Below are 60,948 nucleotides of genomic sequence, written 5' to 3'. Positions count from 1 at the left end.
TGAATTGATGAAAATGCCCTTAAAAGCAAGAACGTTGACTTTTATTGTCCATCATTTCGTGATGCATTTGAATTATTATTTTACCGTATTCTCAAAGTACTCGACTGTATGAACGCGTAGGCGCAAGCGGAATCGAATTAGGAGTTACGACGAAGATTTTACGGATTTACGAATCCGAAAGATTATTTTTTTTAAGAAATTACTATTTTAATTATTTTATATTATTTATATATTATTATATTATTATATAATTTTTTCTAAATTATTTTATATTATTTATATTGTTTTAATATTTTTTGAGTGAATATTTAATATTTTAATAACTTATTTTGGCGTAGGGCCCACTTAGCACAAACCCTCCACTTTCTTCTTGCCACATGGCAATTCCTCCTCCATAATCTTGGACTTTCTCTCTCTCATTCTCCAAGCTCTCATTTCTCTCGCTCTCTCATCTGTCCTCCCTCTGCAATACCGAGACCACCATCACCACCTTCACCGGAATGACGAGTTCTACCACCACAACCTCACAATCTCCATGAATTTTACGAAACGAGAAAAGCCCCAGACTCCCTCACGTCTCTTTTCTCTCTCTGCAAACACACCGTAACTACCAACCTCCTCTCTGGCAAGTTCTACTTTGAAATCAACGAAATCAAGGTAAACTCCAATTGAATTGGATTTATTCCAGTCTCTTGTTACTTTTCCTAACTATTTGGGTTGTTTTCGAACTAAAAATCGACGAATTTAACCTTGCCCTTCAATTCTCAGATTTTTCGGCTGACCTGAAGCCTTTACAGGCTTTTCCCGATCAACTCCAACCACAGCTCAACCCCACTTAGGAAGATTCTTGTTCCTTATGCTCTAAGCTTCATTTTTCCTTTTGAATCATAGAGAATGGTTGAGTTTTGAACTTGTGGTTGGTGTTTGAAGTTTTCTGGCCTCCCTCCACAAAATTTGGTCTTCTTCTTCGTTGGGTCCAGCGACCCGCGAGCCCAAAAAAAAAAAAGAAAAAAAAAGGGTCTAAGCCCAAATTCGGCCCAAAAACCTGATCCATGGGCCTTCCCAAGGCTTTGGTCTATTAATCTGATCCAGCCCATTCCAAAATGGATCCTTAAATATTCCTGGAATATTTCCTAGAATATTCCTTGTGTTGGCTTTTTCTAAAATTTTATCGAAAACCCTCCTAGGCTAATTTCGACGTCTTGAGTCCATTTTTGGCATCCATTCAGTGAAATTCCAAAGTTTTAACATAGTTGACCACCAGGGCGTCTTGGTTGACTTTTTAGAGTTGATTGTTGACTTTTCGTTGACTTTTTACAAAAATTGCCCATGACCATTCTTAGCATATTTCGACGCGCTGATTTCGAATCCACCATTCATTTCTCCAAATTCAAACATTTTAATTGAGTTTTATTAATGGGTCTCTATTATGCTTAAGTACAATTAACATCAGTGATTCGTATTTACTCGTTCGAATGGCTGCGACCCCGTAAGTATGTGTGAGTGGGTCTTTTCTTTTATATAGTGTGTGTGTGTGTGTGTGTATATATATATATATTTGATAGTTTCCGCATTTATATTTATTAATGAATTTTCTACGTGATTGCCATAATTAAATTAACGATTATAAGGAAATGTCGTATTGTTGGAGAATTATGAATAATCTTATGGGATGCACATGTATGCATATTATTACGGGATGCCTTAATTATATTTATGGCCGTGAATAGTATTATGTCGACGTGAATTATTGATTAGGACTCGTATGTGATGCGCTCATCACTAGTCTTCACTTGATTGTACTACTAGATTACACATAGTCCTGTTCATGCTAGAATATCTCTGCATGAACTCGTGTGTCAGCATATGTCAATGAGCACCCGATATGATATATCGTTTGTGCGAGATGTGATGATTATCAGATGTTATGTGCTTACTTAAGAGATATTGTGAAATATTGCATGTTCGAGATATTACGATTTACAATAAGTATTTCCATACTATATGTAGTATGTATATTTTGGAAACTATACTTATTTTACGGTGAGGTGTTATTATGTTTTCGAAAAGGTTTTTACAAAACTATTTTTTTAGGCCAACTCACCTTTGTTTTTCACCCTTCCAGGTTTTAGTAGCTGAGCTTTCGTATTGACGAGGATTCTTGGCAATCTTGGTATTGGAGATTACCTTCGATGATATAATTCTCATCCTACCTCTACTGTACTTCACTTATGCTCAGGCATCACGTGTGGAATGGGTTCATTCCTACTCACTAGTGCACTCTTACATTTAGGCACTTTTAGGTTTAAATTTATTCACACTTTCCACATCGTTGCACTTTATGGCTTCGTCACCTTGCTGATGTTGGCCAACACAGCTCAATTCGGAGCCCAGTTGGACATTCTAGATCGGGGTGTGTCAGTTTGTCTTGCACACTCTTTGTAATTCTAGATGTGGCCTTCAGATGCCTACAGGGGCTAGGACGCGTTGCCACGAGCTGGTATCAATGATGGTTGCTAACGGTGGAATATTTCGTCGTCGTTGAAGGATACAGTTGAATATTATGTCGCCGTTGAAATATAGAATTGAAATATTCTATTGACATTGGAATATTTCATTGGCATCTAATGAGAATTTGAAAGGAATATACTTTTGAAATATTTGAGGTTCAACTGCTTGAACTGGGCTTGGACTGGGTTTGAATTGGTCTACCACTATAACTTGACAGAATATGGGGAATTGGTTGGAAAACGTCAAGTCTTCGCCGTGCTACCATCGTTGCTTCAATGTCTGATCCAAGGTTTGGGTTTTGCTCCACTTCAACGAACACATTAGTACAAGTCTAGATGATCGATTCCTTGCTGTTTAGCCGGAATCCCCTCCGTCTTCTCACATATTCTAGGTTTTCTCGCTGGAGAACCTAGAGACTTTTCCTCTTCGAATCTGCGCCATTTCTCAACCATTTCACACATGCAATATATGAAAATTGATAAATTCAACGCATATCTAACAGTAGTGACATCGGGGCTTACTTTCACTAGAATGGCAGAAAAATTATGGGGAAAGTTCCTCAATGTTGGAGTTCTTTAAATTGGTATATTGGGTTTGAATTTCAAGGAACAACAACCAGGGTATGGTTCGTGGCGAAAAGTGGTCAGGATGGTGATGGTTGGGTGGCTCGGTTCGTCGGAGAACTATGGCTTCGCTACCGATGTTTTTGAGGTTGTCGGGGAAGGATGAGATAGATGAGGAAAAAGAGAGAAATGAGGGAAATGAGAGAATCAGAGTGAGAGAAAGCATGTGGGAAGAAAAGAAAAAGGGAGTGAACCCCTCTGGACCCGAATGCAAACATAAATAAAATAAGCTAAAGGAAAATATCCAGAATATAATAATATTATTAAAACGCCTTTGAACTATAAGAATCTTCGTTTTAACTCTAAATTTCATTTTGCTTGCGCTCACGCATTTGTATCATCGAGACTACAATAATATACTAAGGTGATAGCTTAAACGTGTCACAAGATCAAAGGTCAACAGAAGTCAACACTTACCCATCTTGGGGCATTTTGGTCATCTTCGACCTTCAAGAATTAAAATACTGGAAAATCATAGACATGTCATAATAGTTTCTCTTTAGATTCGCTGATAGATTGTGTGAGAGAGTTGATTATTAAGTTTCAGCTTTGAGTGATATGACATAGCTATCATTGCGTCAATTATCACTTCTTAGTCAATCCATTTTTTTCCTTCCTTTTAGGCTCTGCCCCCTTCTCGCTCCAAGTTAGTACTGCTAAATAGCCGTTTCAGTAGCCTTCACAAAAAAAACTCCCGCCATTTTGACAGTGCCTATCGCCCGTATCCATCAGATAACTATCTTGTTTCTATTTTGCTCTTTAAAATGACAAAAAATCAAATCCCACAAAATTCAAAACTCCCAAATTGAACCGAAAAATCAATTCCGTCTCCAAGAAAACCCTAAATTACAATAAATAAATATGAGAATTGTCATTGGCACTCTAAAAATCTAATTATTAACTCCCAACATTTTACATTTAGAAAGAAAAATACACTTGTGTAGAATTAGGTTTGTGTACTATCAATAATAAGTCGTATAAATTATACTAGCGTAAGCCGAAACAATTTTTTTTTTTTTTTTGAAAAATATATGGGAGAGAGAAAATTGGAGAGAAATGTGAAAGAGAGAGGCACCAGGGAGAGATTTATGTTTTTATATATATATTTTTTAAATTAGAGATATGTTATGACGATGTGGATAAGGGTGGGTTCAAAAAATTGAAAAGTGAAACAAAAGGGGATTGAACACCGAAAATTTGAAAAAAATTGAACCAAAAAGGAAAAAACCGAACCGAACCGAACCGAAACTTATTTGGTTTCAATTTTGGAGGTTTGGAAATGAACTGAACCGAATCCCTTTACACTTTATGAATTTATGCCCATGATGTTTCTTTGTGAAACTTTGTTGCCAAGTTTAAAACTAAGCATATAGTTTTTTCAAGAAGCATACTTGGTTCAATTAGGGAGAATATTTCATTGGTTCTAGAGGAAAGTTTTGGAAGGCTTTGGAACTTGGAAGAGTTTTTCTATTTGTTTGCTTTTTGAATGGATACGGTGATCATTTTTCTTTGCAAATGAGGTTGTTGATAGAATAGATTGGTTTATATGATCTTGTATATGTATAACTACTTTTCCACTTTCGCACTGTCCCTATTTTTTTATTATTAGTTTACCAATACAAACCTCTTTTCTAAATTTCATATTAAAAAAGGATCAAGTTTTATAAAATAAAAATCCAAACTGTGCCGAAACCAAAGCGAACATTACCAAACCGAAAAAAATCGAAAGAAAATTAAACCGAACTGAATCAAAGTTTGGTTTCAATTTTGGTAAAAAACCGAACCCACATTTAGATATGAACTAGCAATGGTGCCTGCGCGATGCTGCGGGTTTTAAAACCATATTAAACATGCAGAGAGTTCTAAATACCTATGATATACAACACTATTTGCATTCATGTGGAAATCTATTTACAACGATATGTTCAACAACTAACATATATGTGCCTATATCGTAGTCATTGGTTTCTGGTGCGAAGTTCACGGATTTGCAGAACCAGAAGGAAAGAATTGCTGTACAAAGTTAAATCAATGGTATATACTACTACAACTATTAAAATTAAAACAAAATTCAAGTTTTTGTACTGAAATTTAATTGGGTTTATGCGATAATCGCTCAAACAAATAAAATTGATAAAATGAATTGATGATGTTACCTCAAATTGTCCAGAATTGCTAACGGAGGGGATGAGCTTTGCAATGTGAAGGGATACATCATTGTCATTGTTAATTAAGTATTTAGTAACTTCTGTAGAAACTTCAATTACATCTTGTTCGACGTTGAAGGACTCCTTTTTGTGTTTAATCAGAAGCATACAAACACATTGTTCTGAAATTACAAAACAGCAATAAAATGAAGATGTAATTGAAAGGGGTTAATTTGCAATACTAATTTTGATCAACGAAAAAAAAAAAAAATCTATCAAGAGATAGTAAAATAGTAAAACAACTTAATTTCTTTAAAAAAAATTGTGAAAAAATTTCATGAAATTTTGGTAAAGATGGAAAAGAAAGGGGTTAAGACAATCAAGACTAATGAAAATTATGATATTGTTTTAACATTAACTCAGGTTGATCTTGATCACCAACATTAATAAAACGAATGACTTCAACTTGCGCAAGCAAATGATTAAATTAGACGTAAGCCAAGTAACCATATCAAAAAAGCAATGATAATCAAACTAACCTCTTCTTTTCATATGAAGTAGAATCTGTTCTTTATTTTGCCTTTGTGAAGAATGCAACTTTCACCCTCTACACACAAAATGCATGCATTGAAAATGGTCAGCAACAATATCAAAACTATACATATACGGTATTGTATATGTATCCTGGAATATATTGTATATGTATCATATACTATATTGTATATGAATTTGGACATAAGGTATAAAGATTTACTAACATAATTAAGCTTAAATTTATCAAAAGAAGTAATTACAAATTGAAATCAAACGATATTATAGTTGTTAAAAAAATCTGGCTAAATTTTACAAATAGCATTATAAATTGCTAATAAAAAATAACACTACTGAAAATACTCACTACTCAAATCTACAATCCTATTAAAAACACATCACTAAAAATTAACTCCAAGGAAAGGGGGATTAGCAAATTATACCTTTTAAAGACTTGAAATTGTTTTATCTATATCTTGAGCTGGCCCCACTAGATTTGAATCCTCAGTTGACTTAGAGGGAGGACAGACATGAAAATAAGTCATCTTGCAAGCAGAGACTAAATGCTTTTTTATCCTTTTGATCACCCAGGTTGTTATTTGACTCAAGAAATCCTGAAAGCAACCACGCAATTAAATTAAGACCACAATGCACTAAAAATATCCCAAACGATCCCAAATTTTGGAACTGCTTTAAACCAACCTACCTTGAAATTATAGCTGCTTGAGAAATCTTCTTCAACCTGAGAGAAGCAGAAGAAGAGTGCCACCCGTCCCTTTCCTTTCTACGACGGCGGACACTCGTACAGAAGGGGTAAATCCGTGATTTTACTATACAATACATAAAAAAAAGTTGAGAATTGTTAGCAAATGAAAGGTAATTACGTCAATCAACTAACACTCTTGAGTCTAAATAAAATGGCAGCATGAGATCACAAAAGGTTTTGAAGCAAGGCACCATTTATTAAACTTCGAATCATATAAAAGAGAAACTTAACTCTCCTGAAAGATGAAACTATAGTATTGTCATCATTGACTTAATTAACTAAATAATCAGAAATGCTAAGTAGCGTGTCAAAGAACCATTTGAACGTTGAGCACACTTATTAGTAGCCTAGAGATGGTAAAGCAGGTTTCCATATGAAGCAAAAGAGAAGTTCAAAACTACTTAACCCGTCGTGAATAAAAGCCTACACACACTGAGGGAATAGCCAAAACTCTCAATACCATCTGCATCCATTTATCAAAACGTTTTTTGTTTGTCCTAATAAGCAAGCCTCAAAGGAAAAAACTAAAATTATTTACCTTGAGCACAAAGGGCTTCGAAAGCTGCACACAAAAGCCCGAAGAAATGTAGAGCAACATCTCCTGAAACAAAAAACAGAAGCAAATCATACACTCAGGCGACGAATCTAACGATATAAACAGAACACCCAAAATTAGATAAACAAAATTCATACGCAAATTCCATCTGAATATCGAAAGTTGTCAGTGAGATTCTATCACCTATGCAAATATCTCCATCGTCATCACATTCAAATCAACTTTAGTTAATTGAATTAACTTTAATAATTGTAATAGGAAGTAATGATTATGTCCAACCTTCGGGACAACATTTGTAGGCTATATCTGCAAAAAAGTACTAAAAAAGTAGAAAAACTCACCAACGAACGCCAGACGTTAAAAAAATGGACCCTGATAAAATCGAAAAACCAACAAAATTCGTATCAACAGAAGATAAGATAAGGTATAATAATGAGGCTACGTACCTTATTATATACCTTGAGCACAAAGTGGTTCCAACGTTGCATACGAAAGCCCCAAAATTCCAACATGACCATCTTCTGAAACTGAAAATCAAATCAGATCAGATACCACACTCAGCATCCATGCGCATACACAAAACCCCCAAAAGTATAAACGCAAAATTTAAACACAAAACCCCCAAAATTATAAAATCAAAATATAATGTACTACCCCTTCTCTCCCGTTTTTCTCTCACCCTCTGCAAATCACCTACCTTCGTCTCTCCCTATACACTCCCTACCTCCCTCATTAAATCAAAACTCTCAAACCCAATTCAATGCCTCATTAGAACCCATACAGAATCTAATTAATTTTTTACCCAAACAAAGAATTCAATTTTTAATGTTTTAAAATTGAAGAAAACAAAACCCACAGCTTTGGGGAAAAAAAAAAAAAAACTCCCAGATGCAGGATTCAAAGAACTTACCAGAAAACATTAGCCTTTTTGGCTAAAAATCATCTTCAATCCAAATCAAAAGGCTGAAGAAGCTTAAACTGCTTCCGGTTTTTTTCAGCGAGCCAAGATTTTTCAGGGACAGAAAAACCTAAAAATATCCCAAACGATCCCAAATTTAGGAACTGCTTTAAACCAACCTACCGTGAAATTATAGCCGCTTGAGAAATCTTCTTCAAATCAGAACAGAAGAAGCAGAACAGACTGCCTTTCTTGAAAATCCAAAATTTGAGTGTAATGAGAGAGTAAGTGAGGCGTGGGAGAGACTGAGAGAGCAATTAGTGGGGTGTAATGATGAGTCTGATGGATTGGTTGGGTGACGGAAACCAAAGGAGAATTCTAGAGATCCACCCGAGAGAAGCAGAAAGAGTGCCGCATGTCCCCTTTCTTTCCACGATGGCGGACACGCGTAGATAAGGGTTTAAAAAATTAAGAAAAGATCAAAAGAAAGACTCCAGAGGAACGGGTGAATAGAAAGGGCAATTTCGGAATTTAACTATACAAAAAAGACAAAAAGTAGTGGCTAAAGACTAACTTGAGGGGCGTTTTGGTCCGCACACTGCCCTAGAACAGTAACAAGATGTTTGGGTTTTAGTATATATAAATGTGAGTATAAAAAAATATTTTATTTAATTTATGCGAATTACATTACTGTCCCTACTTTTATGCAGTCACATAAGACCAAATTGTCTTTTCATTACCGTACCGTAGTGTTCCGAAAGCAGTTTGCGATTCCGGTTGGGATTTCGATGAAGGTTCTGGAACCTAGGGTTTCAATCCGTCCGTACAAGGAACCCTACGCGAGTAGAGTAGTAGTTACAGTCGTCGTCTTCTTCCTCTGGGTTTCGTTGCAATGAGCGCCATTAACATCACGAACGTGACGGTGCTTGACAATCCGGCTCTGTTTCTCGCACCCTTCCAGTTTGAAATTTCTTACGAGTGCAACACTCCTCTCAAAGACGGTACCGTTTCCCCTCTCTCTCTCTTGCTTTTTTGTTTTTAATTGTGTGATTGAGTTTCAATTAGGGTTTTTTCGTGTTTGATTGAGAAATTGGTAGTACAATTGAAAATGGAAGTGTTAGATGTAATGTTGAATGGGTAGAGGATATCTTCCGAAAATCGGGTTTCCTTGGCTTGCAAGGAAATGGGTGTTCAGGAGCTCATATACTATAGCTTGGATAATTATGTTTTATTGATATGATACACTGGCGGCATACGCCCAATTGATTGAGTTTATTGCTAGGGTTTTTGAGCCGGAAGTGAAACCCATGGACGATTTCTTGGTTGTTGAGTGTTTCTTCTTCTTTTCGTTTTTCAAAATGAACATTGTAGTATGCTAGAAGATTTCTGTAGCACTGCGAGAAGTAGAAAATAAGAAAATGTTGTCGCAGTGGATGCGGTGTGATGCTCAAAGAAGTCAACTGTGTTTTGTATGCATTCACGATTACCAGCTTCGCAAATATGTCGTGTATCTGCATTTCAAGAGAGCATATGTTCTAAATACACCGTTTTGTGTTTCCTTTATGAATTTAAAAGAAAAAAGATTGGTGGTATATTTTCTATCCATGACCATGTTGGATTTATCAGCTTAGCTAATAACAAGTGGGTGCATTATATATATCTGTATAGCTACTGTGGTCATTTGAGTTTCAATGTTTTGTTGTGCCCTTACCCCTGACCCCTCTCGAAACCTTTTCCCATCCCTCGTGTTCTTTGTGTCGTATGTGCAACTGGATCTATTTAGACTGTTAGCAATTTAATACAGCTAAAGGAGTTGAATGAATTTTGGAATAGAAATAAAATTTAGCAAACAATAGATGCATTGTTGAGGTGCTTCAGGTATGGAATATTGTTTAACGTTTCAGTCACATGACTGTAATTATAGTACTTGCCTGAGGTGCTACAACTGGTGATTGGTCATTGCATAGGTACTGCACAGGTCTATATAGATAGGTATCTCTGAAAGAGTGAAAAGGTAGCAGTATGTAAATTAGGAAAATTTGTAGAGCTGTAACTCTAAAAAATTTCTAATTTTGTAGTTTTGATTGACAGGAAATTATTTAACCACCGAGTTGCACCGGGTAGGCATATGGACTCATTGAGGACAACAGACTAGTAAATAGTTATGTATAGATTCTTGTTAAAATGTTTAATCTTCTAGTTCCATACCCTATCTCATTAAATAACTTTAAGAGTGTAAATAAGAGGACTTTTAGGGTCATCTGGTTTCCAGTTTCATGAGTCATCCCTGCTAACGGTGATGATTGTTTGCATGAAAATTGAATAGAATGGGGAGCTGAATTTCTGAGGTTTGCACAAGTAGCACCAAGTTGCACATGCTTTTCTAGTTCTGGGTGAACTCTAAAAGTGATGCCTTCTGAGGTTTGCACATGCTTTTCTAGTTTTGGGTGAACTCTAAAAGTGATGCCTTGTTTAATTGTTGAGTAATTTTCATGGCAACGCAGATTTGGAATGGAAGCTCATCTACGTGGGATCTGCTGAGGATGAGACTTATGACCAACTCCTGGAGAGTGTACTTGTTGGGCCTGTCAATGTCGGAAACTATCGTTTTGTACTACAGGTTAGCTTCCACTAGATCCTTCTACCGTATCCTTTTCACATCTGATCCACAAGGTGCATTTGAATTTGAATCACCTTCATTAATTTTGTTGATCATTTTGCAGGCAGATCCTCCTGACCCATCCAAGATTCGTGATGAAGACATCATTGGTGTGACAGTGCTTCTGTTGACCTGCTCTTATATTGGTCAGGAATTTATCCGAGTGGGCTACTACGTTAACAATGATTATGATGATGAGCAGCTGCGAGAAGAACCTCCTCCAAAGGTCTTGATTGATAGGGTTCAAAGAAACATTTTGTCTGACAAACCTAGGGTCACAAAGTTCCCCATCAATTTCCAGCCAGAGAATACTGAGAGTGGAGAACAACCCCCTCCACTTGATCAGCCCAATGAAGCGGATGGAAGCACAGAACAGCTTGTTTTGCCTGTAAATCCTTCAGAGGAGCAGAAACCTTAGGTATTGAATCACAGGCTTCCAGTTCCTTTTTGACTTTCGTTATCCTCTTTCTGGGAAAACTTTATGCATATTGTTTCACTGGTCGATTGCCAAAATTTTCGAAGGATACCAAATGCTTTGGCCCTACCTGGGAAGGGGTTTTGAAGTTTATAACTTCTACCCTGTAAATACAGTAACATTGGTTCATGAAGCTGTGCTGACTTGTGGTTGTTGGAAGTCTGTTTCATTCAGGTCATATTTTGTGCTGACTAGGATTATCAAATTTGTAGTAATAGGAGACAGATGTTCACTATTAGCCTGAAATCTCATTGAACCTTGTGTATGATCTTAACTTTTTGTACTAATCTCACTTGTGGAGTTTTTTCGTTGTTTTAAGTTTGCTTAATCAAGGATCGTCGTAAATGGAAAATGCAATGGTTTGGTCTTTCACTTGTGTTATTGGCCCCGGTAGCCTGTATCAAGAATTTTAGGGTACCATGCTTGAGTTATTGCGGGTTATTGCATCGGTACCCTAACTGATTTAAGTCACTGAAGAGCCATGCTTACATTTTGTCTTGTGGATGGGCTACCATTCAACTAGATGTTTTTTAAACAGTTGTGTATGATTTTTGTTGTGGCTTTTATTACACTTCTTCTATCTCTTCCGAGTCTCAGGGTTTTAAGGGGCAATTTTCAACCCTTAAAGTTGAATGCGAGTCTCTGTGAAATGGTCAGAAAGCATGCACGACTGTTCCTAGCATAACTCGTATAATTTGTCGAAAATTATTGGATTTGCATCAGTCGGTATGTATATGCAATACATTATGCTTGTAGAGTAAATCTTACGAATGCAAGACCTGATCATTCTCATTCATCTGATAACAAGCTTAGAAGTAGCTGAAACTAAATAACAGAGCAAAGTATCATCAAGCAGTCAGTTTGGCCGCATCACTCGAAAGCGACGAAAATCTTAAGATAGCTTCCTTAATTCGGTACAAAATGGCAAAATCCCAACCAAAAACAACATTCGTAGCACTTTATCCACGCCTTCTCTTGGACGGGTTCCCTTTGGATTGCTTCCCACCGTATCTCGTCCTCTGCATATTAAACCATCCGTTATAAGAGACGTCACACTTTAAAGCTTAAATATATCCTAACATTGTGGTGATGTTTTTTTCACCTTCTTTTTCGACCCATTCTTGTCTTGTCTTTTACTTTTCTTTCTCGGCATACCCTGGAATAATTTAGCGGAGAAGGTTAGCTTCCTGCACGCCCACTCGACATATTTTCTGGTTTATTTTAGCAATGAGAGACGTACCTGTGAATTAGCTAGAATTTTAGCGTATAAAGCAGGGGTCTCTTCTTCATCAATTTTCCCATCAGCGTTCAGTATGGTCTTCAGCCTACCTTCGTCCAATAGTTTCTCAGACCGAGCATGCCTCTGCAATAATAACAACAATATAATTAGTCACTAGTAATTGTCTTGATAAGACCACATAAAACTGCTGGCGCTTCTTCAATTAAATGCGGGCTAGCAAACACAACAAAGCTGTATCAAGCAGTCTGGCGCTTCTTCATTTTGCATTACCAGTTTTGCATATCGGAAGTGATCTCATATCCGAGACAGTCAAAAGGAAGAAAGCGGATAGCATCATATTTTCTTAACCACAAAATGAAACAGATAACCAATGCAATCCAATCGAGGTAAGAAATGGTAGCAAGTCGTATACAATGACAAACAATGGAGGTAGCAAATACCAACTGATGATTTAACTCTATAGAAAGATACGTAAGCCACACATCTTACCTTGGACTTCAGATGAGCCCTTAAACTCTTCTCATTCAAACAGACAATTCTAGGGCATAACCTGCATTTAAAAGCTGATTTGCATTTCACGATACAGTCTGGTAAATCTACTGGTATTGACTCCTCGTCTGGCATGATTTTAGATTCTTCCTCTGGTAATTTTGAACCACTTTTACCAAGCAACTGATCGACCATAAGAGCCGGTCTTTCATGTCCAGTTGAAGCATCATCATCTTCAGTTATTGGTAGACCTGACATGAAAAATGATGTCATGTATCTTGTCAAAACATAAGCGTAATCCTTCTGGTCAAACATTAAGATATAGAATGCACTCAAGCAAGCAAATCAATCAAGTTGTGAAAGTTATGATACAAATTTCCCTTTGTTTAACTGTCTAGGATAACAGTATCTTGCACGGTTCCATAATTCCACAAATGATAAGAGGTTGCAGTAGCAATTTCTCAAAACATCTCCACTTTCAATCCTCCAAAGACCATATACCATTGTGTCATCAAACCATTCTTCCGTTTCTAATGCTTCTTTGGACACTTGGTTGTAATTAGAATTACAATCTTGTATTTCATCCTAAAATCATTCAGAAATAGAAAGGTGTAACCTTTTATAGATAGCTTCCTGAAGGAAATATTCGTGTGAGTTAAGAAGTTCACCCGAACACTGTCCTGAAGTTCTACTTATGTGCAACATTATATGACCATACGATGCAAAAACCTTTTGTGAAAAGTTTTATAGCACCTGAGTGAAGGCAACAGTTGTGAGTGAAGAATTTCAACCCGTAGCTATCCTTAAGTTTTAGTTACCTGCACTATTCTACGAAATTCAAACTTTGATGATCTATACTTAAGTCCACGTAAGCATCTATCTTGCAACCGAAAATGTCCCTTAACACGGTTCTGTTCTTTGCAAGGGGAGGATGTAGTAACATCTATTTTTTATGCAAAATGGCGTAACAAGATGCTGCGTGCTTTGTGATTGGAAGTTGAATTCTAATTTTCATATCAACTTTACGGCACTCCTAAGGATGAGAGTTACAACTTTTATGCACAATAATACATCAAGTAAAACTGATAAGCCCGTATTTTCTCCTCATTTTCTGACTATTTCTTTCTCTTTCATTCAATTTTTCGGGAGGGAGTAGTGCTATGGAAGGAGGAAGACAAAAACTAACATGGGTGGGAAAGTTATGATAGACTCTACAATCCGAACTGTAGCGAAAACTTGTTGTTTCAATAGACAATGTATCTCGATAGAACAATCCATAACATCAATGCCAAAAAGAAAATTGAAAACTCAACATCCATGGAACAACTAAAACTTCACTGACAATAAAAAAACGCTTATATTCTTCCAAACAAACCTTACCTGAGGAGTCAACAGGAACTTCAGTCGCTGAGCTATCCTCACTTTGATATCCTGGAAACCAAAAAACCAGAAGAAAAATTGAATTTCAGCCAATATTAATCAATACCCACCTTTTCTTTTAATCAATTCAGAAAATAATTTAACAAAAAATCATATAAATTTTAAAAAATTATATAATTAAAGGGCAGGGAAGGAAGAGAAAACCAGAGGAGGTAGAGCAGGACTGAGCATCGTCCTTGAGTTCTTGGACTGCATCATATTCTTCTTCTTCTTCTTCTTCATCCGAGTCGTCTGTGGCCTGTGGCTCCATTTCAGAATCCGATGAGGATGAAGATGAATTGGAGGGGCCATCTCTGTCGCCATGTTCTAGCTTGTAGAATCGCCGCTTTATCATTTTACTAACTCAGAGAGAGAGAAAGAGAGGAAAGAGAGAGTGAGAGAATGACTGAATGAGTGAGGGCGGCGGCTGAGTTGGGAGAAAGGGGAGGGAGGGATGGCTTAGCGGTATGAGAAAAAGGAGCTGCTTTGGTTAGGAAAGGGATCCTCTCCGAAACGCTTCTGCCAAACCCACCAAGTCAAGGAATCTCGGCCTTTAAACTTTGATCCAATAGTTAAAGACAGGTTCTCTTAAAAAATTAGGATAAATCTCAGTTTTTTACCCTCAAGTTTCGTGGTTTTTAACATTTGATAGCTTTTTCGTCCTAGAGTCATACTTAAAGTGTTAATTTTGGGACAGTCTCATACATCTGTTAGTCTGGCTATTAAGTCTCCCGTTAACTGATGATGTGGCGCATATGTGGACAATGACTGGGTGCCACGTGTTATTAAGGGGTCCACGTGGAAAATAAAAATTAAAAAAAAATTATTTAAAGAAAAAAAAATAAAAAATAAAAAATCAAATCCCCTTCGTCTTCCCCAGAATCCCCATCCGTGCCCACCCAACCCTTCCCCCATCCCCCATCACCGGCAAACACTTCCCTCCCCATTGTGCCTCCCACCCAAGCCCACGCCCTCCTCCCATCCCCCATCACCCCTCTCAAAAATCCCATTGTCGCCACCCGAGCCCACTCCCTTCTCCCATCCCAAAAATCCCGTTGTCGCATTCCTCTTCCCACTCCACCACCCCTGTGGTCCCATCCTATCCAGATCCCCTCTTAGCTCCTCCATCGCTGCCTTCGACCTCCTAAACTCCCACATTAGAACCCTTGACCTCTTCTTGATCTGCCTGATCTCCATCGCAACCCTGTGCTGCAGCTTCGCCATCGATACCATGAATGACTCATCCTCCGACCAGCAGAACACCAGCCCGTACAGTAGGATCATTAGCAGTAACGAACTCACGTTCCTCATTGCGTACAGGACTCCCCTGAACCCATTAAACACATTGAGCTTCGATTCGATGGGGACCCTTTCGTCAAATTTAAGTGACAGCAGTTGGATTCTCGTCTCCATCAGCCCCCTGTTTTGTTAAGTGGGAAGGGAAGTGGTTGCGGGTGATAGGGGATGGGGATATCCTCTTCACTTGTAAGTGAGAGATCTTAGATTTGATTATCGTCAAAGGCAAATTTGATCCACATTATTACTAATAAGATGCTTAACCTACTCCCTCACTTCCTTAACGTGAATAATATCGTTTGTTCAAAATCACCTATTACAGAAACCGCAAAACCCAACTCTCCTTTTAGCCACCAACCTTTCTTCTTGCATGGGGTCAGTGGCAACCCATCTCCTTCTTTACTAATTCCTTTCTCCTTCTTCCCTAAACCCCATCTTCTTCCTTTTCTTTTCATTTGGCCCTTGATTTCTAGTAATTTTGCTATGAGCTTGTCTCGTTTCCTTGAGATTTGTCTCAATTTCTTTAAGCTTTATCTCAATTGTTGGCAATTCTTATCGCATATTTGACTTTCATGTCTTTTTTCAAACTGCCATAAGCTACTGCCCATCGAGTCCGGCTTTGGCTCCTCGAGTTCTTCCTCCATGGACTTCAATTGGAGGAGTGCTTCGAGTTTTGGTGGTTGCTAAAGTGTAATTCGCACTACTTGGCATGATTATAGGAGCGCTTTTAGCAAGGGTTGCTCGCCCACCTCCATTTTTTTTTTTTTTTTGGGTTCGTTGGTTCTTCCTCTTGGTGACGACTGCTTGACAATGATAGTGCATCTATTTTGCCGGAGTAGGCTGGTTCTCATTTCCATTTCTAGAGTTTTCGGCTTAGGCATTGTTATGGGATCACTTTTGAGATTTGTTTATTTGTTTTACTTTTTGTAATGATTGCACTTTTATCAAAATTGTATTCTAGAGGTCATAACTAAAAATGAGCAAAAATATTACTAGTAAATAAGCTATTTAATAAATTGTTTATCTTATGCCACTTAGTACTACGGTCTAGCGGTACAAGGTTTTAGATTCGATTTTCGTCAAAGGTGAATTTGAACCATTTTATTACTAGCATACTATGAGGTCAAGTTCACATCATTTTCTTTTAACGTAGATAATATCAGTTGTTAAAAAAAAAATATTGTCTAGCCTTCCACTAAGGCATCGACACACCCGCCCACCAAACCAGAAAAGCAACGGCGGCTGACTGTACTCATCATCCCTTATCAAATTTGATTTCTCCATCTACCCATCTCCTTATTCTCCACTACCTCCCCCATATAACACATTTCCCAACAATCTCTCAGGGCATAATCGTCCTCCAACTTCTGTGCCTATATATGTACCCACTCCACACACTCATTTCCCACCAAACCAGAAGAAGCACAGCAATCAGCTCCAATGGGTGAATCAACCACAACCGCACTCGATGGCAACCAGCTGATCGCCAAGGCCCTTGCCCGGTTCGGCGTCGACCGCATGTTCGGCGTCGTGGGAATTCCTGTTACCTCGCTCGCGAACCGTGCGGTCTCGCTCGGAGTCCGGTTCATTGCCTTCCACAACGAGCAGTCCGCGGGTTACGCCGCCTCCGCCTACGGGTATCTAACTGGTCGACCCGGGGTCCTTCTCACGGTCTCGGGTCCCGGATGCGTCCACGGGCTCGCCGGTCTTTCCAACGCCATGGCCAATGCTTGGCCCATGGTGATGATCTCTGGTTCGTGCGACCAGAAAGATTTCGGCCGCGGCGATTTCCAGGAGCTCGATCAGATCGCCGCCGTCGAACCCTTTTCCAAATTCTCCGCCAAAGCTAAATCAATTAAAGAAATCCCGGATTGCGTGTTTCAGGCTCTCGCTGAAGCTGGTTCGGGTCGACCTGGAGGGTGCTATTTGGATTTTCCGTCGGATGTTCTGCACCAGACAATTTCTGAGGCGGAGGCTGAGAGCTTATTGGCCACCGCTGCCGAGAAATTCGGAGAGTCGGAGTCGGAGAAGGTTCTGAAAGTACAGAATTCGCAGATTGATGAAGCGGTTTCGCTGCTCCGGCACGCGGAGCGGCCGTTGATTGTGTTTGGGAAAGGAGCTGCATTTGCTCGAGCGGAGAATGAGTTGGGGAAACTAGTGGAGAGAACCGGAATCCCATTTTTGCCCACTCCAATGGGGAAGGGACTGTTGCCTGATACTCATGAGCTGGCGGCGACGGCGGCGAGGTCTCTGGCGATCGGGAAATGTGATGTGGCGCTTGTCGTCGGTGCCAGGCTTAACTGGCTTTTGCACTTTGGTGAGCCTCCCAAATGGTCTAAGGATGTGAAGTTCATTTTGGTTGATGTTAGTAAGGAAGAGATTGAGCTGCGAAAACCGCATTTGGGTTTGGTTGGAGATGCAAAATTGGTGTTGGAAAAGATCAATTTGGGGATCAAGGATGACCCTTTTTGTTTGGGGAAGTCTCATTCGTGGGTTGCAGCGATTTCGAGTAAGGTGAAGGACAATGTTTCAAAAATGGAGGCTCAGTTGGCTAAGGAAGTTGTGCCATTTAATTTCTTGACGCCAATGAAGATTATTAGAGATGCAATTGCAGGGTTAGGGAGCCCTGCTCCTATACTGGTTTCCGAGGGGGCTAACACCATGGATGTGGGTCGGTCTGTGTTGGTTCAGACCGAGCCAAGGACCAGGTTGGATGCAGGGACTTGGGGAACAATGGGGGTTGGTTTGGGTTACTGCATTGCGGCTGCGGTGGCTTCTCCTGACCGGCTTGTTGTTGCAGTGGAAGGGGATTCAGGTTTTGGGTTCAGTGCAATGGAAGTTGAGGTATGATCGCTTTCATGCTTGTTCTTACAAAATATGTGCTAATGGTTATTAATTGTGGCAAATTATCTGCTAGTGATATGCTTGATAGCTGTGACTAATTCCTTTAGCAAGGAGAACGTGTTTGTTTACATAATTAGTTTCATGAGAAAGCAGACACTGATTGTTGCTGAGATATTTTTTATCTCCCAGCGAATCTGTTTTGGATTTGAGTTGGTCAAAATCTCACTAATGGTTTAAAGAGTTGGAGTGCTTTGATTTGTGTTCATCCGAGCTCTGATTTCTGGTTGTTGGTTTTGATGCGGTTTCCATTTAGTTCAAAAGATGTGGAAGAAAATTTGGTGGCCCATGTTAGTATAGGAATTAAAAGAATTTGGAAGCGAGATACTTTAATAAGTGGATATGTGTGCTGGAGTATCAACCTAGGTATTGTTTATTGGGTTCATGAAAGTAGTAGCACAAGTAATATTAAACATTGTAGTAACCTTTTCCTTTTGGTTTTTCCTTTTTGTTTTAAAAGACATAGTAGAGAAGAAAAGGTAGTTGGACACCTTAAATGGTCGTCTTACTTTTTGCAGTCGCATGGTTAGATATGATTAGCCTAAGTAGAGAGTGAGCAACTTATTTGACGTTGGGGTTGAAAAATGGACAGCTTAGGTTAGGGTAGAGCTTTAAGGAATGGGCAGGTTAAGTGCTGGCGGGGTTTAAGAACTGGGCTGGATTATACTTGGAGAGGTAGGAGCGGTTGGGCCTTGAGAGTGACTGTCGTGCAGTCTACACATTCTAGGTTCTAGAAGTTGGGGGTTTTTTGTCTCTATATTCTTAAGTAAGGACTTTTTGTTCCAAAAGTTTGTGATCCCCTTGATCTCCACATCATGTCTTATGTTGGCTTTACTTTGTATTAGAGACTTATCTTTAACAAAGACAGCTTTATTTGAATGTTTTGGTCTCGACATCATGTCTGATGTTGGCTTTCCTCTGAAATCCTTTCTATTCACGATTTCCTTTGTAGATATCTATCGTTGTTTCTTGTTCTTTGAGCACACAGTCCTCAAGACATATAAACAAATAATAGACATTTGCTATATTTGTCTTAATTGTTCTAGGACTGATAAATGATGGTCAGTGGCTTCCTGAGGGCACTTCCCTCTCACTGTCTCTCTCTCTCTCTCTCTCTCTCTCTCTCTCTCTCTCTCTCTCTCTCTCTCTCTCTCTCTCTCTTTTAGCTAATGAAAGCCTCAGCAAGGTTAGCTTTTGGTGGAAGGGGGACAAGGTTCCATTTACATCGGTGCTGTATTGAGAATTCATGCAACGATAAGTATCTTAGTACATAGGATTTTCCATGTAAGGTCATCTTTTCCCATAGTTGGAGTAAGGTTTTGGCATCTTTTCTGGTGGGAGATGTCGTTGGTAGCTTCATTTTGGTCCAAACTTTGAAGAGGTTCCGGTGGTCTTCTGTATAATCGGGAAATAAAAAAATAAAAAAAAAATAAAAAAAAGGAAAGAAAAGGTAATCAGAAGCTTAACCTGGACACATTGCCAGACTGTTGTCCTATTCATAATTTGCCCTTATTACTGTACGCAGCTCTTGTTAAGGCTAGAGAGCTCGAAGCTGTTTTGTTATGAAGTTTGATTGCTCTTTCATGACTATCCTTTTCAGTTTCTTTTCTGTAATCAAGAATCCCTTTGAACTTTCCATTATATCATCTATGTTTCTTGGTCAATATGTCTTCACTGTTAAATTTTATCTTAGTGTGTGTCTGTCTCTGTTCTGGCGTGTGCGTGCGTGTTTCTGGCTGCACAAGGGACCATAGTTCATTGCTGTATGCTTATTTCTTGATTTCTGCAGACATTGGTTCGGTACCAGTTACCTGTTGTTGTGATAGTCTTTAACAATGGTGGTGTATATGGCGGTGATCGAAGAAGCCCAGATGAAATTAGTGGGCCTTACAAAGATGACCCTGCTCCCACTTCCTTCGTCCCAAAAGCGGGTTATCACACTCTGATTGAAGCATTTGGAGGCAAAGGATATCTTGTTGGGACACCTGAAGAACTCAAGTCTGCCCTTTCAGAATCATTCTCCGCACGAAAACCTGCTGTTATAAATGTAATTATTGATCCTTATGCTGGTGCAGAAAGTGGGAGGCTTCAACACAAGAACTGAATTAGGCCTTAGCTGCGTTTTAGCATGCTCATTTTCTCCCGGTAAAGTTGCTCAATTTGCTCATTTTTACGAATTCCACTAATCTCAGAGTTTCGTCAGGCACGTATATCGAAGAGATTTTCAAATGAATGCCATTAAGTCAAGGAAGTGTTCATTTTTATTTTAGATATTGTGGTATACAAATGTTGGAAGAATGGTCGGAAAGTGGAGGAGCTTATGTTTGTTGATGATTGTGATGGTATATGAATACTTATTGTGCTTGTTTCAGTCTTCATCTGCAATCAGTCATTTATTTTGAAATTGTACAAGTTTTGTATTTCTCTATCTATTTCAACAGGAGGAATTTGGTAACGAAAAGCACTTCCAGATCACCGAAACCTCTTTTAATCCTGTTTCGCAGAAAAAAGCTATAAGCACTTGAAAAACTTTCATGTTACTTCATGCGCATGCATTTTAATTAAAATTTGATGCGCTTTTACTATAAACACTTTTTAGCAGTAGTGCTTTCAAAAAAAAAAAAGAAAACATTTTCAAACGGATCTGATAGATGCAAAGAGCAAAAATAAAATGAACATAAAAATAGTTTGACGAGACGCATTTACCATTCTTACGCACGGTACATAAAATAAAAATAACCGATGAAACTAGGAAATTCTAATCAAATTTTTTCGTGGTCGTAGAATTTCATATTTATGATTGCAATTGATCGTATTATAAATTACTCTATAAAGCTCATTTCCTCATATACTCAATTAAAATCAAGGTTATTTGATCAATCAACTGGAGTAAATGGATAAACGGTTCAAAATATTATAGTTAATTGATTAACGAACTTAGTTTTAATTAATTTTTTACATATATAATATTGACACAGTAATTTATAATATTGTGGTTCTATGAATCGATTTTGATTATAAGCATAAAATTCTACAAATTTGCTACGAAAAGTAGGAGTTTCTACTCATTATTGAGAAGCCAAATAGAATTCATTTAAGAAATAAGTAAATTAAAAATTCTACATCTGAGTTACTATTGACGGGCTGCCTGTCGCAAAGTAAAAAGACAAAACAAATGTCACTGCATTTGTTTTCTTCTCTGATTAATTATTAACTAAATCAATGCAGGAGTCCAACTTTGTTTCTGTAGGCCGGTAAAGACGGCATACAACATATAACGCTATGCGTAATTAAACTGATAGACAACTTGAGGAATATAGTCCGGCCATTCGTGCTTCTCTTCTGAAACTCAAATGCATACATACACATATATGTGTGTGTATATTTGAATAGTTATAAATTACACTCTCACTTCACACATTAAACAGCTCGTCTCGAACATATAAAAGGGTAAGTATAATTAAGCGAGAGGAGTGCAGATGGCGACGATGGATCAAGCGACGGCGGAGATGAAAGAAGAGAAGACATGGGCCGTAACATGGGGTACATTCCAGAGTGAGGTGAAGAAGGAAGGTTTTATAGCTGCTCCAATGGCGGCAGTCTCAGTGCTGCAGTATCTGCTGCAACTGGTGTCCATGATAATGGCTGGACATCTTGATCAGCTCGCACTCTCCGGTGTTGCGATTGCCATCTCTCTCACCAATGTCACTGGTTTTAGCCTTCTTGTAAGTCCCTTCCTTCTCATCATCCAACATCCATCGCTTCTTTTTTTTTTTTTCTTTGCATCAAGTTTCTTTCCTTTTTCTTGGCACTAAAATGGAAACTGCAATGCATTTCAAAGTCCATGAACACGTTGTTAATTAGAAAAAAATTTGATTGATATAATTCTAGCATTGTATAATTATATTGACTAAGCCCTTTTTTTAATACCAATTTGAGACTAATGAACCCATTTGCATGTATTTGTTGATCACAGTCTGGAATGGCAGGTGGACTGGAAACACTATGTGGGCAAGCATTTGGAGCAGGACAATATCAAAAACTTGGAACTTACACTTGCACTGCAATGATCTCTCTTCTCTTGGTTTGTCCTCCAATATGTGTCCTCTGGATTTTCTTTGACAAATTATTACCCTTAGTAGGCCAAAACCCCCAAATATCACATGAAGCACAAATATACTCAGTTTGGCTAATTCCTGCACTTTTTGGCGGTGCAATTCTTAAGCCTTTAACTCGATATTTCCAGTCTCAGAGTTCAATTTTTCCAATGATTTTATCCTCCTTTGTCATTCTTCTTTTCCATATTCTTACCTCATGGGCCCTTATATATAAGCTGGAACTAGGAGTTAAGGGTTCGGCCATATCCTTTAGTTTGTCAACTTGGTTGTATGTGGTACTGCTGTGGTTGTATGCAATGTTTTCTTCATCCTTCGAGGAAACCCGTCTTGCATTTTCTATGGAGTCTTTGGTCCATATTGGACAGTTCTTTCGCTTAGCCATCCCCTCCGCTGTAATGATTTGGTAATTTTCTTACTCCTTATATTTACGATATGTGACAGACTTAATGATTGCCTTTCAGCATTGACAAAATCAATCCTAAAAATTGACATCATTGACATCCATTAATCTAAGCGTCAAGTTAATAGTTGTTTTTCGACGCAACACTTGACGGATCAATGATGCAACTGTTTTTAACTTTATACTATTGTTTTTGTCAACTTTCAAAAACGAAGCAAATTGTGTTTGGTTCTAGATGAAAAGATTGCAAAATGTATTGACCCTATTTACTTCATGAGTACTTATGTATCTTAATTTGTATTGCTTTGACCAAAAATATAGTCTTAAATGGTGGTCATGTGAGCTGATTATTTTGCTGTCCGGCCTTCTACCAAATCCAAAGCTGGAGACTTCGGTGCTTTCAATATGGTAAACTTCAATTTCTGTGCTTGATCACATTACTTTCTATATAGGTGATGATCGTCGGATGATGTGCTTAAACTCTCGTGTATTCTTTGTGGTTATACAGCCTTACAATCTCTACATTGCACTTCACTATATCGTATGGATTTGGAGCTGCTGCAAGGTATCACTCAGCATGTTATTGTTTGTAGCGCATTTTCTATTTTAGGTAAATTTACGGAGAACTCCTCGAGCAATACTCGAGCTCCCCTCAAGACCACTCGAGCAGTGCTCAAACTGCCCACAAGGGGTTAAAATTCCAAAAGTCTGAAAAAATAACCTACTATTCAACATTTTCCTCCATTTTACCCTTTTTGAATATTAAGTGCCTTAGTGGTAGGGCATGGAAGTAATGACTGAAGTAAACCTAAACTTCAACTATTTTTACAGTATTCGGGTGTCGAATGAATTAGGAGCTGGCAATCCACAAGCAGCTCGAGTGGCTGTATGGGCTGCAATGTTTCTATCAATCACTGAGGCAGTTATTGTGAGCACAACTCTCTTCTGCTGCCGCTACGTTCTGGGGCATGTTTTTAGCAGTGAGAAGCCAGTCGTGGATTATGTTGTAGTCATGGCACCTCTGATTTGTATCTCAGTGTTCATGGATAGCTTACAAGCTGTTCTTTCAGGTTCATATCATCATCTTTTTTCTCATGTATGTGCTTGTTTATTGGGTGCAAGTAATGCCACATGGATTACATTTGTATGTTACACGCCTGTTTGGTGAGCCTTTTAGAATCACTAAAATCACGTTCTGACAGCCAAAAGCGGTTTTTTCAGTGGTATTTAATGTAGTACTTGCTTTTTTAACATTGAAGAAGTACTTGCCAAGTGCTCATTTGAAGAGTTTTCGATTGCTTTTTCAAAAGTGCTTCCAACAAACGGCCTTAGGCATAAAAGTGCTTCCCACAACAGCTCTGTCAAACATAAAGAACTTATGTTTGAAGCTTTTATTATTAGAAGCACAACTAAATTTACTAAAAATCCCAACTGCCTTTTAAAAATTACTTTATTGCAGAAAGCACTAAATAGTATCTTTACAACTTGTAACACTGCTAGCTATATTTATGGAAACGCTTCCAAACAAGTTTTTGGTTATTTAAAGCGATTTTGGCAATTCCGTACGTACCCTGCCCTAACTTGGGACACGAACATATAAGAGATATTTTCCTGCATGCATCAGGTATTGCTAGAGGAAGTGGATGGCAACATATAGGGGCATATGTAAATCTCGGGGCGTTTTATCTGTTTGGACTTCCTTTGGGTTGTGCACTAGGATTTGCTCTAGGCTTACGGGGGAAGGGCCTTTGGATTGGAATAGTGGCCGGGTCTGCTGTACAATCTGCTCTTCTTGCTCTTGTCACTTGTTTCACCAATTGGACAAAACAGGTTTGAACTCCCAATTAATTTTTCTTTAAATATTTCTCTCGGTAATTTGTTAATTTAAAAATACTGTTTTTAAAAGAGGGTTTTCTACAATACAATCATATATGACTGACATACATTATTTTTTCAACGGGGATTATCATTTCATTTTCTAAAATAAGAAAAATTGAATGCGTCACGTCGATCGAATAGTTAAAAGAGTTGATGTATACTATATTTTCCAATTCTAGACACCAAAAAATGGTATCTAAACATCCTTTTTATGTATGTATTACAGGCAAAGAGGGCAAGGGAGAGGGTATTCGTGGAGCAATTATCAGAAGACAGTGAAGCAAATTGAATGAGATAAAAGAAAAAAGAAGTTTGGAAATGATTCTGCTCAAAATTCAAAATTCATCATCAGAAGGAATCGTACGTGTTTAAGTACAAAGTAGTAGCAAGCGAGAAAAATGACAGGTTAACTTAACGCATAGATTTGGCACCAAGTCGGTTGACTGCAATGAAAATTTGTTCATCAAGATAAACGTATAGGAATAGGAGTTCAAGAGACCTGAAGAACTCAAGTGATCTGCCTCGCCTCTTGAATCCGATCGGCGCGCAAAACCCGGCTGTTATAAATGTAAATTGATCCTTAAATATGGCTTGCTGGTGAAGAAAGTCTTTGATCATGTTCCAGTTTGCTGTGGCCAAAGCTGCTTGTATAGGTTAAAATCGATCTAGAAGCTGAAACGAATGTGAATAATTTTTTGATCTTTTGGCCATTGAATAATAGTGAATTTTAATTGTGAGAAAAGCGGGTTTGCTTTCCGACATGTTTAACATATTTATTTTGTGATCTGAAAGTTGTTAAAAATATTGTTTGCTAGTAACTACATAAATCTCAGGATTAGTTGGATAAATGGTCTTCGTGGTTACAGGATAGTCGGAAGATGACCTTCGTGGTAGACAAATAGGATTTACGTCCTTGTGGTGAAAGACCGTTAGCAATTTAATCTAAAGATGAAATTTCTGTTAAAATGTGTAGGATTTTTGGATCGGCGGGCCCGTGAGGCCCACTCTAACAACACTAATATTGTTCCCCAACTTTACCACCTGTCCAATCTGTCAAGTGTGGAGTTTTATCACAAAAAGTCTCGATATTAGTTAGAGTGAGGGTGATCATATTTAAACCCCATTATTTTCTTTTCACCCACGGATGTGAGATTCCAACACTCCCCCTCACGTGTAACTCCATTTAATGGTTCACACGTGAAGATCCACACATCGGCAAATGGAATTCAGAGGCAGGCTCTATGTTAAGAGTCCTGGCTTGTTTCATTTATTTTATCATAAAAGGCCTTGATATTAGTTAGAGTAGAGGTAATCATATTTAAACCCCATTCTTTTCTTTTTCACCCACTGATATGAGATTCCAACACATCAACACTCATCCTCATGTGTAACCTTATTTAGTGGTTCACACATAGAGATCCACCAACACTCCCCCTCATGTGTAACCCCATTTAGTGGTTCACACGTGGAGATCCACACATCGGCAATTGGACCGGCTCTATATTAAGAGTCCTGGCTTGTTTCTTTTATGGTGACAAGCTCGTTGGCTTGCACGAGCCCAAACCTTAGCTCTGATACCGTGTTGGATTTTTGAATTAGCGGGCCCGTGAGGCCCACTCTAACAACACCGATATTGTCCTCAATTTTACCACCTGCCCAATCCATTAGGTGTGGGTTTTATTACAAAAATCCTCGATATTAGTTAAAGTGGAGGTAAGTATATTTAAACCCCATTATTTTCTTTTACCCACCGATGTTGAATTCCAACAAAATGAAAGGATAAACATGTATTTTCGTGTCCATAGACCGAAACCTCTCCCCTCTAGCTATCTTCTCTCTGTGTTCTACTTCCGTCTCCTTACTTCTTTCTCGCACTTTCTTCTTGCTCATAATCCAAATACCTCTCCCCTCTTCTCTCTGTCTTCGTGTCCATTAATTGACCTTTTGAGCAGCCTCACAAAAACTTCATTGCACTACCTTATACCAAATGGTGTTGGTGCTGCCGCAAGGTGTGCTCTAAATCTCTCTTCCTCAATTATTCCATGTCTATGCCAACAAGATTTAACAACTAATTTTGTTTTTGATGAAATGAATTTGGCACGTTGTAGCAATCGAATTTCGAATGAATTAGGAGCTGGTAATCCACATGAAGCTCGAGGGGTTGTTTGGGGGCGTGATGGTTCGTCCAGTTACGGAAGCCGTACGTCATCATGAGCACAATTCTCTTCTGCTGCCGTTCTGTTTTGGGATATGTTTACAGCAATGATATTGATGTTGTTGTAAACTGAAATAGAGAGGAACGAAGTTAACCAAAAAATATAGAAGCTTTGAGTGGTGAATGATTTTTGGGATGAGTCGCGGACTAAGTCGCTCTCTTTAAGACGTTTCGCAGCTTTGCCCAAAGTGTGCAAGCAGTTCACAAACACCACGTCGTTCATAGGATAAAATAGCCCAGAACCTTCTTCTGATAAGGTTATTCCTTGCACAGTAGAAGAACCTTCGAACTCACACCCTTTCTATATGTTGCTTTAGAACTCAATTTTAAGAAAAACACATACGCTATTGTTTTTCCCTTTTTCTTCCTTCGTACAGGGGATCAATATATATAAGGGGACGAAATAGACGTTGCGGGGTTAAATGATTTAGGGGAAAGAAAACCGCAAGGAATCAATGCAGAAGAAAACAAAACGGACAAAATCAAAACGGAATAAAAAAAATTATGTAAATAGACTTGATCTTCTTCTCTATTCAGAGAAGGAATCCCATCTTTTCAAACTTAAAAGGAGATAACTCCTTATCTAATTGAAAAGTCAATGACATGTTTCAAACTTAAAAAACTGTAACTCCTTATCTCATTGAAAAGCCAAAATCAATTGGCTGTTATGCATAGAATAATGATAATAAAACAAAACGTTATGTATATAATATTAGTAATAAAGCAAAACTTAAATATATATAAACATATATATTATTAAATAAAAACATATTTACTCCAACAGATGTTGTCACTTATGTCAAACGTTTGGCTCCACTCGTTTCTCTCTCAGTTTTCGCCGACAGCTTACAAGCTGTACTTAATGGTTAGTGTTGAGAACGATGTAGAAAACAATCCCATATTAATGAGATGAAGGACCTTATATGTGCTTATAAATAGTTAGGTTGCTCCCCCATATTGCCAACAGATTTTGAGCCCCTTGTAGAAAACTTTGGCAAGAATTCCTTGAGATTCCCATGTTGTGTAGTCTGACGTGTTATTTATCAAAATGTTGACATAGACTAGCAACAAGCAAAAGAGCCCGCACGATGTTGCGGATTTTATAACTTTGGCAAATGTGTCAGACTTGTAAAAAATTTATTTACATCCATATCCAAATTTATTTACCTATTTACATTCCTATATTTTTTTTTTTTTGGTGACCTCCCTATGTTCTTTAAAGAACAAATGATACGTAAAAATTACCTTATTTACATCCATTTAGTTATAATACACATAAAAAATATATTGCTTTCTATGTCCCAACTTTTCACATTGTTGTTCAGTACTTCACTCTTCTTTCTTTGCTGCCAAAGAGATGTTTTTATTGTACCATGCATTGGACTTTTAGAAATGGATCAAAAACTAACATGCGATGTAGAACCTCTGTGTTTCACTTGCTTATTGACTGGGTTACAATCTCAGCATGGGATGGGAAAGCATTCCATGATCTGAAAAAACGTAGTTAAGACAACATCCGGCACACCACATCTTGGCACCATCGTTTGTTTGTGGTAGTGTCTAGACTTCCAGTGGCATTTAAGTGGCAACTTTTTTAGTGTCTAGACTTGCGGTGACATTAAAAAAATTGAGAAGCTCAGTTGCATACAGAACGAGCGTCGACCGGACATTTTAAACTCTTCATAACATCAATTTCATCTTAAATTAGAATAAACCTCCAATGTTAGAAATATGAGTAAAAACGAATGCTTAGTAAAAGAATTAGCCAATTCTAATTAAGAAGTGTTAATCAAACTGTGAAAGCAACATATGTGTTTTTCCAACTTCAAACACAGAACCAACAGAGAGAATCCAATTGAAACCGAACAACCCAAACAGACCATGAAGATTATACAATCAGAAGAAGAGATATTTGAAGGAGAAGAGGTCATTACATAGTCTGAAAGCAGTCGAGTAGCAGCAGAAGCTGAAAAAAGCGAACAACTTTGGACTCAAATTTTCTCCAGAATAATTGAAAAAATAATTAAAACTAACAGGTAGGAGTGATAATGTTATTGATATGTGGGTTGTTGTTTGTTTGTGTCTTTGAAACACCAAGAGATCAAAAATTAAACGAAAAATTCATAAATATGAAATTACAAAAATTAAATCATGGGGAAAACGAAACGTACATGACAACGAAGAAGGAACTTGCAGGCCTCTTAGGCTTGTTCGGATCCTTTGCAGCCTCCTTGCTTGCATCACGGCTTTTACTCTTCAACCTATGAAAATCAGAAACCTACACAAACACACAAATAAAGATGAGATATGTGCACAATATCAATAAAATTCACACTCATCGCCTGACATTAAGAAAGTTTGACATTAAGAACACAATAAGGAGGAAAATAGCTCCCTAATCTCAACAACTACAGTCTCTTAACATTAAAAAAGGAATCAAAATATCAGTCAATTATATACATGATATTTCAAATCTATTCATGAAATGCATGATACAGAAACGCACTTTGGCTAGATCAGTGATTCCAACATCCATCAAATCTTCATAGTTTCCCAGTGTCAACCATATTTGCAATCACTTAAACGTTCAAAACTTTTTAGAGTATGATGGCTTACCCCAACTTCAATGTCTTGAATACCTAAGTCTGCGCAGAAATGATCTCGAAGTCAGAGTTGAAACTCAGTTTATTGTTCAGACCAGCAGCTCATGCTGCAGACATGCATAGCTGATAACCTGAAGAAAAACATTTAATTATCAGCAGTAGTGACAGATATAAGGGAAAAACAAAAGATGGAAGACGGAACATTGGATAGCAAAAGAATAGCAAATGTGATGGACATGCTAAAAAAAAAAAAAAAAAAAAAGGGAAGAAAGTCAGAGGTAGAGTGATGGAACCTTACAACTTTGTACAGAATAGGCAGCAATTTTTACATGATTTGTGTATATAAATTCCATCTACATATGCAGTAGTACATCACCATGTATTGAACTAAATAAATTACATATGAAGTGCTGCGGAAATATCCTGCAAAGCCAGTTTCAGCTGAATCAACAGACAGATAGAGGAGTCATCGTTTGGTGCATTGCCTAGTAATGCTAGAGACTGCACAGAGGGAGCTTCGACGGCGAATCCCGATACTTGTATGGATTTGTACAATATGGTCCGGCACACTTTTCACGGGGAGGAGGGTAACTGAAATCGAAAAAAAATCATAAAAACAAAAATAATAATAATCAGATGAGCTTGCCGATATATATATATATATATATATCTCGTATACGCTTGTGCCTTGAAAGGCAAGTGATCAACTTCAAATGCCGATTCCTCCAACCTCGTATACGCTTGCTTATTACTAATTAACCTTTGAAAAAAAAGTTTTGAGTTGAGCAGATGTCATTGTCTTCTTCCACTTCCATAAAACAACCACAAACCCATGTCGATGTGGATTTGGAAAAAATAAAAGGTTCAAAATCTAATCATCAAAATTAGGAGAAAACAACTAAAATTAACAAAAATTGAACCCTGGGAAGATCATATTTGCTGAAATTCCCATATGAAAAATTGAAATGAGTTGTCGAGGAAGATTCAGAGTCCAATCCATATCTCGAATACATGATAGTGAAGTCGCGAGGGATAGATGAATGGCTGAAGGTGACGCACAGCGAGCCGAAAAACTTGTGGAATAGATGTTGGTTTCATGGTCGAGCAGATTGAAATGGAAAATAAGTTGTCGTAGAGTGAAAAGGAAGCAGAGGCGATGTCGCTAGGTGTGTTTTGTATCGCTGCAGGTATCCACTGTCATAAAATTAGGACGACAGCTACGAAACGAAGAGCAGATGATCCACACGTATCAAACAGAGGTAAACATGCCATTTCACTATTGAGCCCAAAAAAACTAAGAAAAACTAATGAAAATTTTGAATTTTAACGATAAGGACAAAATAAAGGATAAAATAAATAGTATCATGATTAACTTAATAAAAAGTATCGGAAGTTTTTCATTAATGTTTCCCAAAAACCAAGGCAGAAGAAAGAGAAAAATAGAGGCAATTCCTTAGGAACAATAAACATTCTTAACTGCGTTTTAGTACATATAGAATTTTGTAAACTTGTCTAAGTGCTTGCACAAAATTGAACTTTTTCGCGAACTTTTCGTGCTCAAAATTGAAGGATGTTCTTTGCATTGGCAGCATATAAATCTTGGTGCATATTATGTAGTAGGAATTCCAGTAACAATTTTATTGTGTTTTCTTTTACATCTAAGGGGAATGGGACTTCGGATCGGAATGATGACATGCTCTTTTGTCCAGGCATTGTTGTTTGCTTCCGTAACTTCCTTCATATATTGGCAAAATGAGGTTGGTAGTCAAATGCTTTCCCTCTTTCTTCTTCAAGGTGCCTTTGTTTACTAAATATATTTCACCTTAAAAAAAATTGGAAATCCAGCAAACCAAAACAATATATTTAGATACATTCGCATTAAAAGAACCATTCAGATAAGCTAACAAAGAGCTTTAACAATTACACCAACTCTCAATAGAGATATCTAGATTATGCAGGTACCTTTCTACCATAATATGTGAAGAGATCAAATCTTTAAAAGAGAAGAACCAAACAACAAAACCCTTTATTGTACCCGGCAGTCCAAGAAACAACATTTTTCTCCGGCATTTCATCAAATATCTTATGTGCATGTTCCAAATACCCACATTTCACATACAAACAGAGCAAACTGGTTTTAACATAAACATCGAAGTCGACCCGGTTTTCACCACAAGGGTATGAATGTTCAGACCCAATTGGAAATCCGATCGCCTCGCACACGCTTTCAAATGCAGAAGCACCTCCTTGTCAGGATTCATCAGATGCACAGCCAACGGTTACAAACCCTTAAATCAAAACCTCCCATTTTTTCTAATTGACAACCCCTTCCTCACCCATCAGATTCTTCTAATTGACAACAACAGTAAGCATTACTATCAAAGAAAATCTGTAGAACATGAGAGACTGACTGACTAACTTGGAAAGGAAGTCGTGGGTCGAGAGACTCGAGACTGGAAACGGCAAGAGGACTCAGAGCCAGAAGAGGTTGCGGGTCACGGGGGTGAAAGATCGAGAGTTAGACGGCGACACTGACTGAGAGTGAGACGGGTCGCTGGGAAGAAGAAGACGAGGACAGGTCCCAGGTGCGCGGAGCGGCGGAGGTTGCAAATGGGAACTGGGAACTTGGGATTTGGGAAGGATAAGGGAAGGGAAGGGTTTCAGACTACCGAGTACAGAGGCAGATGGAAGACCCGCAGGGCAAGGGAGTTGGGTTTACCTTTCAAACGGCACCGTTTAAGTAATAAAAATATTAATTTATAATTAATTATAAATCTGTTCGGTTTGGTTCGGTTCGGTTTGATTTCCGAACCTCAGAAATTAAATCGAATCAAATCAAATTCAGTTCAGTTCGGTTTAACAATTTCGGTTCAATGTTTTTTGGTTTTCAGTTTTTTGAATCCACCCCTAAACTTTAGTTTATGTGTATTGCCAAGAGCTTCAGTAATTACATTGATTTTTATCTAATTGTGCAGGCAACCAAGGCAAGGGAGAGGATATTCAAAATTTCAAAGACATGTCTACTCAGAATGTTTTAGCTTAAACTATGCATGAAGTTTCTTTTTTAAAAAAATGGGACAACTGGTGCCAAGTCAAGGTTTTCCACCCATTCTAGGGACTAGGAAGACTCACAGAGGCATTTCAACCTCTTCTTGGCCACAAATCTAACTTCCACACCAGCAGCGGATTTCAAACCCAACCTCCAATTTTTTTGAGTACTCAATACACCGCCACATGATGCTATTATTTCATTCGAATTATAATACGTGCAATTTTGTTCATTAATGCACCCTAAAAATCAGTTAACTTTGTTGTCCTCCCATATTATAATCAAGGGAGGAAGCGTTCCTCCTTCTGCGACGAATTGACAATTTTCTGTCCTCACTAATTAAAGGGCTTATTCGTTGCTGTGTGAAATAGTTTCAATTTTGTCGTCCCCTGTATTATATGATAAACCAACTATTCAAGATATCTCTCCACGTCCGAAATGCATGGTAAACGTCTCTCCAAGTCAGCCACACAAGTTGGATACTCTTCAACCTCTTCAACAGATAGCAAGGAATCACACTTCTTCCTTATCTAAAACTCATGTGTAACTTAGTTTTGAATTTCAAATGTAATAAGATGATATGTAACCAACCTCATCTTGTAATCTCTATATAATGAAGTCCATACCTCACTCATCATTAATTGAGTTGAGTTTATACAATCTATGTTTACAATCCTAGCTTAAATTCTTTCATGGTATCAGAGCCTTGGCAGTAGCTTCCAATCCAGTCTATCAGGCTCGTATGCGTCATGTGGAAGTTGATTATCATTATGTTAGAGAAAAAGTAATTCGCAAAGAACTAGTTGTGGGATATGTTTCTTCCGTTGACCAACTCGCGGATCTCTTAACCAAGGGTTTGTCCACAGCTCGTTTTAGTTATCTCATCTCCAAGCTTCCTGTTTGTCAACGTCCACTCAGCTTGCGGGGGCGTGATAAACCAACTATTCAAGATATCTCTCCACGTCCGAAATGCATGGTAAACGTCTCTCCAAGTCAGCCACACAAGTTGGATACTCTTCAACCTCTTCAACAGATAGCAAGGAATCACACTTCTTCCTTATCTAAAACTCATGTGTAACTTAGTTTTGAATTTCAAATGTAATCAGATGATATGTAACCAACCTCATCTTGTAATATCTATATAATGAAGTCCATACCTCACTCATCATTAATTGAGTTGAGTTTATACAATCTATGTTTACAATCCTAGCTTAAATTCTTTCATTATAAACATACGGTAACACAAAAGCTTTGGCATATATGAATAGTTGCTTGCACCAATTTTTGTTCCAACTATGTTTTCCGGCGTAATACAATCACACAGAGAGCTCTGCAGTTTTCAGGTTTGCGGCCTGCAGATTCACGATACTGTATTCTTCTTCATAGAAAGGTAAATCTGGGGAAAAATACACATGAAGTACCAAACCAAACTAAATATTATCTACCTTGCAATTATATTATTACGTTATTTGAATCGTGAAAGTACACACCCATGATGAAAAAAATAGGGTCTAAAAACATGAATAAGATTTACAACGTCTATAAACATGATCTTTTATTTCTTTCTCTCCTTAAAGTAGCAGCCTTGATCAGACGTTCCCCGTGCATCCAACGTCCCTACGTATGTAGACCATATACAAATAAGATATATCAGTAAAAACTGCTGTAAATTAATTACCTAGTAAGGTGGAGGAGGCCGACCCCAATGTGGTGGTGGCGGTCTGTGGGGGTCTGAGTAAGGCGGTGGAGGAGGACCAGGTGGCGGAGGGCCTGGTGGGTAATACGGTGGGGGTGGAGTACCAGGTGGGTGGTGGTGGATTGGTGGTGGAGGTGGAGGATGGAATTCCAGATGGGGAGGTGGAGGTGGAGGAAAGAATTCCCGAGGCGGCGGTGGAGGTGGTGGACCTGGTGGATGCCCATGGTGGTGAGGAGGAGGGGGAGGTGGTGGTGCAAATGGGTCGGGTGGTGGTGGTCCTGGCGGATGCCTACGGAATGCCATTTTCTTTTGAAATTTTGGTTGCAAGCGAAGATAATTGACGAGAGAAATGGACAGTTATATAAAGATATACAGTCGGTTTGTTAATTCACTAGAAAGAAGTTTTTAGACAATCATATAAGACTGGTAGTTGGAAGACTGGTAGCCAGAAAACGCGTTTCGGTTATGTTCCATTGTTCCCTTCACTTAGATTTTTCTAGGGCTGAGCATTTAAAAAAAAAAAAAAAAAAAAAAAAAAAAAAAAACCGATTGCACCTCCGAACCGCATTGACGGTTTGGTATGGTTTGGTTTGGTTTATTTATTTTTTATTTTATTAAATTTTCGATGGTTAAACCAAATCACACCGATTGTAATCGGTTTGACAATTAGTTCTAAAAATTCTTAGGATGCAGTTAACTAGACCAACCCGCCTATATTTAATTTTATTTTTTAATCATAATTAATACATGTAATAATATAAATGGTTAGTTATTTGCGAGTTACCGTGTTTCCACCATATGAAAACAAAACTTGATTAGTTTAAGAGTTCCTTTCGAGAAGAACATGGGCACCATTTGGAGAGCTAAGTCTATAAGGCATTACAATATATAGCTAAATGTACTCTCTGTAAGATCATTATCTTAATACAAGATTCTTTCTTTTTCCTCAAGTCTAATGCTTTCTCTCTCTAAAATCTCTCACAGTTATACATTATTGCAACAATCTTTGTTGTTTTACATTGTATCAATCGTTGGAAAAGCTTAGCTGTTGCTTTGGTGCTAACATTGGGCTGCTTCATTTGTGTTTTCCTTAATTAGCAATCACTCATATTGGTGCTATGCTATGTAGCTTTTGGAAGAGAAGTTTATTATGTATTTTTGTCTTCATAGAAACCGAGAACCAATCCAAACCAACCCGGCACATTCGGTTAATTGATTTGATTGGTTTTAGACCTAACTTGGTCAGTTTTGGTTTGCAATTTTGACCAACCCGCACCCACCCCTAGATTTTTTCCACACATGTACATACTTAGTAAAGTTGACACGTAATCACTATGATTAATTGTGGATCCGTCATTCGTGTCATATTTTCTTTTTATATTGTTTTCGTGACATACTCGACATCTTAACGGGTTGTGTCGTATAACACTTGCCAACACTTGCTAATCTATTTTTGAAATAATGTTTTTTAATAGCTTTTTAATTAATGTAGAAGTGTGAAATATATATATATATATATAGAGAGAGAGAGAGAGAGAGAGAGAGAGAGAGAGAGACACACACACACACACACACACACACACACACACAAATGTTCTTGGTGACAAGCTCTACAATTTTTGTGAAGAGGTCAACTCCAAAATTCGCCACTGTAATCCTATAAACCATAGATTTAAATTTAATCGTTGACTGTTGTTTTCGTTTACTCTCCATTTTCTCATCGAATTTCGTTTTTTCATTTTTTTTTAATTTTAGAAAATACGATCGAATTTCGTTTTTTCATTTTTTTTATTTTAGAAAATACGATCTTTTATCAAATGCAGAAAGATGAACAGTTCGAATAGTTGATATCATGGTCAAATTTTTACGGTTAGTGAAAAAATATTGCTCATAATTGATAAAGTCCCTAGAAATTATATATGTAACACGACTCATATTTCAGTTAACTGTAAACATCGGGACGTGATATTAACAATCTAAATAGTTCATTTTTCTGCATTAGCTAAATCATGTTTTCAAAAAAGAAAATTTGAAAAATGAAATATGGTGAGAAGAATAGAGCATAAATAACAATTGACGGTTAAAATATAAATCTAGGGTTTATGAATTATGGTGTTGGATTTCGGAGTTAACTCCTTCATGACAGTTGTAAAACTTGTCATTACAAGCAATAATATATATATATATATTTTGTTTTATTATTTACATTTTTCGCACCTCTATACATAAATTATTATTATTTTTGCACTCAAACAAAAAAAACTATTCATGAGGGTTTGGAGGGTTTTAATATTCTAAACGACGATGTAACCATTGGCAAAGTGTAGATAGTGCAACCACGAGTGTTTATATATATATTTTTCACAGTTTTTCAACTTGTACATTAATTATTATGAATTTTTATTTATTTTAAACTCCCTTTAAAACACTATTCATGAGGGCTTGTAGGGTTTTAAAAAAGTCAAATGACGAGGATGCGATTACGATCGTTTTTCATATTTTACTTTATTTTTCACACTTGTAATTGAATTTTGATGAAATTTTTAATGTCCTTTGGTATTTTTAAATTGCTTTGCATTTTTAATGTATATTGGAAATTTTTAATCTCACTCATGTTAGATTTAGTACTATAGCTATTGTAGTAGCTAGTAAGGTTTTTTTAGTAGTTTAAAATTATTAAGAGGTTGAAACGGGCGGTTACCCGTGTGGAAATTATTAAGAACTCATTAATAACGGGTCTTAACGGATGATCAGATAATGACTCAATTAGTTATCTTGTTGACCTGAAATCCGTTATTTTTGTCTTGTGTTAACATGTTGTGCAAGAAATTATTAGGTCTAATTAATTGTAGTATATGCTTTTGGATTATAATGGTATTTATAAAGAAATCAGATTCTAATTAGGCATTATGATTAGATGTGCTATATATTGGGCTCATATTTTGAAGACTTGTTGACTCTTAATATTATAAAAGGATTGAAACAATAGAAGAGTAAAGTACTACACGCTAAAGTTGAGGTCAACGAGTCCTTAAAATGTGGGTTAAGTCTATATCACATCAGCACTTAACTTTTAATTAAACGCTAAAATTGATAAAGAAGTTAAATTAGTGTAATACAGAAATCTCAAGGTGTAAAATGCAAAAATTAAACTTAGTGGCTTATTGTACAAATGACCTCCACACCTTGGAGTATAAAGTGCAATTAACCCTTTAAATTAATTAAATAAGGTAGGCATTGATCCTATCGTGTGTACATACAGATAATTCATGAAGCTTACATGGACACATGCACTTTATTTCTTATACATAATGCTAACAATACTAACTTGTATACTGTTTGAGGCGAGCCTGTGAGGTGATATTAAGGTGGCGGGGGACGACCATGTGGCCCTGGCGGTGGAGGAGGCCCTGGTGGAAGTGGAGAGCGAGGTCCCGGTGGTGGAGCAGGAGCTCCTGGTGGTGGTGGAGGAGCAAAAGGATCAGGAGGCGGTGGTCTTGGTGGTGGCGGACCTGGTGGTGGAGGAGCAAAAGGATCAGGAGGCGGTGGTTGTCCTGGTGGATGATGGTGAGGCATTCTTACAAGCCCTATTTGGTGAGGAATTGATTGTAGGGTGACAACTGATAGAGTACGTTTCAGTTTGGAATTGGCACCACAAAACTTACTTATAAACGTGGTGATAGAAGGGTGTAGAAAATGTACGGTCAGAAGATTAGAGACTGGTAGTTTGGACTAATGGATGGGCGGTTAGGTCGATTTTATCAATCTAGATGCTTAGAAACGTAAACGGATAGAAGTGTTGGTTGATTGATAGATTGTTTAGTGCTTGCTTAGTTTCTAAGTATTTTTTGTATTTGAATTGTTTTTTTATTGGTCCATTGTATTTGAATTGTTGAGCTGTAAATCAAAGTTCAACTTTAGTCTAATAGGACGGATGTAAGGTGTGGATTAGGAGATAATTTTTAGTGTGACCGTCACATTGGATGGTACACCACGTGTTACTGTACAAATTGTGAGATATATGTGTTAAAAAGTTAATAACTTAAAAATATAAAAATTTCCATCACTTATATAAAAACATATAGTGTACCATCCGTGTTCCGGTCACAATGAAAAATTTCTCCTGGATTAGATGTCTTATTATGTGGCTTATAAGCCATTGGATTGCCATGTGTCAAAATTACTTGAGCTGATATAATAAAAAGACAACCGACCCTGTTCTTTTCTGAAACATCATCAACAGCTCATATTAGTTCACTCAATAATCATGAACCTTGGAGAATTGTTTGATTTAAAATTAAAGGATATGGGCCAGTTGACAAACTTCCTTGGTCTTCATATTCAATACAAAGACAATGGTCATCTGTTCGTGAACTAAACAAAATATGCAAGAGAGTTGCTTAAGAAGGCTGGAATGGAGAACTGTAAACATGCACCCAACTTCATCTAAACCACATACTTAATTGCTTGTTTCAGAATGACCTCCTCTCTCGGATCTAAGTTTACAGAAATTTGGTGGGTGCCCTTCAATATCAAACATTTTTAAGACCTGATATGTCACACTTTGTCAACATATTTATCAACCTACAAATGCACACTTCTTTCCAGTTAATAGAATCTTGAGATATCTTTGGAAACATTATAGACTATGGATTGACTTATAAATCCTCATTTGATGATACCACTTCAGCATATTCAGACTCTGATTGGGTTGCTGACATTAACAAATGAAGGTTTGCTACAAGTTATGTGATTTTTTCTTGACAATCTAAAAAGCAATTATCCATGTCTAGGAGTTCTACTAAAGTAGAATATACGGCATTAACTCACTGTGTTATAGATGTATGTCAGATAAGATCAATTTTGAAAGACTTGCATGTATTCATTCATTCTCCTCCTATCTCCTCCTATCTCCTCCTATCTTTCATTGTGACAATCTCCCGCTCTAAATTATCACTTCGTTGGATAAAAGGTCCAAAAAGTTGATCTTTTATAACTATATTTCTATACAAAAGAGTAGGTTGTGGATAATTTGACAAGAATTTCACGGTCCAGTGTTTGTTCATCATAGCTACAATCTTAGCCATGAAACCCACGCTAAGATTGAGGGGAGTAATAAGTGAGTAATGCGGTTGCTTAACAGTTAAGCAAATGTAAGAATGGTAATGAAAATCAGCTAAATTGCGTATTTCACTTGTTTCTCTATCCAATTTCTTCGATTCTCCGGTTCTTCTTCTCTTCTCAAAACGCTAGATTAAAATATAGCTATTACCTTTCATATGCATGTTGTTAAAATTGAAGGGTTTTTTAACTTTAACCCTTGAAAAAAATTAAAATTTAATAAAAACTTGGTGTTATATTACATATTGATTGTAGTGGTTCAATGTATACTTAATTCAAATATATATATATATATATATATATATATTTTTTTTTTTGATTTAATATTTAGCAAGGTTTTAAAATACGCTAGGTGCTAATCGGGTGGCGGGCTGGAGCCTAGCGCTTAGGTGGCTAGGTGGGGCCTTGGCAAACGCCTAGGCGGACTAGATGGATTTAAGTAAATCTATTATATTTCTTATAAATAAGTGTCTATTTATACTTAAAATATAGGGTAAATTGCGGTTTGACCCCCTAAACTATTACACCAGTTGAAATTGACCCCATGAACTAATTTTTTGGTAAATTAACCCTCTGAACTATTTAAAATCAACCAATTAACCCCTTGTCGTAGATTCCGTCCACTATTTCGTCAAATTCAAGGGCAAATTAGTCTTTTCATTATCATTCTTATTTGTAAGTTATAACCACTAATAAAATAATGACACATGGACACGAAATAATTCAAAAACTTATAGCATAATAAGAAACATAAAGAAACGAAACGTTTACATAAGGACCATTTCATATTGTCATTACACATTATTATGTGTCCACATGTCATAATTTTATTTGACACACACCGATCAGGAATGTCTACCTGGACTCTGAATCGAGCTATACTGGCCGACACCAGGAGGGTGACGAAGCCATAATATGTAGTGATGTGAAAAATGTGAGTAAATTTAAACCTCAAAATGCCTAACTGTAAAAGTGGGCTAGTGAGCGGGAATAAACCTATTTCACACGTGATGTCAGAGTATAAGTAAAGTATAATAAAAGTAAAATGAGAGTTATACCATTGAAGGTAATCTCCAATACCAAGATTTGCCAAGAATCCTCGTCAATAAGATAGCTCAGCTACTAAAACCTGGAGGGGTGAAAAACAAGGGTGAGTGGGTCTAAAATTAAACTTTTGTAAAAACCTCTTCGAAAACATAATAACCCCTCGCTGTAAAACAAGTATAGTTTCCAAATATAACGTACTACGTATAGTATGAAAATACTTACCGTAAACAGTAAAATCATCGAGGACGCAATACTTCATAATACTTCGTAAATAAACACATAACACTCGATAATCCCAATATCTCAAATAAATAAACATATACTAATAGGGGCTCATCGACGTATGCTAACACACGAGTTCATGCAGAGGTATTTTGACATGACCAGGACTGGGTGTAATAAGGACTTACGCTCTAGTACTACAATGACATGAAGATTGGCGCTATGCGCGTCACATATAAGTCCTAATTGCCTATAGCAATCTAGGATAGGACTGGCACCTATATTGGATCTAAAGTGAGTGCATGGTGTGATGTGAACATACACGTGAAGCTTGACCTTGGCTCGGGAGAGTTCAAACACTAGTGTAGCATGCATGATGAGTAGTAACATAAATATGATCATACTACGGAAACTTCGTAATTCACCACAATAAAATAATAATATTTTTGACCATAGGTATATTCATGGCATCACGTCAAAATATGCATAAACATGCGTCTTGTGGAATTTATGGTAATTTCATAAATTTCATCAATACGTTAATTCTTAAAAACGTTAGTCCAAACAAAGCTCATTTTAGAAAATTCTTTATCAATTATATAAATGGAAATTAAATAAATATATAATATTTTAAAAAACAAAGACCCACTCACAAATCATGTCGTTGAGTTGAACCCACCTCATGACATCGAGTCTTTCCGATGCATTTCGCCTAGAAACAAAACTAATTACATAAATAGGTAACGTACTAATGTATAAACGCGTTTCCGTACAAAGTACGGCTAATAAAGGAACTATTTTAAAATAGTCGAATTGCAGGGTTGACTTCTAAAGTTCAATTCGAGCTCGATTTTCAACCGAATTCAATGATTTAAAAACCAATGTGAAGCTAGAAATGTAGGGAACAAAACCATACCAAAGTGGGGCCAATTTAACATCGGTGTTGGCCCAAAAAATGGCCTAAAGGTGGCTGGTCAGTCACTGGAAAACTGGTGAAAAATCATCTCAATGCGTATTTTGCATCAAATCGTCCCCTAAACTCATTTTTAAGGTTAAAACAACATAAGAGCTTCAAACTAAGAAGGATTTGAGGGTCTTGAGGCTCACATGGTCAGAGAAATGAGTGAACAGTGATAAAAGTCACTGTGCAGTTCCATTTTTTCACTTGGGTGTTTTGAGCAAACTGGGTACAAGATTGGTGGTCTTCTGCGAGGTTGATGGTGATGATATGGTATTAGTTTGGTTGTGAGGTTTGCCGGAGTATGGCGAGGTGGTGATGGTGCTACTCGATTCCGTTGTTTTTACAAAGCGAAGAGAGAGATAGTTTGAGGGAAAGAGAGAAAAGAGAGATGAAAGATGAAAGGGAGAGAAAGAGAAATGAGAGTTGAAAGAGAGAAAGGACCGGGAGATTAGGGGACATGGGGAAGAAGGGTGATAATGGGTTGTGGGCCCCACTGGCTTACAAAGTAATTTCACAAAAGACAAAACCAAAAAAATATCCCCGTGACGTGAAATTACCAAAATGCCTTTCACGTATGTAGTTTTGTAAAATTTTAACCGTAACTCCAAATTCACTTCTGCTTACGCCTACGCATTCGTACTGTCAAGTACTTTAAGAATACTACAAAATAATAGCTCATACACGTCACTAAAGATGGTCAACTAAAGTCAACAATCTTGCCTCAAGGGCATTTTCGTCAATTCATTCTTTTAAAATTAATAAATTCGTAAAATTAAGGACAGGTTGTCACAATCTATCCACCTTAAAAAAATTTCATCCCCAAAATTTGAAATAACTTGCTATAAATAAAATACTTAAAAGATGGGAAGAGAAAATATATATATAAAGAAAAAAATCAAGCAAGAGCGGTTGCATAAAAGAGAATGCCGTTCCGTCGCGATCGGAATGCAATGATTCCTCTTCATGCCTCCAAACTAAACTTTCCTTCTCCTTCAGTACAATACTATAAGATAATACCTTTATAAAAACATAAAGTAAAAAATAGCTATATAATAACGTAATGTCAAAATACGTATATAATAAAGTAAAGTTAAAATAGTTGTACTAAAATCATAACCGAACGTAAAAAAATTTCACTTACGCACTTGTAGCGTCACATACTTTGAAGATATGTGTGTAATATCTTTAGGTTAAGCCCAAACAATAGATAAGTAAGTAAATAAATAAATAAATAAATAAAAATACTAACGTAGATGGGCCTAATTGTCCACTTACTTAACGAACCCAACAAATAAGTTATTGATACTACGGTCTGCAGCCCGCAATACCAACAACTCATTGTTGTCCCGATAAGTAAGTAACAAATTCCCGAGGGTGGAATATTATCATCTTGCGCCCATTGGGAAAGACGCATAAATCAACAGAATAACACCTTGATCACGCCCACGTACTACCCTTTCCGGTGACAATGTCAATAGCACACAATTTTGCTACATCGTAATCTCGATCGTTTGAATACATGTTTGCAATACTCTCCTGTCAATCATGTACCATGCATAAAATCTCTATACAACGTCTCAACGGTGCCATACCCAAGTGATAGATTTGTTAGATTAGATATTAAATTAGAGAATTGGAAGGAAGAAGTGGTTGTAGCTTTGAAAAAGATGAAACGTAGAAAAGCAGTGGGCCTAGATGATATACCGATTAAAGTGTGGAAAGTCTTGGGAGAGATGGGTGTAGCATGGCTCACATACCTTTTCAATAGGATTTTGAAAATGAAGAAGATGTCAAATAAGTGGCGAAAGAGCACTTTGGTGCCTATCTACAAGAATAAGGGCAACGTACAAAATTGCATGAATTATAGGGGTATTAATCTAATGAGTCATACAATGAAGCTCTGGGAAAGAGTCATTGAGCATAGACTAAGGCAAGAGACACGGGTCTCGGACAACCAATTCAGGTTCATGCCAGGGCGCTCAACCATGGAGGCAATCTATCTCTTACAAAGATTGATGGAAAGATATAGAGATATGAAAAAAGATTTACACATGTTATTTATAGATTTGGAAAAAGCATATGATAGGGTCCCTAGAGACATTCTTTGGAGGATTTTAAAGAAGAAAGGAGTACAAGTAGCATATATCCAAGCTATAAAGGATATGTATGATGGAGTAAAGACTGCTGTAAGAACTCATGAAGGACAAACCAAAAGCTTCCCCATAACTATAGGGTTAAATCAAGGCTCATCTTTAAGTCCTAACCTTTTTGCATTGGTAATGAATGAATTAACGGGACATATTCAAGATTATATTTCTTGGTGTATGCTTTTCGCAGATAATATAGTGTTGATAGATGAAACTCAGGAAATGGTAAATACGAAGCTCAACATTTGGAGATAAGTGTTGGAATCTTAACGTCTTCGCCTAAGTCGATCAAAGACAGAATATATGGAGTGCAAGTTCAATGCAAATTAAGGCTCAAATGAGTTAAGGGTGAGGATCGAAGACCAGGAAGTACCAAAGAGCGACCGTTTTCGCTACCTAGGATCTATCTTGCAAAAGAATGGAGAATTAGTTGGAGACCTCAACCATAGAATACAAGCTGGATGGATGAAGTGGAAAAGTGTATTTGGCATGTTGTGTGACTGTCGTATGCCACTGAAGCTCAAGGGAAAATGTTATAGGACGACAATAAGGCCGACGATGCTGTATGGCACGGAATGTTAGGTGGTGAAGCATCAACACGTACATAAAATGGGTGTAGCGAAGATGAGGATGCTTCGTTGGATATGTGGGCACACGAGAAAGGATAAGATTAGGAATGAGGATATCCGAGGTAAAGTAGGAGTAGCCGAAATTGAAGGAAAGATGAGAGAAAATCGGTTACGGTGGTTTGGACATGTGCAACAAAGACTTTGGAAGATACTTTAAGAAAAGACTTAAGAGTACTTGGATCTAACGAAGGACTTGATATAGAACCAAGCGCATTAGTGTTCTAGGATTTATATAACTGACCCCACTTAGTGGTAAAATGTTTTGTTGTTGTAGATATTAAATTAGAGAGCTGACGATATTCAAACCTACTTAGTGGTGCAATGGTAACACTCATCTCCATTACTATGGTAGATCGCTACTTGTAATTTATTAATTTTGTTTTTATAATTAGTGCTTAAACGTTCGTATCATAATATATTTTACTGACCAATGTACTGAAATGTTCATATTTTAATATAGTATAAAAAATTTGGGGCACATAAGAACATATGCAAGAAGATCAATGGGTAATTCTGGTGGACCATGTCAGTCGAGTCGCCACCTGTAAATATTACGACTTATTGATCTAGAGCTAGCGTATCTTGGAGGAGGCTAAACCACTGGCCAACAAAACAATATGGGTTTCAAAATATGCGGCTACATATTTTGCAAGTAAGACTTGGACGTGTATTGGGCCCAACTAAACCGCCCTTATTATTTATATATTTTTGTTAATTAAACTTGAGAAATTTTTAGAAACAACTAGCTGCGATTGTCCGCAGAACTATTACAGGTGGGGGTATGCCTTACTGGCCCGAAATTTTGAGTAGGGTTTAATGTGACCTTAATACGAAATGATAATGATTTTATCATCTTCTCGACTTAATTTTTTTTATATAATTTAGCATTTAAATATTCTGGTTAGACCATCTCTCAAAGATATACCAAATGTTAAGTGAAATGCCACGTTATAAAATTTGAAGGTAAATAGAAGCTCCAACTGATATGTCAATCCTAAGTGGATTGATATATCTATCGTGTGTTGCCAATTTTGACATATGAGAAAATTTGATGTCAAGGTATTATTTTTTTAAATGTTTTGTTGTGTGAATCCTAGTAATGCACCAATCATAAATTATGAAAATTAGTTTTATTTATTTGTTTTGAAGAGTGGGTCTTACAAATATTAATTGGATAAAAAAAAAACATATGAGTTGGAGCACAAAAAAGTTTGACATTACCACATAAATCTTCAAATTTACTTATGACATTTAATTTTAGACATTTGCATTGGAGATACTCTTAGTTGAAAATCTACACTAAAGGGCTCAATAGACCACATTTAATATTTGGGATTTGGTATCCACACACCTAATTTTATTTCTTACACATCTTTTTAATTTTCGGCCGTCGGATCAGATGAATTAAAGAAGATCAAATTACAAAAATTAATAAGGGATATGTAAGAAGTAAAAAAGAGTGTGTGGATAACACATCCCTAATATTTTTTATAGTGTCTTAGACGCCTATTACTCCAATTTGCATAGAAGGAAAAGGAGTTGAAATAAAAACCCAAACTTAATTGGGTCAAATTAAGTAGTAGAGTTAGCACCTAGACCTAAACCCGATGTGTGTTTGGGTACACCAAATGTAATAAAATAATTGATTGGAAACTCAAAAAATAAAAAATAAATATTCAAGAAATTGTATTATAACACTTTGCGTACCGAGTCATGTTCTCGGCACATTGAAATTTTTTTCCTAAATTTGGCTAGCATTCACATAGACCTCTTTAGTGGCTAAGTGGAATTCTCGTGATGTGTCTTTGCTATAATCGGTGTCTACATTTGGATTGCAATTATTAATTTTTTTTTTATTGAGTTGAAATGATATTCTAAACTAATTTGCTCTAACATGAGGGGAGAGTATTTGAACGTCAAACATAGAGAACCCTAACTAATATGGCAATCCTCCACTTGTATAGGACTGCTATATTTTATTTTTTTATTTTTTTATTTTTGCAATAATTTTTGGCATCGTATTTAATTATGCGCAATTTTTTTTTTCTAGAATTGGTTTTAGTTAATTTTTGCTTATGTTATCTTCATTTTCTCTATGAACATTTCGACGCTAAAATAGAATAGAACTTGTTAGTCAGATCTCTTAGCAATCAAGAATGTAAACAATCTGGTTCTAACATCAAGTGTCAATTGTTTATCCAAAACAAAAACATTAAGTTTTCCCAAAAAAAAAAAAAAACCACAGAAACAAAAACATTGAGTAGTATTTAGATTCATAGCAAAACAGCAAAGGGTAGAAGTACTTTCTTATTAAAGGATAGAAGTACTTTCTTATTTAAGTACAAAAGTGAAGTCCTTTAGAATTACACTCTTAGGACTTAGGAGTAGGTTAAACCCCGGATCTGCCTGTTGGCTTTGTTTTGTTACTTTCAGTTATCTTTTCGGTACTTGGTGCTTTGTTGCCTGGTCTGCGCGGTGGCATTGATGGGTGGATTGCTGATGGACCCTTGTCGTTTGTCTCTTGAGGGTTACTTGTATGGAACTAGTACACTGCTATGGCGGCATCTTGCGTCATACAAAGACTCGTGGATGAAGCTAACCCATATTGAGTGGTATGGAATGTGACGATGTATCCGTGTCATACTTCTCATCTCTCCTTGATGCAGAAGATAAAGAACAAAAAAGGACAAAGTTATTGTCAACAGAGATAAATATAAAGAGGAGGCATAGGGCTGAAGATGTGATGACAGAAGCATAGAGAGCACAAATGAGTGAGATGCTGCCTTGTTCTTGCATTTCATCATATGTACTCTCTATCTTCTGTCATCAAAACCTAGCTAGCACTTCTGCTTCTCTATTTTTGGACCGACAGATATATGACATAATTTTGGGATCCAATAATCCCTATTATTTAATTAAGAATAAAAAAGAATATTTCTTTAATTTTATAATCAAAATTTCCTTTTTTATAATTAAGAGAAGGAGAAAGTAAACACATAACCAATTTAAACTGCAAATAGGATAAAGTGGGATAGTATTAAGAGTGCAATTTGGGTTGGGCCAATCTGAACCCGCCCATGTCCAATTTGACTTTAAACCTGAATAAGTCGGTTTTTTTTTTAGTTATAACATGTCCGAACCCAACCCAATTTTAACCCATTCATTGATTGGGTTGAGTTAGGTTGATCATTTGCCTGTCCAGTCCCAACCCAGCAAGACTAACGAAATCCAATCTACCCAAATTGTAACCCATATTAATTAATGCTCATAGTACACCCAAGTGAGTGAGCCAAATCCAAAAACCAATGCCTTTTCTAATACTTTTTTAATAAATTACCCTTTATAATAATTACTTAAGTTTTTAGAGAATAAGAGGCTTTGATTAGATTTGAATCCCATCCAGATCCAAATTGTGGGAATCGTAGGGATACTCACATCTTAGCCATTCATCGTACATCGCGCATTCAGAAATCATTTGATTTTTTTTATTTAAAATTAAACACAAATGGTACCTGACGAAAACTGGCCGCATGATGTACGATGAATGACTAGGATGTAAGGATCCCTAGGATCCCCACAAAGAGGATTCGGAGAAGATCCTCATCCACTTTGATTAGTGAGCCCATATTCGTAGTCTCTAAATCCTAAAGCTTTATAGTAGATTGATTTATGAAATTAAAGTTAGCTAGCTTTGATGCTACTTGGCTAAATTTTTTTAGAAATTCTTGGAAACTAAGTTGTTACAAGATTAAACTTAAAAAAGTTGGGCAACTCGAACCCAACCCAAGTAAACCCTAACCCAATTAAACCCGAGCCCAAATAAACCCCAATGAAACCCAACCCGAACCCGAGCCCGAAGTGTAAAAGTTAGGTCAGGATTGGGTTAACTTTCCAACCCGTCCAACCCGCCCGAGTTGCACCCCTAGATAGGAATTCAACTGTTATATATTTGAGGAAAGTAATAAAAGGGGGAAATTCTCAATCATGCTGTTGTTGTGTAATGACTGAAAGGATTGAAATAAGCAAACAAACCATGCGTATGGAAGCAAAAAACATCACACACACACACACACGTGTAAAACCTATATATGTATATGTGTGTGTGTGTGTATTTAATTATTTCATGCTTTCCAAGATTTATCAATCGAGATGCACTCTATATGCTAGTACTACTTGTTCATGTTGAAGGAAGTTCAGACAGACAGGATAGACGATTAATATGGATTATAGAAAGGCATCATATGGCTATATAAAGGCAATAGGGAATGTAAGGGGCTGAAGGTGTTGACAGAAGAATAGAGAGCACAAAGGATGGAGATGCTGCCTTGTTCTTGCATTTCCTCATCTGTGCTCTCTATCTTCTGTCAGCAAATTCACCTATGCCTCCTCCATCTACAAATATATATATATATATATATATATATATAGCAACAAAACTTAACAATATTACCACTAATTGCAAGGCAAATGAAAGATAATGAAAGAACTTAAAAGTTGAAAGCCACAACGACAATTTGGGTTGGGAGGGAGAGAGGGAGAGATGGAGAGAGGGGAGAGAGAGCTGAGCTTGGGATGAACTTAAACGACTTCCAATGCCACTATTTATAGGGAAGGAGTAAGGTCTAAGCATGCATGCATGTTGGCATGTCTTATCATGCATGAAGCCGTTTTCTGTGAGATGCATAAACGAATAAAATGTTCACCAAATCACGATAATTGTGTGCGTTCCTGATGCCTCACGCAAATCGGGTGTAGTAGTCAAATGATATGGATTCATTCCAAAAGTATTGATTATAATTAATCGTGGATATACACCCAAAATTTGGGAATTAAAAGTGCTTGTGGCAATGACTAAAATTTTCAAAATAATTCTTGCTTCTTTATGGAAACACACTTGCCAGGTACTTCTTTAAAAAATGCATTCGAATATTTAATCAAAACTTTGTTACAGTACTTTTTACTTAACTAAGTCATTAAGTTTCTGTCCTTATTAAGTATTCGTGGATGCTAACCAAGTCTGGATAGGGGGCATGTATTTACATCCGCACAGAGTAGCACCATGTTGGTGAACTTGTCACCAAAATATTGACGTATGGGTGGCGTCAGGGATTAGGCATGCAGGCATGCAAGTTGCCAGGAAGCATGGAGATTTGGAGACTCCCCGGCCATTCAGGCCTTATCTTAGAATACGTAGTCGTCTCATCTTCAAGGATATTTTGCATGATCAAATATCATTGGGCGGTGAATATCCACCTGTCATTGCCCCCATAGCTTCCCCCCAATTATTCGTCTTGTCACCAACTATATTACACTTTGACCTCACTCATTTTCTCAGTGCTAATAGTCTTGTCATATTAATATCAACATCTCAAGGTTCCCACTCGACTCACTTTCAGTGCGCACAAAGAGTCTTGTTATTGCAACTTTTAAGGCATACTATCGATCGATTCCATTTTAGGCATATCCTTAAGGCTAAGATTCTGCCATTCTATCACACTATATTACATACTTTCTTTAGTCCGGTTCCGTCCATGAACCATATGATCATAATCGTTTGTTCAATTCATTATCGAACAATAAACATTTATCGTCGGACGCATAAGAATCTACCTCAACCAAAAACACGTAGAATAAATTACACGTATTTCATTGTTGATTAGTGTTTTCCCTCATAGTGTATTTTTCGTTATTGCTTATATTATATAGTAAACATAATGTTTGCTTGTCACTATTTTTCGTTATTGCTTATATTATATATGGTAAACATTATGTTTGCTTGTCACAAGAAATATTTGAAATTCAAATAAGCAAACAAGAAATAGTTGAAATTCAAATATAACTTGTAAATACTAAACCCTTAAAAACTCTCAGAAGGGTGAGGGTCATCCAAAAATTAGTGTGAGAGTTATCCAGAAGTTAGGGTGATGAGATGAAGGATGAGGAGGGTTATCCAAAGGAAGAATATGGAATAAAGACAATCCGCTAGCCGCCGAATTCATACACTTTGGGAACACTACTTTTCACCGCAAAGAAAGATATTATGCTTTCCGCAATTGGATAGGGAAGGCTTCTCTCCACGTACGGTCACCAATTAATCCTCAAAATTCCATCATTATATATGAGCGCATTTGAAATTTATTTTTTTGTTTGTTTGTCAAGCTTTTGAAGTACTTTGAATTAAGGGCTGGTTTGGTATTGCTGTGCTTTGAAAAAAAGCTGTTTCTGCTGTGCTGTGAGAATAAGCAGCTGTGAAATAAACCAGCAGAGTGTTTGGTAAACTTTTTTGTAAAAGTACTTTTGAAAAAAAAAGAGCAGTATTAGAGTGTTTGGTAAACTTTTATGTAAAACAGATGTGAAAAAAAGCCGGTTTTTCAAAGCTGGGTTTTGTAGCTTCTTGTTTTTGGCTTTTTTTCATGCAAAACTATGAAAAAAAGCTGAAGCTGAGTGTTTACCAAACACAAAAACAGCTCCCAACTTTTTTTTATAGCAGTTTTTTTCAGAATCACCTTAGTACCAAACCAGGTCTTAATGTAATTGAATTTGAAGCAAACACAGCGTAATAGGGATTCTTGTTCATGCATGATATGGAAATGCATGACGTACCAACACTGTTTAGTTTGATTAAACAACTTCCTAAAAATTTGGTGTCACTTAAGAAGCTTTTAGTTCCCAAATATTCAACATATTTAGTTACATATAATGGCACTGGTTTATCAATTTAAATTTTAAACGTCCGAGAAGAAATTTTTTTGCTAGTCCTGACCAAGGGCGGAGTAAGGATTTCTTCAAAGGATGAGCTAGCCAAAAATATTGCCATAAAATGATGTGATCAAATTCTTTTGTCTACATAAAGTTACATAATCGACCTGAAAATGAAAATTTGTAAGTAATGAAACAAACGATTTTATGGCTTTCCACTAATCAATTTCCAACCAACTTAAATATATATAAAAGTAAAGGTTAAAAAATTGGATCATTGACTCCTGATATATGATCCAATTGGAGTTTTACTTGAACTAAAAATATTATTAGTATTGATCCTTGAACTTATGTAGAGCAATGATTCTTTTGTGTTACTTTATTACAACTTAGACTTGTTTTCGCCCTGTGTGGAAGCATCGTTTCAAAAATGGGTTTATCTTTATTCTAGTCCGTCCGTCCATTTTATTATTCTAAATTGGTCACTTCGTCTTCTTCTTTTTTAAGCATATGACTCTTTGGATTGGATCCATATCTCTTGATCAGGTCCCTCTTTTAGTAACACAGTTGATTTGAGGGTCAAGAAAAGAAAATTTGTTGTGGCAAAATCCTTCATAAACATATTTTTTCTTCATACCTCTTATTAATTAAATTTGATAGAGAGTAAGGATTCGTATAAAAATTGATGAGCCGAGTAAGCGAACCAAACCAAGTGAAATGAAACCGCAAAAAACAGAGTTGACCAAAACCTGTCAAACCCGGATTGGAAATCGAACCGAACTATGTAAACCGGTTTCTATCTCAATTTTGTGCTTGAGAAAATTTGTCCAGACCTAATTGGACCAAAATAGGTATGCTAAGAAGACTAAATTTGTAAATTAAAGACATGGAAGTTGACTATTGAATTATTATTTAAGTATATTTTTTTATTGGTAGCATAGGATTTAGTTTGTAAATTTAGTCTACCCTAAAACCTAGTATTTTTTAATTTTTTTAATTTATTTTTTTTCGCTGAGGCCGCAACTCTCTTGGTTCTAACTTATTTCACCAAGCGCAACCCAACTCTCCTAGTTCTAACTTTTGCTGTTGCCCTCTGCCTTTTGCCTTGGGGTTTGGGGTTTTGCCTTGGGGTTTAAGGGGAAGTGACATGAATTTAGGAGACTCATCTCATTTCAACAAAACCCAACCCAACTTTTCTAGTTCTAACTTTCGTGGATCAACAACGCTTGCCGAAATGCTTAACCGGTTAAACAAGTCATTACGTCAAGAGATAAAAAAAGACTGAATAGACAAAATAAAATAGGAACCCCCAAATAACAAATATTCAATAAATATAATATTTGTAGGATGATGATTTTTCTCTAATTTCGACTAAATTAGAATGAGTTGATATACTCATCCTATTACAAAATTCCATAATTTGTATCGAAGGCAACCGATATCAATATATACATCGATATTTTCATAAATTTGAATATCAATATTTCTTGCATATATCGGTATTTTAAACACTAGGTATATCAACTCATACAGATTTAGTACAAATTAGAGAAAAATTTCTTAAAAAAGTTCAAAAGTTCAAATTCTGCAATGGGTTTCGACAAAATTTCTATAGTGAATTGGTAAAGATCGTTGGTATTCATTGATTTCCTCTATCTCGCCAATATAGGTGAAGTTTGCATTTCACCCTTCTTTTCATATCAATTCTTGATTTTTTAGATATTTCGAAGAAAATGTCAACAATTTCGTAGATATTTTAAACATTGGCAAGGATGAACCTGTAATAGTCTCATAACCCTATTGAAAACTCACTATTAGGAATACAATAGGTCTCTGAATCTATCAACATTAGCTGCAATAAAGTCTCCTACAATCAGTGCTCTAAAAATTAGCCCAGGAGGCGCCTAGACGCTAAACAGTCGGCTACCACATCGTTTTACAACTAGTTGGACACAAAATTGGAAACCATATTAGGCAGATACTGTGCTATCCACACACCGCTTTTTACTTCTCACACACTCCTTGTTAGTTTTTGTCCTTTGATCTTCTTCATTCATCTGATTCGATAGCTGAAAATTAAAAGGGTGTGTGAGAAATAAAAAGAGGTGTGCTATCCACACAACCCAAAAAAAAAAAAAAATCATTTTCTTACTCTTATTATTTTTGGGTAATATTTTATCCTTTTTAAGTCCACTCGATATTGCCACTTAGTACTACGATCTAGTGGTATTCATCTTCACTTGTATGTGAGAAGTCTTAGGTTCGATTCTCGCTAAAAGGCAAATTTAAACCAAATTATTGCTAACTCATTGTGAGGCTTAGCCCAATCCCTTACCCCTTTAGTATAGATAACATCGTTTGTTAAAAAAAAAAAGTCCACTCCATATTATGTATTTAAAACTCTTACACTACATGTGTATCCTTCTTTATAAAAAAAATAAAAAATAAAAAAATAAAAAACATGTTATTCAATATTTATTTGTGATTGCATAGTAAATTAAATTAAATTATATAATATATAACAAATAAACTTAAACCCACATAGTCCGCTTAGGCGCCTAGGTTTTAGGCCGTAACTTGCACCTAATTAGTGCCTAGCGTCTTTTAGAATGTTGCCTACAATATTGTTTTTAATCTTTCATATAATCTATTATTACAAAACTCTATCAACTTAAGTTATACAGTCATATCGAAATAGTGATTATGTTTACCTCAAAATCTTACATTTATTTTAATCCCCAAGGTAGAGTCACACCTTAAATTTGATTCATATATGTTATTTTGAACTCATACCTCTATTTTCTCTTACTATATATTTGTTTCTTTTCACCAGACCTTTCATCTGTCCAATCTTTTTTTCATCAACTACAAGCACTAGTACAAAAAACACTTTGCACAACGTAGGTCCTTCGTTGTGCAAAGTCAAAAAACGTCGTGTAAAATTAACGCAACGAACCTTCATCGTGCACCAACCGTTGCGCCAAGGCAGTGACAACAGGGTTTGCGTGACGAAGAAGTAACCTACGTTGCACAAAGTGGGTTTGCGCGACGTAAGGACCTGCGTCATGCAAAGTGGTTTTATGCGATGTAGGTTACTTCTTCGTCTTGAAAACCCTTGTTTTTTTTTTTTTTTTGGCAAAAAAAAAAAAAAATATATATATATATATATATATATTTTAATAAATATTGTAATTAAATTCTAAACAATAATTAATAAACCAAGAAAAAAAATTTAATTATAAAATATATGAAAATATACATACAAGACGTTCGAACAAAAAAAAAAAAAAAAACTACAAGAAGTAGTCTTCTATACATCAGGCTATTGGGTATGTGTATCGGCTAGGAGGTCCAAGGTGTGACTAGAAAAATACAAAAACTAAATTACAAAGGTTTCCAATTGTAGTTTCTCTATCAGCAGATCGACTGTAAGTTTTCTAAAATCTTTAACCAAGCAAAAGTTTCGATAATATCTATCCCATGGTGGATGTGTCACCTTTATTATCCATCTCCATGCTAGATTCCAGGACTGCAGCATCTAGCACTACTTCATTTCCGCAATCTCATAGGCATTTTCATCAACTGTATTCTTCTAGCCTGTAAGAGCAGTTCCACCGTGGTCTTTTGCCCAGTGGACTGGCGATGGAATAGGGCCAGATAGCCCAAGCCACTTGCCCCAGCGTGTGACAGCCTAAGGGAGAGGCTTGGCACGAGTTGCTAGCCTAAAGGCAATGTGACGTAAGGCTGACGTCGGCCACTTTTTTATTGCCGGAAAATGGCCTGCGAGGGCTGGGTTTCTTCGCCAGATTCTGGAAATGGGGAAAAACAGTATGCATGCATGTCAAACCTTAGTAATTTCCAACTAATTTTCACATGCAAAGAGGCATTTAAGTACCTGGATTGGATTCAAACTGGGCAAGGTTTCAGAGAAATTGTAAGGGGTTAAAGCTTTGGTTTCGAACTAGAAAAACACCACAAATCTTGTCTCAAGCAACATTAAGACATAATGAAACAACATTTGCATAGAGGACCTCACCTGGGTTCGAGTTTCAGATCTTGAAGCTCTCGGCTTCAATGGTGGTTTACATCGTGATGGTCTGATGACGCATGCAATGGTATAGCTCGGATCCTTTAGTCCAGATATTAAGGTTTCATGGTTTTGGAGTTTGATTTGTTTAATTTTCAAAGACGAAAGTGGGTGAGAGCTCTCGAAGCTCTAGAGAGAGTGAGAGTGTCTAGAGCTTAGAGAGAGAGAGAGAGAGAGAGAGAGAGAGAGAGAGAGAGAGAGGAACTTCAGAAAAATAGAGAGAAGTGAGAAAGATGAGTGGAAAGAAAGCGAGTGCCATGAGGGAGTGGAGAGTGCACGGGAAATTCCAAGCAAGTTGCAAAAAATACTATTATTTTATTTACCTATTGTCAGGGCTATTCAAGTGTAAGGGTGGAGATGCAAAAGATAGTTACTATTCACTAGGTGGATTAAATAGTGGATAGCCCTGGGGGGCCTTTCCCACGGTGGAATTGCTCTAAAGGACATGACAGGTTATAATCCTACAATTTTCTATTCAAGTTTATGACTCAAACCAATACCACATTATAAAAGCAGGGAAGAAGGGGTGGGGGTTAAACCTGAAAGGTGCTTCTCTTAGATTGGTAAGTATAGGTTTCCTCAATCACCTAAACCTTCCTTCCTCTCTAGTCCAACAAGAACACCTCCATGTTCATACACAAAACACACATACAAATCAACAAAATTGCAAAAACTTCAGACAATCAACTCGAATCACATCACGAAAAACTTCAGCAAGAACACCTCAATAATTGCTATCTCTACCTGCAAACACATAAGCACATGGATCAGATGACTAAAATATACACAAAAGTATGCCTTTACACTTTTATTGTTTCCTACCACCTGCATAAAAAGCATATACTTGCAAGTATGAGTCTCTAACATTCCACATGAAAAACTGATGCGATAAGTAGATCAAATTTTCAGCAAATAGATTTATGAGTCTCAACATTTCACAAGTGATATACTTGCGAGTAGATAACTGATCTGTTATACAATTTTGCACAAATGTTGGTAATGATGACCGTTAACAAATAGACTAAAAATTTAGAATCAACTAGAAAAATGCGGGTTTTGAAACCATAATGCAAGACATGCATAAATAATTTCGACAGAAAGACATGAATTGTTGATGATGGCCTTGAACTTTCTCAGAATTATAAGGTTTGTGTTGTGGAGCTTGGGCATGCATTGTTCTCACAATTTGGGTAGAAAAAAAAGAAGAAAGAAGTAGTACATATACGGTTTACGGAATTCCAAATAAGTAGTACATATACATACACATTGTTCCTAAGCTCGAATTCCAAATCCCGTTTACGGAAACTACAAAATTGAGGAAACAGTAAGTGAATCCACCTTGGCTTCACAAGCAGTGACATCATAGCGAAATAGCCTTCTCTGCATGCGATCCTCCCATTTGTACCATGGAGTGGTAAACAATTTTATTCCATAATAATTGTTAACTACAAAAGGAAACAAACAAAGCTGGTGATTCTTTCTTCATCTCCTGTTTATCAATTTACCTCCCTCAGAAGCAGTGAGTCAAGAAATGCAACGGGAGGCTCTCTTTTCTCATGTCCGAGCAAACCCGTGTCACCATCATTCACGTTCAGCTTCTTGAAGGCATACAATGGAAGTTTTGCACCTACGCAAACCGAAAACGGTACACAACCCAATCATAAACATAAAATCATTTTCTTCAAATCCAAAAAAAAAAAAAGAAAAAAGAAAGAAGCTTCGCTCCTACTCCAACCCGTATATATCGAGTAACTGACAAATACCCAGATAAGAAATAACGCCCGAACCTGTCGAAAAACACGAAATCAACAAATGAAGCAATTTCTTGACAACATATCACATAGGGAGGTTTGTTTTGCAAAACACCAATTCAAGTACGTAAAAGATAAAGCAAAAAAATTCAAATTCAAAGTGGAGGACATTTAAACAAATACCTGGAATGCAACATTGGTTAAGGCAGTTGCGGCCACAACCCCCGACGCGGCGGGCACCTTCCAAGGCTTCCATTCTTCTCGGCCCAGGTTGGAAACAACCTTGATTCACCTTCCTCGTCCCCAATCTTTGACATGCATACAGAAAATGGAATTAAAATTCGAAATCCAGAATCGTTCCAAAAAATGAAAGTTTTTATTTTGAGAAATCACACTAGGGAACAGCCACGAAGAGAGGATCATTTTTACCTCTTGGTTGAGGTCCAGTTCCGGCAGACTTTGCCAGAAATTGCCGGAAATACCCACGGTCACCATTTCTTAGATCTGGAATTGAGAAAATTCGGCTGTGAATTTGGAGAAACTAACTTGAGGGTTGGAAAGAGGAAGGGAAGATGATTCTGGAGGTATGACTGAGTGGGAAGAGAGAGGTCATATTTTCACTATTTTACCGCTAAAATTATTACAACTGGCGTGACGTAAGTATACAATTTGATGTCGCGCAAAATGGTTTTGCGCGACGACATATTAAGGTGTCGTGCAAGGTATTTCTTTTAAAAATAAATTTTATTATAAAAATTATTGAAAATATGACTTTAATCCTTTCAAATTTAATTTTTTTTTTACATAAACCCCACAATAATATATTTTTCTAACAAAAACTCACAATAATTTTTTTTACATATATATTATTCAATTTCTTAAGTGCTATAAATACAAAATAAATAAATTAAAATCTACTTAGTAAATATATATACCATTAAATTTAATGGGAAACACATTCTACGAAACTAATTTTAACGATCCAACCGTCAAACTTGTTTGTATATACTTCAAGATTGCATACGCCAAAAATCACAAAAAACCAAACATTCAGAGATCAAGTAATAGGACAAAACTTTTCGACGGTTATAAATGAAAAATCATGATTTAACGGTTATTTTAACTCTGATTTGATGATTTTTTTATAGCTACAGTCCTTGACCCTATATGAATACAACGAACTGATTCAATCGTCAATTTAAAATATTTACACAAGTGGATATCACAAAATCTTATGTTATACTTAATGAAATATAAATAAACTCTAAGTATTAGGGAATCTATCATTTTGATTGGATACGCATTCTACAAAACTGATTTCAACGATCCAATCGTCAAACTTGTTTGTATATACTTCGAGACTACATACGCCAAAAATCACAAAAAACAAACATTCAGAGATCAAGTAACATGACAAAACTTTTCGACATTTATAAACGAAGAATCACGATTTAACGGTTATTTTAACTCCGATTTAATATATTTACAATAGTCGATACCACAAAAATTTATGTTATACTTAGTGAAAGTATAAATAAATTCTAAATGTTAGGGAATCTATGGTTTTGATGGGATACACATTATATGAAACTAATTTCAACGATCCAACCGTCAAACTTGTTTGTATATACTTCGAGATTGCATATGCCAAAAATCACAAAAAACAAACATTCAGAGATTAAGTAACGGGACAAAACTCTTCGACGGTTATAAATGAAATTTTGATGATTTTTTATAGCTACACTCCTTGACCCTATATGAATACAACGAACTGATTTGATCATCAATTTAAAATATTTACACAAGTGGATACCACAAAGAAAAAGGCAATGCAAGAACTCCAAAAGAAAATCAAAAGGGGAAAAAAAAAAAAAAAAAAAAAAAACAAAGAACTTTGCACGACGTAGGTGCACCTGCGTACAGCTTTGCGTGGTGCAAGTGCACCTACGTCGCGCAAAGTTGTTTTTTTTTTTCCCCTTTTGGTTATGAACTAATTCGATCATCGATTTAAAATATTTACACAATCTAACCGCCGAACTTGTTTGTATATGCTTCGAGATCCTATATACCAAAAATCACAAAAAACAAACATTCAGATATCAAGTAACGGGACAAACATTTTCGACGGTTATAAACAAAAAAATCATGATTTAATAGTTATTTTAAATTCGATTTTGATGATTTTTTTACAGCTACACTCCTTAACCCTATATGAATACAATGAACTAATTCGATTGTCAATTTAAAACATTTACACAAGTGAATACCATAAAAGAAAAAGGCAATGCAAGAACCCCAAAAGAAAAGCAAATGGGCAAAAAAAAAAAAAAAAACAACGTTGTGCGACATAGGTGCACTTGCGTCGCCCAAAGCTAGGAAAAAAATGGTAAAGCATTCTTGGTTTGGCACCAAAATCTTGCGTGACACACAAAGCATCGCGCAAACGTCCTTTGCACAATGACATTTTACGCAACGAAGACTGGTGTCGTGCAAAACTATTTTGCGTGACGAATGTGCACCTGCATCGTGCAATGATGTTTTGCGCGACATCAGTCTTCGTCGTGCAAAGGCCATTTGCGCAACGTTTTTTGTTTAGCGCCGTGCAAACATACTTTGTGCCATGAAATTTGCTACGTTGAGCAAGTTGCCGTTGCGCAAACATGTTTTTGTACTAGTGAAGGTTGTTGATAGTTCTTTGCATTATGAAAGCTAGTTTTTGGGTCTAAAATATTGGATTTGGACGAATGTGGGTAATTCACAATAGAGCCTAATCCTTGGCCCAGTGATATCCTTTCAGGGCAGATGGTATCAAATGTTCAGCCTGTGATGGATTTAGGTTAGTCCTAACAAGAGTGGGACTCTGAGAAAGACAAATTGAAATGGTAATCTAGCTGAATTCTAATTGAAGTGAAATTGTACAATATCAGAATGGGTTTTGATAAGGATTATATTATTCTAAGAGTCAAAAGTCATTGCTAATAAGATAAAGAATATATTTAAAGCATAAAAAGACTAAGTTCAAAGTCCTAGTTCTAGTCCAAGTGGGCAAAACAGTGTGCAGATTTGTTTTGGCTAGTGATAAGATAACATTGATACTATCCAAAGGGACGTTGAGAAAGCATATGTCTAATAGGACTTTATTTCGGCATACTTAGTGATCACGAAATTTATTGCTACAGATAGAAGTGAGTATGTAGCGTGAAAAATACCTTCAACTCAACACACAAACGCCACGTGCAAATCTTGCTCTATGCAAACCTCTTATACTCTGAGAAATCACTCTCTCCTAACTTCGTTAATACATCTTTAGTTTGGATTAGAAGCACTGCGTGACAATCAACGACATCTTTAGTTTAGATTGACAGCACTAGAGTCAAAGAATCAAGCGACCGGGGAGCATCTTCAGTTTGGAGTAACATCATTGCTTCAAGTTCGAGTTGATTACCTATCCAAGTCTCTGACGGTGAGGAGTCTGTGATCTTCTCATTGAAAGAGGTCATTGCATTAGCCTTCTCGACGAAGTAAGTTGTTAATAGGTTACTCAGTATTCGCCACATTGAAAGCTAAACCTTATTTGAACTTAACAGTGGCTAGCAACCTTGTCTTTAGGGTCTTGGCCAAGGTCGAGACATGTTCCTTCCTCGGTTGTGATCTTTCATATACAGAAGTCAGCAGAGCGTTCGACACCACCACCACATTCATTTTACTCGCTAACCAAGCTTAGTTGCAAGTTGGCTGGCTCGCATCCACCAGAAAATATACTTAGCCTTAAGTTAATCGACCTGCACACCACGTAGGGTTGGTAGTTTTTTTA

At 36.8% G+C, this 60,948-nt stretch overlaps 5 protein-coding genes and 2 long non-coding RNA genes across 9 annotated transcripts; 3 read left to right on the top strand and 4 right to left on the bottom strand.

Moving 5' to 3' along the window:
* Positions 1-5,820: 5,820 nt before the first annotated feature.
* LOC137738658 (uncharacterized) lies at positions 5,821-8,206 on the bottom strand. Its single transcript, XR_011069042.1, has 6 exons — positions 8,045-8,206; positions 7,581-7,661; positions 7,117-7,179; positions 6,519-6,642; positions 6,256-6,426; positions 5,821-5,888 (listed from the first exon to the last, which is right to left on the bottom strand). It is a non-coding gene; the product is annotated as an uncharacterized lncRNA (long non-coding RNA).
* A 558-nt stretch (positions 8,207-8,764) lies between these two features.
* LOC137740113 (histone chaperone ASF1B-like) lies at positions 8,765-11,478 on the top strand. The gene is made up of 3 exons (XM_068479921.1): positions 8,765-9,033; positions 10,537-10,652; positions 10,756-11,478. Exons 1-3 carry the CDS (start codon positions 8,925-8,927, stop codon positions 11,107-11,109), a joined length of 579 nt encoding a protein of 192 aa, XP_068336022.1. The 5' UTR covers positions 8,765-8,924; the 3' UTR covers positions 11,110-11,478.
* Positions 11,479-11,916: 438 nt separating this feature from the next.
* Positions 11,917-14,827, bottom strand: LOC137740112 (uncharacterized). The gene is made up of 6 exons (XM_068479920.1): positions 14,480-14,827; positions 14,276-14,326; positions 12,896-13,146; positions 12,407-12,529; positions 12,269-12,322; positions 11,917-12,185 (listed from the first exon to the last, which is right to left on the bottom strand). The coding sequence occupies exons 1-6, from the start codon at positions 14,667-14,669 to the stop codon at positions 12,126-12,128; spliced, it is 729 nt and encodes a 242-aa protein (XP_068336021.1). The 5' UTR covers positions 14,670-14,827; the 3' UTR covers positions 11,917-12,125.
* Positions 14,828-16,915: 2,088 nt separating this feature from the next.
* On the top strand, positions 16,916-20,882 carry LOC137739411 (2-hydroxyacyl-CoA lyase-like). Its single transcript, XM_068478978.1, has 2 exons — positions 16,916-18,454; positions 20,301-20,882. Exons 1-2 carry the CDS (start codon positions 17,051-17,053, stop codon positions 20,613-20,615), a joined length of 1,719 nt encoding a protein of 572 aa, XP_068335079.1. The 5' UTR covers positions 16,916-17,050; the 3' UTR covers positions 20,616-20,882.
* A 1,117-nt stretch (positions 20,883-21,999) lies between these two features.
* LOC137740738 (protein DETOXIFICATION 8-like) lies at positions 22,000-32,763 on the top strand. Its single transcript, XM_068480557.1, has 7 exons — positions 22,000-22,236; positions 22,488-23,032; positions 23,351-23,437; positions 23,538-23,594; positions 23,861-24,099; positions 24,654-24,859; positions 32,701-32,763. Exons 1-7 carry the CDS (start codon positions 22,000-22,002, stop codon positions 32,761-32,763), a joined length of 1,434 nt encoding a protein of 477 aa, XP_068336658.1.
* A 1,442-nt stretch (positions 32,764-34,205) lies between these two features.
* On the bottom strand, positions 34,206-38,177 carry LOC137739849 (uncharacterized). Its single transcript, XR_011069121.1, has 2 exons — positions 37,799-38,177; positions 34,206-34,391 (listed from the first exon to the last, which is right to left on the bottom strand). It is a non-coding gene; the product is annotated as an uncharacterized lncRNA (long non-coding RNA).
* An 18,404-nt stretch (positions 38,178-56,581) lies between these two features.
* LOC137740945 (GDP-L-galactose phosphorylase 1-like) lies at positions 56,582-57,722 on the bottom strand. Of its 3 annotated transcripts, none has more exons than XR_011069190.1 (4): positions 57,564-57,722; positions 57,318-57,442; positions 57,119-57,170; positions 56,582-57,010 (listed from the first exon to the last, which is right to left on the bottom strand). XR_011069190.1 is itself a non-coding variant. In XM_068480749.1 (4 exons), exons 2-4 carry the CDS (start codon positions 57,388-57,390, stop codon positions 56,880-56,882), a joined length of 228 nt encoding a protein of 75 aa, XP_068336850.1. In that variant the 5' UTR covers positions 57,391-57,442; positions 57,564-57,722; the 3' UTR covers positions 56,582-56,879. The 3 variants fall into 3 exon arrangements, 1 of the variants encoding a protein (XP_068336850.1); XM_068480749.1 differs by having other exon boundaries at positions 57,147-57,170; XR_011069191.1 differs by lacking the exon at positions 57,119-57,170.
* Positions 57,723-60,948: the final 3,226 nt, after the last annotated feature.

This window comes from Pyrus communis, chromosome 7 (genome assembly GCF_963583255.1).
Source record: "Pyrus communis chromosome 7, drPyrComm1.1, whole genome shotgun sequence".
Taxonomy (NCBI): Eukaryota; Viridiplantae; Streptophyta; class Magnoliopsida; order Rosales; family Rosaceae; genus Pyrus; species Pyrus communis.
The sequence above is the reverse complement of the archived record's forward strand: the minus strand, read 5'-3'. Positions and strand labels throughout refer to the sequence as shown.

Excerpts from the sequence above, each read along its gene's own strand:
- LOC137740945 (XM_068480749.1), bottom strand. The coding sequence starts at position 57,390 with ATGGAAGCCTTGGAAGGTGCCCGCCGCGTCGGGGGTTGTGGCCGCAAC. Across the intron at positions 57,171-57,317 it reads TAACCAATGTTGCATTCCAG|GTTCGGGCGTTATTTCTTAT; the intron begins GTATTTGTTTAA and ends GTTTTTCGACAG. Across the intron at positions 57,011-57,146 it reads GGGCGTTATTTCTTATCTGG|GTGCAAAACTTCCATTGTAT; the intron begins GTATTTGTCAGT and ends CGGTTTGCGTAG.
- LOC137740112 (XM_068479920.1), bottom strand. The coding sequence starts at position 14,669 with ATGATAAAGCGGCGATTCTACAAGCTAGAACATGGCGACAGAGATGGC. Across the intron at positions 12,323-12,406 it reads AAATTCTAGCTAATTCACAG|GGTATGCCGAGAAAGAAAAG; the intron begins GTACGTCTCTCA and ends AAATTATTCCAG. Across the intron at positions 12,186-12,268 it reads AGAATGGGTCGAAAAAGAAG|AGGACGAGATACGGTGGGAA; the intron begins GTGAAAAAAACA and ends TTTAATATGCAG.
- LOC137740738 (XM_068480557.1), top strand. The coding sequence starts at position 22,000 with ATGGATCAAGCGACGGCGGAGATGAAAGAAGAGAAGACATGGGCCGTA. Across the intron at positions 22,237-22,487 it reads TCACTGGTTTTAGCCTTCTT|TCTGGAATGGCAGGTGGACT; the intron begins GTAAGTCCCTTC and ends TGTTGATCACAG. Across the intron at positions 23,595-23,860 it reads GGATTTGGAGCTGCTGCAAG|TATTCGGGTGTCGAATGAAT; the intron begins GTATCACTCAGC and ends CTATTTTTACAG.
- LOC137739411 (XM_068478978.1), top strand. The coding sequence starts at position 17,051 with ATGGGTGAATCAACCACAACCGCACTCGATGGCAACCAGCTGATCGCC. Across the intron at positions 18,455-20,300 it reads TCAGTGCAATGGAAGTTGAG|ACATTGGTTCGGTACCAGTT; the intron begins GTATGATCGCTT and ends TGATTTCTGCAG.
- LOC137740113 (XM_068479921.1), top strand. The coding sequence starts at position 8,925 with ATGAGCGCCATTAACATCACGAACGTGACGGTGCTTGACAATCCGGCT. Across the intron at positions 9,034-10,536 it reads CAACACTCCTCTCAAAGACG|ATTTGGAATGGAAGCTCATC; the intron begins GTACCGTTTCCC and ends ATGGCAACGCAG. Across the intron at positions 10,653-10,755 it reads ACTATCGTTTTGTACTACAG|GCAGATCCTCCTGACCCATC; the intron begins GTTAGCTTCCAC and ends ATCATTTTGCAG.